The 72,089-nt window shown below is 38.8% G+C and overlaps 2 protein-coding genes across 2 annotated transcripts; one reads left to right on the top strand and one right to left on the bottom strand.

Moving 5' to 3' along the window:
• Window positions 1-1,815: 1,815 nt before the first annotated feature.
• cyp7a1 (cytochrome P450, family 7, subfamily A, polypeptide 1) lies at window positions 1,816-5,566 on the top strand. The gene is made up of 6 exons (XM_030774351.1): window positions 1,816-2,013; window positions 2,489-2,729; window positions 3,101-3,717; window positions 4,115-4,245; window positions 4,401-4,579; window positions 4,782-5,566. The coding sequence occupies exons 1-6, from the start codon at window positions 1,931-1,933 to the stop codon at window positions 5,079-5,081; spliced, it is 1,551 nt and encodes a 516-aa protein (XP_030630211.1). The 5' UTR covers window positions 1,816-1,930; the 3' UTR covers window positions 5,082-5,566.
• Window positions 5,567-12,498: 6,932 nt separating this feature from the next.
• tox (thymocyte selection-associated high mobility group box) lies at window positions 12,499-59,477 on the bottom strand. The gene is made up of 10 exons (XM_030775921.1): window positions 59,376-59,477; window positions 35,809-35,874; window positions 33,030-33,137; window positions 25,195-25,443; window positions 19,291-19,542; window positions 18,434-18,664; window positions 16,579-16,659; window positions 15,934-16,284; window positions 12,850-12,998; window positions 12,499-12,535 (listed from the first exon to the last, which is right to left on the bottom strand). Exons 1-10 carry the CDS (start codon window positions 59,475-59,477, stop codon window positions 12,499-12,501), a joined length of 1,626 nt encoding a protein of 541 aa, XP_030631781.1.
• Between the last annotated feature and the right edge of the window lie 12,612 nt (window positions 59,478-72,089).

The following is a 72,089-nucleotide window of genomic DNA, read 5'->3' on the forward strand; positions in this document are numbered from 1 at the left end:
AATAGACAACAACAACAACAAAAAACCCTTCAACCCTTCAACCCCCCCCCCGAAAGATATAATTTCTTTTACTGTCATATTGCAGGGTTGCTGTAATCTGAAGTTTGGTTGAAGTTTGGCTGACGTTTGGTTCTTTACAGAGAGGGTCTCAGAAAAGCTATGGAATGCTCTTCAACTAAAACATCTTGAACCTACACCCTACATCATGACAACAGACAAAAATGTTCATATACCGGAGCCTCAGTATGAAATGAGCTCAACAAGCAGATGATGTTGATAAACTGGCTTTGTAGTAAGTCTTCCTTCAGTTTGCATCACCTCAGAACATTTAATGAACAACACAAAAGCAGGAACAAAGATAGAAAAAGTACTGGTTTATTTCATTATACTTTTCATTCCAGTGATTTTTAAAAGAGTAAATGAACATAAATGTTCTGTTTTCAGTTCAAACAGCCTTTTTTTTCATGCAAATGCACTTTATGGTTATACATTGTACTTAATTACATAAATCTTGCTAGATTTGAGTTTCACATATCTGCAGTATCTGTATAAGAGACGTTCATTTAACAGTGTTTCAGAATTCACAGTTCAGGTCGTAGAATCTTTTCCAAACATGTACTTTTCTTTTGTTTGGACCATCATTCAATGGTTACAGGAATTCATCTCATGAGAAGCTCATTGTTTGAGAAACAATACATCAACCCACTGCAGCATAGCTACGATGATTCATGCACGATGCATCGGTGTTGCTTCATTCATCGTTTCCTTATAAAAAAAAGCTTCTTTCCAAAAGCATGACAATTACCAACCGATAGTAACCCCTTGTCCAAAAGTGACCCTTTTGCATGGGAGAGTCAGGGTTATTGGTGTGTAGGCTCACAGGATAGTCTTTGAATGGACAAGGTGCTCTACCAATTTGCCAAGTCTGGAAACAAAACAAGCATCCAACACAAACTAAACAGGCTCATTTTGAAAGAAGAGAGAAAAAAAATTAGCATTCAGGGTTTGTAGACTAATGGGCCTAGTCTTCAGTTCTCCCCAGGGAAGTTTAACTTGACTGGACAAAGCAAAGTGAAGAGAACAAAACATGGTCCTTACGTTATCGGTTACCTGTTTTGAACTTTCTGCAAATGGTAAAAGAAAGCAAATGTTTCAATATACTACCCATAATTAATATTTTCATTTCACAGAATTTGACATACGTACAAATACTAGTGGAAAAATGAAACAGTTTACATTTCAAATAGACTGATCAGAAACAGAGGTCTGATTAAAGATACAGTGGGAATACTTCATTTGAGTCCATGCAAATCATTTTGTACTTTTTAAATTTTGCAAGTTTTTGCCTGCTTCTTTTTTATTTATTTATTTTTTTTAGGGAAAAGCAAGCAGGCAAGAGGGAACAAAGTTCCACAAGTTAATTGCTTTCCTGAGGCAGAATATAACAAGGCTGCCAGGTGTCCCCTGTTCCTTTAATCCGTGTTTCCACATGCTGTGTGCATACCTACATATTCACCTTAGTCAAAAAATACCACAAATAAGAGACCTTGAAGTTGTTTCTCAACTCAGCAATACTATCAAAGTACAGTCTGCTAGTTCTCAGGTGGAGTTGGCCATGGACTCCGTTCAAGGCCAAATAAATGGACACACACACACACACACACACACACACACACAAAGGACTTCTGCACACTCTCAGTTCCTAGAGGCAATTGTCATTGGGCAAAGGGAGGGGTGGTGGGGGGTGTCATCGCTAAGTTTGTCAGTGTTTCTTGTTTTTTTTTTTTCTATTTTTTTTCTCTCTGTATAAAGACTGGTTGACGTCACAGGTCATGGTTTGTTATGCACTGTATAAAAGGAGTAGGAAGACTCAGCTTCCTAAGTGAGGACATTAGGAATACCAGCATCATCTGTAGCTCTGACTACAACCATGATCATCAGCATTGCACTCATTTGGGCTGTTGTAGTGGGGATCTGCTGTTGCCTGTGGCTAATTTTAGGGATCCGTAGAAGGTAAGTGCAGGGCTATGTTGTTCGGGTGCAATACAATTAATGCACTATCATTTCTATTCTATAGTAGTTTTGGTTTGTCATACTGTTGATCAGTGACTTAAATTGAATACTACCAGCGTGATTTAAAATGTCAGTTACTGATAAAAAGCTTGAATATGCCATCATCTGTTTTTTTTTATTTATCAGAAAAATAGTCTATGAGAGATGTTCAAAGAAAAAGGAAACTCAGGAGTAAAAGAAGGAGAAGAAAAAAAGAAGCATTCGATTTATCAATAGATTGTTAGCTTTTATATGCAAAGTAAAATGCAAAAAGTGCTTCAGGAGTTACCAAGGAGTGATCTCTTCTGTATAACGAATCAATAACATAATGAATGTCAGTTTGAACAAACTTGTTCTTAATCTCAGGCATCATTTTCAGCCACTTTTGCCAATTTAGAGAGTGATACCTAATTTTCTTGTGTTGTAAATATTTCAGACAGCCTGGAGAACCCCCTGTGGAGAATGGTTTGATCCCCTACCTTGGCTGTGCTCTTCAGTTTGGTGCCAACCCTCTGGAGTTTCTTCGCAGCAGACAGAAAAGATATGGTCACATCTTTACATGCAAGATTGCCGGCCAGTATGTTCATTTCCTCTGTGATCCATTCTCCTACCACTCCGTCATCCGACAAGGCAGGCACCTGGACTGGAAGAAATTCCACTTTTCAGCATCAGTCAAGGTAAAAAAGAATTTTATTTCCCCCTGTATCACTTTAGAGTAATTGGCCATGCTTTACAAAAGCAGCAGAGAACTTGAGCACTGCTGTATGCAGCCAACTAACTCTTACTTATCTTTCTTATTAAGTCAAAGTAAAACCTCAGGTGACATCATGAACAAAACATAATGGATTAAAACGAAATAACGTTCTTATCTTTCTTATTAAGTCCAAGTAAAACCTCAGGTCACATCACGAACAAAACATAATGGATTAAAACGAAATGGGAAAAATTAGGATTTGTGTATTCTTATATGCTTTTTTTTTAAACTTTGGAATGCTTTTCATTTTACTTGGTTTCTGGTGAATGAAAACTATTTGTGTTTGTTCTTTAGGCTTTTGGTCATGAGAGCATGGATCCCAGCCATGGTTACACCACAGAGAACCTGCACCAAACTTTCCTCAAGACCCTGCAAGGAGATGCACTCCCTGCACTCATTGAGACAATGATGGAGAACCTGCAGACTGTTATGCTGCGGTCCGACACCCTAAAGGTCAGCAGTACTGAATGGGAGGTAGATGGTCTCTTTGCATTCTGCTACAAAGTCATGTTTGAGTCTGGTTACCTCACACTCTTCGGCAAGGAGCTGGAAGACGGTCAAGGTGACGACAAGAGTCACGCTCGCCAGCAAGCTCAGAAGGCCCTGGTTCTCAACGCTCTCGAAAACTTCAAAGAGTTTGATAAGATTTTCCCTGCCCTGGTGGCTGGGCTGCCAATCCATGTCTTCAAGAGTGGCCACAGTGCACGGGAGAACCTGGCCAAGACCATGCTCCACGAGAACCTCAGCAAGCGCGCCAACATATCTGACCTCATATCCCTTCGCATGCTCCTAAATGACACACTGTCCTCCTTCAATGACCTGAGCAAGGCCAGGACTCACGTCGCTCTGCTGTGGGCATCGCAGGCCAACACTCTCCCTGCCACCTTCTGGACCCTCTTCTACATGATAAGGTATAGACCTAGCTACTCAATAAAGAATACCCAGCACAGTAGTTGACCTCAGGTGCTATCAGACACCTGCAGATAATGGCTGATAATTGCAGTGGGGAAGATAAGGGGTAGCTAATGTATGACCTAACTTGTAATTGCTGTCTGGGCAAAATAAATGCTGTATTTGACAGCAACAGGGGCCCTTATCTTTGATGGTTATAATTCTGATGTACATAGTATTCTGTGACATTCACTGATAGCCTGATTCACTGATAAAATTTCAAAATGAATAACCATGCTGGCCATTAGGCAATTGATAAATACCACATATTCCAAAATGGCTGTTTAAATGATGTTTGCAGAATGTTCTAAAATGAATGGTATTCCAAATATGTTTGTCAATATATTTTGTTTGCAGGAGTCCTGAAGCAATGAAAGCTGCAAGTGAGGAGGTGAGGAGAACATTCGAGAGTTCTGACCAGAAACCAGACCCCATGGATCCTCATCTTGTCCTAACTAGGGAACAACTGGACAACATGCCAGTACTAGGTAAGAGAAAAGCAACCAAAGAATATTGCATTGTGACTGTTAGCTTCCTCTGAACTGTAATTATGTCCATATGTGGAACTTCCTCCCAAATGAGGTCAAGACATGTATTACTGTAATGTAATATTCTAAATGTGCTATTTCCCTCTGCTCAACAGACAGTATCATTAAGGAAGCCATGCGGTTGTCCAGTGCATCTCTCAATGTGAGAGTGGCCAAAGAAGACTTTCTTCTACACCTAGACAACAAGGAGTCCTACAGAATTCGCAAGGATGATGTCATAGCCCTGTATCCTCAGATGCTTCACTTTGATCCAGAGATCTATGAGGACCCTCTGGTAAGTGACTGCTTTCTAATGTTATATTGCTTAACTCTGTAGTACTTATAAAACACAAGGACAAGCCAATGGCCTTCTAAGATTTACTGTGTTTCTTAATCAGCGTTCCAAATGAATTCTAAATAGGGTGAGACATTGAAATACAAACATATCTTATGTCAATCATGTCAGTGCTCTAAAATGGTTCTGCGTCTATTCACAGACCTACAAATATGACAGATACTTAGATGAGAATGGACAAGAGAAGACCAGCTTCTACAGAAATGGACGCAAGCTTCGCTATTACTACATGCCCTTTGGCTCTGGGGTAACCAAGTGTCCTGGGCGTTTCTTTGCTGTGCATGAGATCAAACAGTTTCTGTCTCTGGCACTCACCTACTTTGATCTGGAGCTCTTGGACCCTGAAGTTAAAGTCCCACCACTGGATCAGTCCCGTGCTGGTCTGGGAATCCTACAGCCCACATATGATGTTGATTTTAGATACAGACTCAAAGCTCAATAGGAGCTTAGCACTGACAATATTTATTTACCATGTTGTGACTTGTAAATAGTGTATATTTTTAGCTTGGAAGGAAAAAAAGTGTGCATAAACTAGAATGTGTTTCGATGTGATTTATTCTTCAAGCTGCTCACATGAAGTATCAGATTAGTTAGCACAATGCTTGTTGAAGTGCAAAGTCAAAGGAAACCCAATGACTTGCCATGTACCTTTATCAGTAATATTTACTGCTTATGAGTTGCTAGTTTCTTTAAATTTGTATGCATTGCAGTTGGAATGTTGAATAAGAGTAAATGATTTGTAAATTTTGAACTACTATCTCAGTATACAAACAGTGATGTTTGCGTTGCTACGGCAACAAAAGACAGGTTACATCATGTCAAAAATCACAAATGTGTCTCATACTGTGTTTAAAGGCTCTTTTTAGAGAGCAGGACACTCTCTATTCATGTAAGTTCATCACTGATCTGAATAAACTTATGAAGTTATTTTGATGTTTACTGATGTGATCAATGATGTAGTGTTGTTTTCTAAGATCTGATAAGTCCTTCATTTATTTCATGCACACACTGTTCTCACACAATAATAATCATCAGTGAGGGATTTTGGATGAGGAACTGCATTCTTGGTAGAGTTAAGAATCTTTTGGTTCAGATTGTGCTATTGTTGCTCTCTGATTTGAGCCATAACTTCTGAATACTGAAAAACAGCTCATAACATTTATTAACCATGATACTAAAAGGACTTACCTTTTATTCTTCAAATCATCCAATCATTTCTTATTTCTCTGTCACAGATTCTGTATAGAACTCAATTTGGTTTATTCAGAGTACAAACAAACTGTGTCAAGAACGTTATCTGTGAAGTGGGACTCCACCCTGAAACACATGGCTGACACATCGTAACCCCGTAGGGCTGACATCACAACAGCTGGCAGTAGGCTACAACGTGCAAGTGAATACTCGTGTGCTCTCCGCTGACTGACCTTTCCTCCATTATGCAACGAAACAGCCAACTTGGTTCACAAAGGAATATCTTCCTAAAGACAAGGAGCTTCTGAATGATCTTTGCTTGAGATAAGCATACGTTGGCACCTTCAAAGTGTACTCTAAGAGAAGTCATTCATAAATTGGTGTGACATCATCATAGAGTCCCTCGGACTTTACTCCTCAGGCTGACGCGTTCTCACATTTATTATTTTTGAAATCAGATGAGTATTAACAAGGTCTCCTCAAAAGTTTATTCCTTTATCCCTCATTTCTCTTTCTCCCTTCCTCTCTCTCTCTCTCTCTCTCTCTCTGTATATACACACGCACACACAGACATATATAGGCATATATGTAACCATATATATTAAAAAATATATAGCCCCATATAAGTCAACAGTATGGCGAACTTGACTACAATGACTTCAAAGGGCAACAGAACAGCTACAGTATCCTCATGAACTTAGGGGATCACTGAAGTTAGTTTAGTCTTTCTTTTAGTGTTGAACTCAGTGACTGAAAAGGGACGGGCAAACCACTGTTTGTCTGTGTAAATATTACTGTTGGATTGCCTGTTTGCTTGCAAGTCAGCTAATGCAGCCATATCTTTATGTTTGACTGGAACTTGTGATGGTCTGAACAGAAAGCACAGGTTATTAAAGTTCATAACCACTCTACACTTAAAAATCATACCTTGTCTCATTATTTACTGTTGGAACAACAACTGGAAAATCAGCTAAAACACATGCACATGAGAAACACTAAAATCACTACTACTGGCTTACATTTTAACATACTGTTGTACAATTAAAAAAATGCTTCCAGGAATCTAAGCCTAATGATCAATGATCATAACTCTTACATAATAACACTGTTCATTCAGGTTGTCCAGTAAAATTGAAAGTGGGAGTATGTAAAAAAATGATACACACTCTACTGAGTGCTCACTCCCCCGTGGCCCAAACATGCCTTATATAGTCCTCAACAATGTTTCAGATAGCCCAAAACTGAAACCTCACTTCTGTGAAAGTTTCAGAAAATTCTTGTCTCCTCCTACATAACACCAGTTGAAGAAACGTTCTAGAAACTTCTAGGAGAGTCTCAGCTTCAACAAACACTGACCCAAAAACAACTATAACTCTCACTTTGTCATGAAACATACAAGTAATAAAATAACTGACCAAGAAGAAATCAACATTGTATTGAAAAATAAGCAACATGAATTTGTGACAAATCTGTGACTAAACTTCTGTCTTTAAAGAAATCATCCCATTTCACTGTGACTTTAATATCTGTTGCTGACAAAAATCTGTCTGACATGGACTTTGAACCAAATTACTTACATGATGGATTTAATTGCTGAACAACAAACAGGGACATGAGGGTGGAGTTTATGATCTTCTAGCAGAAGGTTAAATTCAGATATGCCAATCAAGGACTTCTCTGATGACCTTGTAAACTAAATGTAGGGTAGGCTTACTTTTGCTTTCTCAAAACATAGCTATTCATTTGTGAGTACTCATCTAAGAATGAGAACACCTAGATTGTGTACTTACCACAATTCACTGTGACTCTATGGGCCGTTTTCAAGTAGTCATTAGATGTGGGTTGAGAGCGAAGGCTTTTCTTTAGCGTGTATGGACCATATATGAAGGACTCATGTATAAGAATCCAGGAGCAATTCGTGCAAATTAGGTTGAATGAAAATGTGTACTAAATAGGTTAGTGTCTAGTATGCACTAGATTAGTTCTTTAAACTACATGATATATTTATGATTTTTTATCATAATTGATGTTTTTATTATAGTTAATATTTTTCTATATTTTTATAGTGTACAAATCCTAGAAATAGCTGTTTCCCTTAATTATCTGTGTCTTCAAACTGTGCCAACACTGCAGACACAACTACAGATTATTATGAGAACACTAAAAGTTTGTGGAATTCATGCCATCTTCAAGATTTGCAGATCACTCATGTCTTGCAAACATCTTTCCAGAATATTGTTTCAAATCCGTTAGATTGTGAACACTTGTCTGGTAGTGCAAAGTTTAAACCTTCAGTTATGTACTTAGCAAGTTTTTAAGATGTGAGTAAGTTTTCAGTGGTGGTCTTCAGCCTGGGGTAAGTGTGCGTTATGTCTGCCATTGACTGCCTGGTAGCACTAAACTTCGTGAAAATTGTCAGGTGGGTATATTATAATAATGCAACTTCCCATTTGATCTATTTGAAAACATTGTATCCACCTTGAATTAGTGGAAAAGAAACAAAGTCCTTTCCCTTCCTTTTTTCAAAAGATGTGTATGTGGTTCGTTCTTTTCTATACACCGCCACGCTTCCAACGAACTGATACGACGTAAATCAAAAATGTTATTTAAGCATACAAAGGGAAAAATATACCCAGGTAAATATAACTCACAATGTTACGTTTCAATAAAAACTTGATAACTGATCATGTCAGGGTAGTGTTTACTATTTGGTCGCCTTCCCAAATGAAACCCCCTCTAACGGGCCACAAACATGTGATGCTTAATACTACATTCACCAACCCTTCTAACAGCTCACAAGCACGTCACGCTTAATACAACATTCACTGACCAATAGGCTCAATTCAATTCTTACCTTCACATGGGCAGATTGGCAAATGTTTAATCACAATGTATTTTTTTTTTACACTAGACAAACACTATACAGACACTAAACTTTAGCCTGAATAAAATGTGGTGAGTCGCTGTTGATGGTGAATCATAGCGGCGCTAAAACAAAGAGCCAACTGGTCTGGGCTGGTATCAAATGGGCCTTTCCCTAGAACGCTCAAGGACAGATTTAGAGCGGCTCTGTCATCCTATGTTTGATTGAACAAACAGTTTGATCAGATGGAAAACATTGCCCAGGGCTTGTCAATAGATATACTGGAGAGCCTCTCGTATAAGTTTTTGGTCCAAGTGTAAAACTGCCAGTAATATTTACTTACGTATGTTTTTCCTCATTGCATGCTAAAATAAGGTTTATAATGTATGTAATATCAACCGATTGAAAGTGTGGTTGTGCGTGTGTGTTTACAATGTGATTGGTTGCTGTTAAGACAGTGAAAACCTTAAGCTGTACTAATACCAATTCTTTCACAGATGCATTCTCGGTTGGCAATGATTTTCTGTAAACTAAATGTTCTCCTAGTAACCACCAGATGGCAGTATTTTGTCATTCTTGAAATTGCAAATGTGCACCGAGGTAAAGTGTGAGGTCCAGAGAACAGTTCTGCAGTGCAGTATGGAGATGACTGTAATTATCATCTGGATACAAGTCAAGATGCTTCTGGACCAAAAAAAAAAACCAAACAAACAAACAAAAAAAATAAAAACAAAACAACGACAACACCACCACCACCAACAACAACAAAACAAATAATTTATTATGAAGCCAAGTCAGAAATCTAAAAATCTTGCATTTCACAGAGCAACCATGTCTGTTACATGGACTCACATGCACACTCTTTGTGTTAATTTAAAACTGGGATTTTGCTGTGTAGGTGAGAACATATATATGCATACATACACAGTACTGAAATGGGAGATATGCAATATAAGAAGAATTGTACAGTAGATGGCTGCAAGTCTAATCTTAGTCTGTGTCCTTGACTTGACTTGGCCCTTGCCATGGTAGTGTATTGAAGTTTCTATAACTATGCTACTCCAGATGTTTGTCCCAAAACCCTTCAAGGCCGGATAAACTATTGGATATAGGTCAGATATTTTTGAAGGTCATAAGGAAGTTGTACAGTTTAGTGAGAACAATAAAACACTAATAACCCGACGAACAAACAAGGGAGGAGTCTGTTGTCTTACATGCTCTACATCAAACTAAATAAAAACCAAAACGAAGATAACAGATTTTGGTTTCATTTTGAATATAAGACAACCAAAAAGCTCCCGCAACATAGGTTTGACCTAATGACAAACAACTACTCAACCAGTCCCAATACTTAGATTATTCATATATGTGAGGGATGAGGGGAATTCAGTTAATTCTCATGTGGGTTCATTAAATCCAGAAAACCCATGAGAACTGAGAGTGACAAAGAGAAAAATGGTTAAGTGTTTGCATGGAGTTACATGACAGTCTGTAGGGAATCTGTACCCTTTTAATTATTCCTGTTATCGCGCGTTAGACGAAGGTGGCCAGACCTCTGCCACAGAAGTTGCGATTAAATTGCAGTGCTTTGTCACAGCGGCGCAAAAGTATTTCCATTACTCTGATTTGACTTGGAGGACGGTCTTGGTTATTTAGGTCAAGGGTTTAGCACATAGTGAGAAAACTACAGGAGCTATTGTTTTGTCATTCACCATTAGTCAGAACTAGCACAAATAGCCACTTAAATGCTAAGATCTTGAAACTGTTTCCCATTTTTTTGTTGTTGTAATGAAGGTAGTGAAGTATGAATGAGCTAGGATCTTACATAGTGATATGAGAGGGTCTATAGGGATTGCTCATTCCTCTATGTGAACATATCTCATTTTTTTTCACAAGTGAATTACATTAAAATACTGATGTCTTTGAGTCTGTTGTTGGTTACTAGTATGTTGTGTTAACATTAATCTAAGTTTTACGTCTACAGCTAGACAAATGCAGCACCCACTGAAAGGTATGACTACCAACTACAGAGAGTGTTAAAACAGCACAGGTATTTAATATAAACCACAGGAAACTCCACAGAACATATTTTTCACTCTGTCAAAACCTGGTGTTCTGTATCTGCTTGAAAAATAAAATCTCTTGTAACTACTAAAGGGGACTCTGTGACATGCTGTGTTCTCCTGAATAGTGTTAGCTAGTAATTATGAAACAAAACACACCGTGATTGATTACTGCACAAAAATGCAGGTTTGCCTTTATTCTCAAACACAATAAAAACTAAATAAGAATTATTCACATTGTTGCCTGGATCAATTCTGCCAAAACAAATGAACAGAAAAACATCCCTGGAACGCTAACATAATTACTTAAAAACACCTACAGTTATTTTTTTTTTTTTCATAAATAGGCGCAAACAAGTACCATAAAAAGATTTCATATAGACACAGTGTAGAGGAATAGTAAAAGATGAGCCATATGCCAGGGTTATACAGTAACTTTCCAATCTGCCACTGGTTCTAATTAACACCATATAAGCATTTGACAGTTTCATACACATAGTTTGGATGACATTTATCAATATGCCAGAAGTGTTACAAAAAGAAGTATTCTGTGTGGTACAAAATAAATGTTTTCTTTATTTCTTTCATGAACATGAAACATTTCATTTATGGGTCGATGACTTCAACCTGTCCTTTATTAAAATTGGGAGCTGAATACTTTTGAAGGTCCATTTTTCTTACTTTTTAATTAATTGGTAATTCCAATACCAAGAAAATACGAACATCTCTTGTTTCTATATCCCTTTTCAATTATTAAACCAACTGGTTTCTTCCAATCCAAAATCGCATTGTAGCTAGAAAAACTTTAATTCTTATACTCTAAGAGTAGTAATAACACAGATTCTATATACATCTTGAAATGAGGGCTAAATAAGCCACTACTTAGTTCATAGAGATTCTATGAACAGCCATTTTATAATTACAACAGAGCTCTGTTTCTAAGGCAGTTCACTAGCAAAGATCATCAGAGAGAGAAAGAGAGAGAGAGGGGGGGGGAGAGAGAGAGAGAGAGAGAAAGAAATTATACAAGAGATAAAGAGAGGATAAAGGGGGAGGGAGAGGGAACGAAAGGGAAACAAATAAAGGATTCATCATCCACAAGTTCTCTTATATGATTTTTTTTTCTTTTTTTTTTTGAGATTTCAGATTTTCTTTATACAAAAGGAACTGATGTTTTGGTTTTCATTTTGCCATCTGTCTTTGAGACCTAAAAATCTCCAATACAGAGCATTAAGTGCTTAGTAATGAATGGTTTGACACAACCCATCTGCATGGCAAATTTGATCTATGCATTTTTTTTTTTTAACAAATTCAGGAGCTATTGCTAGTGAATACTAATGTTTAGAATCCTGAATTTCACTGATCATCTAGCATGGTCTACGGGGATCACAGATTGCAGAGAGAGAGAGAGAGAGGAAGAGGTTGCATTAAAACTGATTTTATCATAAAAATTGACATTTTCATGCTTTTACATATTAAATCTTTTCTCTAAATCCCAAATGTCTGAATGCCAAAAGCTAAAGGAGATAAGGATTCAAAATATGCCATGTTAGGGTGCACTTTAAATGTGAGACAAGAAGAAACCTTCTCACACTTGTTTTTTTTTTTGTTGTTGTTGTTGTTTTTTAATTAAGGCCAGAATGTTGAGCCATTGGATGGACTGGGCTCTGAATTACTCTACAGAGTGGTGAAACTGCCTTGGTCCTGTGAACACAGATGAGTAGAGAGGCCAGAGATGTCAATCAGGTGAGGTACAGAGCTTTATCCCTCTGCAGACCGCTGAAATGAGAGAAAGAGGGAGAGAGAGAGAGAGAGAGAGAGAGAGAGAGATCAAAATGGCTGCTACAGCATTCATTCAAAGGAAATAATACATAACAGCTGTTTTACAGGAGGTCATGAAACTGTAGAATCAAGACATCTGGTTTTGATGCTGGTTCGTTTGTTACTTTGTCATTACTATCTTGCCGATACATCATTAACACCCTACTGGTAAACCACTGCATCTTGAATCAAAATGTTTGTGCCCTGAACATACAATAGCTTTTGTTTATTGCTGTTCTGTGATGTACTCCTCTTGTAACATAAGGATTTACCCATTGGTGCAGTAGTCAGGGGTCCAGTCTAGACCCTGGTTTGGCCCATTCCTACAGCCGGTGCGATAATCCATTGAAGGAGACAGTCCTGGTCCAGCAGAGGAAGTAACATTTATCATGCTCTGGAATTCTGTTTGCAGAGGGAATCCCTGTGAAAGAGATCAAACAGTCACTAGGTTTGTTTCATTAGAGTACAGAATTAGAGGATGGTACAAAAGAGCATGGCAACATGAATTTAAGAGGCACAGTTTCAATAGTTTGTTTTTATAAGCATTGCACTACCATACTTCTCTCTTTTTTTCCGAGGTATTCAACTAAATTAAACAATTAAACAGCTGCGTCTGTTGAATAAAGTACTATTTTTTATTTCATTGTTTCCCCTTTCAACAAAAGCAGGTTAGATTCTATCCAATAGATAGATAGATGGATAGATAGATAACAACTGCCTGACCCTCTGTAACATCTCACACGTATTTTGGTGGACAATATAACCGGCTTCAAACAAGGATTAATGAGAAAGAGCATTCGCAGATAGAGGGAATGAAGAGGAGTAAAGCAAGGTAGAAAAATAAACCAAGTAGATATTTTAATTTGAAGACTTTTTTTTTTCTCTGTTCTTAGCTTCAGAAAGACTGCATGTGAAAGGGAAGTTAATCTCAGTGGTACACAAGAGAATCTGCCTGAAAGAGCAAGACAGCAGGTGGCTGCGTTTTTTTTTTTCCCCCTCCAGAGATTCTACCTATTCATGAATTGTTCCTCGAATTCTTCTCCTTCATTCGATCACAAAGGCTCCATCTGCCCCTTTGTATCCCCCACCCCCACCCCATCCCCCCCCCCCTTCTCCTGCTTCAGCACAGCTAAAAAAGTTGAACCACAGTGTTTTGTTTGCTCTCCACAAATATGCAAAAATGAGTGAGGATTATTACTCCCCTTTGGATTTAAAAAACTCCCCATAAAAGACGGATCTGTGGAACGGGCTTAAGAACTCCCCAAATGGAAGAGGAGAAAAGCCAAGTTTAAGTATTCTTACTCTCCTCCAAGACTGACATAGACGTACAAGGAGCCCTGTGGTAATCTAAAATTGAACTTCAGACAAATTCATTTTATAATCAGCATGGAAATTAGACACTTTTTTTTCTTACTTCTCCCCTTATAAAGATGATCATCCATGGCAACAGTTAATTTGCCTGCTGAGGGATGATAAAATGAAGCACATGAAATTCAATCAAGTAGTTGCTCTTTTAAATACAACGTTTCCCAGAATTCCCAGTGGGCACAGGAAGAGAAACTTACAACAAAGGACCTTTCATATTCAAATAAGGATGGTTAACTTTTTTTTTTTTTTCCATAGCAACTGTTTCTGTTGGAAATATGTGTTTCACTGCTTATGATTAATGGAATCAATACATTTCAGCAACATTCCAAACAGATCAAAGAATGATGCTGACAAACACAGTATCACGCAAACATAGACAATAATCGCTGTTCTACTCATATCTCTATGCACTTCCATTCTTTAATGGACTGTAGTATGCTCAAAGATGCTACCAGTAGATTAGCTTGTCTCCTGTTCCAATGACTACCTGATACGACTCCCTTCAAGAAGCTAATTCCTGTAAACAGCCAATCAATGTGACAGCCCACCCACCCCCCACCCCCCACACAGACTTCACTCCCTCCATCAAAGCTGATCTGCTGAATTGCTAATGCTTCGTCGCAAAGGACCTCCTTAACAGAAAATTCTGTTTCCTAAAAACTGTATTTGAGTCCCATGTCAATACACGACGACAAGTTACATCACAAGTCTGGGTTATGACAGCATGAGATGAATCAAAATAAACACTAATGATGAATTTCTCTGGGTCAGCTTAAGTGTTTTCTGTGAGTAAGGCTTCAAATGACTCCTTCACTCCTCCGCTCTGAGGTTTTTAATAAGACTAGAGCATGTTTAATAGGGACTGGTGTTAGTTCTGAGGCTGTGTGCTCTCTGTGTTGAAGTAAGTGGCCGTTTAGACTTTATGAATTAAAACAGACTCAAATCCTCTCCTTTCAGACAGACATAAAGGGAAGCGTCAATACAACCCAATGAGTTTGATGTCAAAGGGGGTCATTTACTCTTTAATTAGATTTTTTTTTCTCTCTCTCTCTCTCTTTTCTTTTCTTTTCTTTTCTTTCTTTTTTTTTTTTTTTTTTTTTTTGGGGGGGTGAGCGAGCATGCGTAAACGTTTGCATCCCGGTTGCCGTATCTACCACTAAAAAGAGGCCTGTGGTCGTAACGGAGAAAAAAAAAAAAAGCCTTCTCCATCTATACACTTTAGCTCAGAACTAATTTCATTTCCTTCCCCAGTCTGAAAAACCGTTTTCATCAGATAGCTCTGGCTTTTTGTCTTCCAGCCTGATGTATTCATCAATCTCAATGTGGGGTTTTTTTTTTTTTTTTTGTGTGCAACCTTAAATCACATCCAAATCCTAATGCATCTGTTTATTACAGGGAGAAAATTGAAAATCTGTCTGTGTGATATGCTGAGACTCTTCTTCTTTTTTTTTTTTTTTTTGCGGCACAGACATAAAACAAGCTGGCAGATATTAATGGCTTCTCTCTTGACCTCATTCGCCAGTGTGAGAGATAGGATGAGGAGGCCGGAAATGATGAAAAATGAAATGGGGAGGGGGGGGGGGTGCTGCATAAACACTGCTTTCCACATTCACATATTCACACATACATGTAGTCTTCGCATATTACATATCCTCAACATGCTTTATCTAGAGACAAGGTAAGTGTGTGTGTGTGTGTGTGTGTGCGTGTGTGCGCGCGCTGGGTGTGAGATATCTCATGGTCACTCAATAAATTATTCTGCCTTTGTGTATGAGCTTTAATCTGTTCTCTTTAAAAGTCAAAACAAGGATGAAAAACTCATGAGAAAAGAAAGCATTATATACAGTAGTGTACAAAAAAAATGGTTAAACCACATCAAACTGAGGCTAACTGGAAACGTGTTAACATGTGTTTTTGTGTTTTCTCTGTGCGGCTCCATGCAAATGTGTATGTGCCCATTTGTGTGTATGTGTGCATATGTCACCAACCTGTGCCATAGATGGAGAATGCAGGGGCAGCGGGTGGTTGCTAAGTGGCTGTTGTTGCTGCTGGTGCAGGCTGAGGTGCTGATGGAGGGGGGGGCTGATCTGCAGGGGAGGGGGCGAAGCTGCCGCCATGCTGCCCATGCCCGGCATAGGGGCACTGGGCCTGGACCCAACCCCTCTGGATAAAGCTGGCTGCATGTGAGGCAGGTGGGGGCTCAGCCCTGGCTGCTGGTGGTATGGAGGTCCCATATAGAGGCCTGGGTGGGACTGGCCTGCCCCAGGGAACACAGGGGGCTTCGGTCCCAGCATCTGAGAAGCCTGGGACACTTTCACATCCCCTGGGTCATTATAATTCTGAAACAGGACAATGCAAAACGAGAAAAAGAAGAGAAATGCAGTCACACTTCATCTGTTTCATAGCAGCGAAATCACTTTTCTGTGTGTGTGTGTGTATGTGTGTGTGTGTGTGTGTGAGTGTGTGTGTGTTGCATTATGTATATAATAAATGTATATATATATTTATGTACATATATGTATATATATGGTAATTGGTAGCATACTTCAAAAACAACCTACAGTTTAAAGTTATGGAGTTGTCAGTGTAAATGCTGTACCAAGCATCAGTGTTATTTGAGAACAAGGCGTTACCTGAGAGACCAGGCTTGCTCTGTAAGCAGCCAGCTGTTTGAGGTACTCCTTTTTAGCAGTCTCTGTTTTCTTCTTGTACACCTGCAACAAGCAATAAAACAAAACTCAAACATACACAGACAGACAGAAAAAAAAAACCCTCCCATGTTCCCACACACAATTTTTCTTGGAAACCTATCTAATGACAATCCATTTATAAGCCCTAATGTGTGACCGTTGTTAGAGCACTGAAATGGTGCTTAAGTGCAAGCCACTTAGACCATTACTTGTTTCTCAGCCTTTTAGGTTTTGGCTGCGTTTCCCCGTTTTGTTCAGGCATATGTGTAATTATTTGCCCATCAATATATCCATGCTCTTATTGGCTCTACCAATAGACCCTTATTGAATGGAAAAAAAAAAGAAAAAAAGAAAAGAAAGTTGAGTGAAACATGATGTTCTTTCATCAGGCAAACATCCTCTTCTAAAATGAGTACTTTTGAGTGTCTCTCTCCACTCCCCCAGCTGAGTGATTTACAAAGAAAATAAAATGACAGGACTTCAATAAGTATAAAACAAAATTAAAAGAGGGTTAGTTTGGCTTTTTTTCATGGCTCTGTGTCTACTGTGTTTTGTCTCTGGTGAAAAGAGAGAGCCTCATCATTTTTCACTGCAGCGCTACAGAATCTAAAGATTCTGGAAATAATGGTGACATTTTTTTTTCCAATACATTATTAGAAAACATTTGATGTTTAAGCTTGTCATTTTCCTAATAATTCCTTGAATTTGAAATTTATGCATGGCGTCTGGTCAGCAACATTTCAAAATGCTAATATTTAACACTATTTTTTTTCATCATCAAAGGCATAACAACAAATCATAAAATCAGCAACATAATCATAACATAAATGGGATATCGGATCAACTGGAGCACAGCACGCATTCTGTTTCTGTATAGCTACTTTTTGAATGCTAGTTATACGTACAACTAGGCATTACACTGCCTGTGTCTTGAAAATCCTCCTTATTCACAAAAAAGAATCACACTGTGGATGGGAGCTAATTTAACTTGGTCCCATTTCCCAGGGTAATCCATGACCCTAATCAATATTTCTGAAAGGAGATGCATACTGCTAAACACCACTGACAGTCAGTAAAGACTTTCTACACTGCCACTTGTCAATTGGGCTTTTAATACTAAGTTTGCTTGGCACAGGGAGAACAGTTCTTAAGGGAGCTGTGGATTCAGTTTGACTTGGTGGCAATGCCATCGACAGTGAAGAGACAAACTGTGAAAATAACCTGCAATATGCAAAGGAGGAATCTTCATAATGTGGCAACTGTCAGTGAATCACTATTATAACGTGCATACATCACAAACCGCACTGATCGAAAGTACAGTTTCAACTGTTGACTGCACATCATCGATACAATGGTGAGACGAGCTTTTGCAAAATTCACACCTTTGAGAGCACAGATTTCCCCTTGGCTTAAAGTAGTGCACATTTAAAGCACAAAAATCAAACAGCCAATAGAATAGCTTCCCTCATCTAATCTCTCCATAACAACCAAACACCTAAAAGTGTGCGCTAGGCAATGCTAACGGAAAGACTCGCCCAAAGGTGTTTTCACAACCACCACCCTCAACGCCTGACACATCAAAAACCCAGACTGACAAAATTATGCATTGCAAACATAATGTCTACCAACATATGGAAATACTCATGATGGACAAAATCCCTGTGAGACGTGTTATGCGTAGTTTTTTTAAGTACTTCCACGAGGATTCAATGACAGTGCTAAATGATTAGATTAGATGAGAGGGTGACAAATGAGGTGCATGTAAATGTGTATGAGGACCATGTTCCAGAAGGATTACCTGCTTTTGCTCCTCTCCCAGTCCGTCCCACATGGAGGCCACAATCTTAGACACCTCACCAAAAGTGGCATTGGGATTCTGGCCCTTGATAGCTGCTTGGGTGTCTCTGAAGAACAAAGCGTAGGCCGAGACAGGTTTTTGTGGTTCGTTGGGGTCTTTCTTTTTCTTCTTCTTGGGGGTTTTGGGCTTCTTGGCCATATCTGTGGCAGCTCTTTTTTCAGCTCCGTTCATCTACAGAAAAGATTTCTCATTTTAGTTTATGCTAATAATGAAATCTCAGCCATTACCATAAACAAATCATATATGCTTCTTTTGTATTACATTTGTTCTGTCCAAAGCTATTCTTAACGTTTATTGACCAGCGCAAATGTAAATACATAACTAATTACACTATTCATAATGGCAAGATAGCTGAGACTGTTTATAGCCTCAGACATTTTAATGATCATCCATGTGTCTCTGTTTAGTGAGGACTATTTCACCGCTGAGCTGAATCACTCCTGTATGACATCACAAAACCAAAACTCAGAGAAGTCTTTTCTAGAGTGTATTGACACAATCTGACTTTTCAGGAGAATATGAATCGCCACATGGATTTAATCATATTTGGAATATGAAAGCCTTTGTTTTAAGGAAATGGTTAAGTTAAATGTAATACCTCAAATGTCAAAAATGATTCATTCCTTTTAATGTATTAAATCTCTCCATTGTGTGAGAAGGAGAGTTCCTGTATGTTTGCGTGTGTGTGCTTTTGTATGCGTGCGTGCGCGCGTGTGTGCGTGCGTGTGTGTGTGTGTATTTGGTGGAGGAAACATAGAAAAAGCCGTATGACATCATTCAATAACGTTTCCGTTCACCTTCAGAGCGTCATCATTCTCGTCCTCGTGAACAGAACTGGATGGAGAAGGGGTGGCAGACTTGCTCTCTGGTGGTGATGGGGACCCATGAGTCCCATTGTTCCCATTCAGCCCGAGCTGAGTGTTGAGCTGTGACTGGTTGATGGTAGTAAGCTGGTTTTGAGGAACCATGCCTGACTGGACCCTTGCTCTCACTGTGTCCACTTGGGGATGGCCAACATACCGTGAATCAGAGTTTACCATTTGCTGCATCTGTGAGACACAAATTAGGTTGTTGTTTTTTTTTTAACTGACCCATACGTGTTCGACCAACAAACACCCTAGCTAATTTACATATTCATGTTAGGCTAATGTTTAGAGTGTTTGATCATGCAGAATAGGTGGGGAGTACTGCAAAAAACAAAACAAAACAAAATGATCTTTAAGTCCTTTCAGTTCTGCATCTGGATCTATATTAAATTTTGTTGTACAGCTGTGCCATCTAGAGCATCTTAACCACATACTAACGCTCTGCTACACAATTGCTAATGCACATTTTGTCCGAAATTAATGCTTTAACTTACAATAAATACACCAGTGCTAGAGATATGGAATAGAGGACAGGCCCTTAAACACAGTGTAGCTCAGGAATAAATCACTTCCGACAGGACAAGGAACCCCCTGCCTGCACACTGTCACCTGATACTGCTTGGGACAACAGGTGACCTGAAATGTACCTCACGCCCACCATTGTGTTGAGCACAATACCCCCGACAGGTGGAGCTTTAGAGGAAAAGCTTCATCTGACTATCTGAAGGCTACCTTTTTGTGAGGGTTTGTGAGGGCAGATGACCCAAACTAATCCCCCCTCCACCCTCACCACACACACACACACACACACACACACACACACACACATACATTAAAGGTCCAGAGAACACAAAAGTAACTGATGAACCACTTTTACATGGTATGCTAAATTGATTACGATATTTGGTGACATAAAAATTTGAAAATACAAGCACTAAAAAATTCAGAAGTTCTACAAATAGGTCCGAAAATGTCTTTCGTGCGATAAAGAAGGTTTGGGTGGATTCCACTGTTTCTATAGTGCGAAAATACTAAATGTCAAGATTCGGGTTTGTCAGATGTATCTCAACCTTCCAATATGTCCCTGATACCTCTCTACGTATGTGTGTAAAGCCCCTATAAGACTTGAGATGCACTTTGCGGTGTATGTGACATTGAGTAAGACGAACCGCAGGGTAATGTGAGTAACGTGAAAGACCGATGAAGGAGCAGCACGACAGGAAAAAAGTATATTCCTTCGGTAAAAGCGGTTAACTGACACAACTTCTCCTGACATCAGCAAAAATGTCACAAATATTTCTCACAGAAATGAAGACAGGCAATTTTACGGTGGAGAGAAAATAATTGACCACTTTTTGGTGAGATTTTACTCAGTGTTCACTCTCAGTCTCATTTGACTGAGAAACTTTCATTTCTTAGGAAATTCATGACCATGTAAGCCGTACATCTTCTGGAGACTACAGAGTGAACTCGTCTAGGTTTTAAAATATTCTCTGTCCCACTCGATTTCTCATGAAACATTTGTGTCGCCTTTGTGGGGACTTTTCTCCAGAGCTCGACAGACAATGCCCACCTTGTATCATGAACAGACAGATAATGTGGTCAGTGTTGAGTAAAAAAACCTCAGCAGCTTTAAAACCACGCATGCTGATAAAGGTCATCTCTCTATTTCCTCACAAAATGAAACTGTGAGGCAGGACCTGTTCTTTCACAGGAACTTAAGAGCACAGATGGAGAGAGGGTGAGAGAGAAAGAGTGAGAGAGAAAGAGAGAGAGAGAAAGAGAAGGAGAGTAAGAGAGAAAGAGAGAGAGAATGAGAGAGAGAGAGAGAGAGAGAGAGGGAGAGAGAGAGAGAAGGGGGAAATAAAACAGAATATCATCACTTCTAATCAAGTAGTCAGGTTTTACCAGTAAGTCAAAGCCCACTCATGAGACTTAAATCGGATAAAAAAAAAAAGAGAAGGAAACAAACGAAAGCTATTGGTGGATGGCTAACATGAAACAACTGTAAAATATTGAATTCTGTTTGTCAGTGTTGAGCCCTGATGGTATTTATCATCTTTGCTCACCATTAATCTCCACTGCAGGGAGGACAAAGGCACGGCAGAAATGAATGGAGGTCACATGAGGAGGTCACAGACAAAAGCCCTAAAGGTTGCCTGTTCTGCACTTTTTAAGTTTTAAATAACAAATGCCTGGCTCGGCTTTTCTCTCTCTTCGGGTTTAGCGACCCGTGCCAGAGGGGAGGTCATACTCATTTGATATCAATTTACCTTAAATTATGGTGCCAATTGTAATCACACTTACAGTATGAGCCTATTTGCATCTTTTATCTCCCTCTGTGTGTGTGTGTGTGTGTGTGTGCGTGTGTGTGTGTGTGTGTGTGTGTGTGTGTGTGTGTGTGTGTGTGCATGCATGTGACATAGATGTATGAAAGAGCAGAAAATGCAGAACTTTTCGACAAACTCCAATGACATTTTAAAAGGAGAAAAATAATGTCGACTTTACACAAGCTGTCACTTCAGGGGCACTGTACTGTCCTTCTGTTTCCATTAGAAAGGTATAAATAGCTTAAGTGCTGGACTAGATCAGAGCCATTTGTTTGCTCTCCATGATAAAACTAAAGAACAGTGATAAGGACTTCTCTCAAGCAGAGTAATAAGGCTGTATTTCACATCCTTTCTATGTAGCATATATAAACTACAAATAAAGGGACTCACCATGTTTACAGTCTTAAATAACTTTATGTTTTCTTTTGAATACACATTTTGGTCATTAAAATGTGATAAACTCACATGTAAATGGCACTTAGATGCCATTTCAATGGCAATTAAAAGCTTGTGTTATCTTGACTTAACTTGGTAGCACGTTGTACGGATGTCTCGATAAGGGTAAATGTTGACTTGCCTTCTATATTGAATAAAAGGCAGAAAGTAAAACGAAAATAAACATACTCATGGCTTATTTCACCATCTGTCATTCATATACGTCTAGGCTTTGTCATAATTTACTGACTTTTAAAAATTAATTGTACAACCGAATGAAATTAGTTTTATTTCTGGGTTTCCACTGCGGGTATAAAAATGGTTTATGTGCCTAGCATTTCTGTTACTGGCCATTTTGTGGTTGTATATACATTCATGCAAGCTTGGCTTCCACCCCTCAGGCACATCACATTACGTTACTGTGTTATATTGAGCTTTCTTTTTTATTTCTGTGATCGCAAATGTGTCAGTTGGTAAAACATAGGAGAGTGCTGCGGTTTACGTTTGAAAGTTTACAATGAAGAGAGATTTATGTCCATTACGGTGAGTGTGTGAGTGTGTGTGTGTGTGTGTGTGTGTGCATGTGTGTTATTTAGGCCACTGATGGATGAGGGTTTAGTGGCTTTTGAGCTGATGACCGACAAGCTCTCTCCTCTCTACTGTGTCTGCTCTCTCCCACACTGTCACTTCTATTTAGTTTTATACATGTTACACACATCAACTTGTGCTTATTTAAAGAGGCACATGGGTTTCTGGGAAGCCCACTGAACTGAGGGTTTTCCAATAAATGCAGTACAATTTATTGGAACCACTGGCTTTGCTCACAGCAAAATTCAATGATAAGATCACTCTCTTCATTTTAAGCTATCAAGTTATGTGTTTAAAGCATGAGAGATTATGTGCTATTCCAGAGCTCCATTCCATATCCCTTCTCTATCTGAAGATACATTTACATATCCTATTACACATTTTTCAATTTTTCAACCACAGTAACAGAAAGAAGCTTGGTCTTCTGAGAATTTCTTTTTTTTTTTTTTTTTCCTTTTCCATCTAATTCTTCTTTAAGTGAAGCACATTTAACTCAACTATCTCTGCTGGCAAAACAATACAAGGCCCTGGACCTATAAAAACGAATGCAAAATGTAGGAGACACATAAATGCACTCTCTGTTCCAGCAGAAAAAGCAGCTCCAACAGGCTAATACCGGGAGAAAATTAATTCCATCAGCCAGCTCTTTTATTCTCTACTGCAGCTACAAGCTCTCTGTCCCGTTGCCTGGCAACCATAATTCATAGCCGTTCTAAATGGATGTTCTCCAAGCACTGAGAACATTAAGGTGAAAAGAACAAATGCCTTTGTGAATCTTGAAAATCTTTCAGTGGGCATGTCATTCTATGTCTTTTCTTCTAAGATCTACTAATGTATTTTATTTAAAAAAAAAAAAAAAAAAAAAAAAAAAGGTACAAACAATTCTGAGATAAAATGTAATGCGTAAGCATTTACTAAAGTTACTAAAAAGAAAAAAAAAAAAAAAAAAGAACAACAAAATCATCTTAAGAGGACTGCATCTTACAAATCTGGTAATTTGTGGGAAGAGTAATTTATCCATCATTGATTTTCGATAAAAGGGTGATGTCCTGATATAAAACTCCGTGTATGTAGAACCATACAATTATGTGGATGGAAATTTTGCTAAATTAACACACAATATGCATTGTTCCTCTGTGGTATTTTCACATCATCAAAGTCCCTGAATAACACCCAATATTTTGGGTTGCCCCTGAAGATAGAAGGTGTGTGGAAAACAATAGCTTAGAGAGAGACAGGGATGAGCGGTTTCACTCTGACTCATTAGTGAGATAGTGACAGAGCTCACACTGATAACTTTAACCACAGTTAGTCACTGCACACTTCTGTTCCAGCTATGTGTCACTTTGCAATGATGAGGTTTCTTCAAGTAAACCAAAATCCAAGGTGTTCGTTTCATTTCTTTGTAAATCGCTGTGCTTCAAGAACATTTGGAAATATCACAATTGTGTTTTGTTTTTGTTTTTTTGCATGTGTGTGTGTGTGTGTGTGTGTTTTTGGTGGCATAATCTGCAGTTGTATCACTGTAAGAAACTTTGCAATAAAGAGATACTCAGAGGAAAAATGTAACCATCACTAAATTATCAAGTGAATGGTAATGAATTCAGTTCACTTGTTTTTTTTATCACTCAAAGCACATTTTGGGCATATTTTATATCTTATGCAGAATAAGATACATAAAATCCTCCCAAACACTTCTGATGTACTGTTTGGATTGACTCTCACACTTTTTCTGTAACATCTAATATTTGAACAAAGGTCAAGAACCTAACCATAACACAATAGCAGTTTGAGTCATTTCTTTCTATGTTCAGTTGGTTTCAGTAAGTAATTACAACCGCCATGCACGTCGACAGCACACTTATCTATGGATCACGTTTGTCTGTATATGATATGCTGAACACAGAGGTGAACAAACCAACAGTGGGTGAGATATGTCTGTCAGACGCCATGCTCTAAATCCACAGAAAGCTTGGAATGCAACCGGCCACAGGGCTAGAGCAGTGCATTAGCACTGTGACTCAATACCCTATTACATTTAATTAACTTAATCCAGTGGGGACTTTGGCATTGTTTCAGTATGTGTTAAATCACATTACATTTCATTTGCTGGGTGCTATCTCAATCATTTTATATAGCACTCAAAGCCCATATAATCTCTGCTGAAATATTTTATTTGCGTCAGTAAACGTCATTGTTTAGGCTGCAGAAAAGCTTATGTGTATCATCAAATTGTATTATTTTTGCACATAAAATAGGTGTATTTCAATGGAGATACATATACATTCTGTAACATTTATACAGAGTACATCGTGCACAGTGCACAGTGCACGGCACAATGGACTAGTGGACTTTGTTGAAAAAGGTAAAGAAAGCAACCTAAGCTAAACATATGTTATGTGTTTTCAAGGAACATGTAAATGGATTTGACTTGTTTGTCTTGGTCTCCTGTGACAAGAGAAGCAAAAGACACCATACTCACCACTGACAGGGAGTTGGTGAGCAGCCCACCATCTTGATTGATCATGTTTGGGACAGAGATCCCGGGCAGATCCATGCTCTGCAGGTGGAAGGGGTGCAGTCCATTCTGAGAGACGGGTGGGCACAGGGGATGGTACGCTCCAGATTCAGACTCAGGCAGGTGGGCCAGCATGTGTTCGGGAAGGGTCGGGGGTGTGATAGGGGGTATGTTGAAGTCTTCATCTCCCAGACTGGGCACTGGGTAAGACTGCTGCATTTGGAGAAAAACAAAACACAAATACATCAGAATCACGTCGGTGCAGAGAAGATCAATCAAATGCGCCCGGTGAGGTTTAAAAACCTCCTCTTAAAGGAGGTTTTTAAATTCTCAAAATCTTAAAATCCATATTTATGTATATAATAACCAAGTAAATGCATAGACAGTTTTGTTAGAGTTTTTCTTCCTGTGTTTCTTAGAAGACTGGAGAAGTACAGCGTACTATTAGAGTGTTCGATATTGCCTAAGCGTACTGGATAAATATGAAGCGGTTTAGTTACTGCGTGAACGGACACGGTAGATATTGAAAACACCAGAAGGAAACGAGAAGGACCAAATGATAACACTTATACAAAATACTGAAGTTTATTTGATCGTTCCCCCATCAGTTCAAATCTGACATCGTCACGGTCACATGTAATGGCTGCCCCCGATAAAGGTTTGTTGTATCTGATTGCAGCTCGAAAATGCAAACATACGTCGCTAAAAGGACTGCCTGAAAACAAAGAAAAATGTAAATGTGTTCGGTGTATTACTGAATTATGTTACCCTACAGAATTTTCTGCAAAGACTTAAAAATAAAAGCGAAAACTAATTCAAATATGTGAAAAATTTCAAACTCTCAAAGGGGGTTAAATGAGTTTGAAACATGAACAATTTCAACTACATACAACTGTTGTTCAATAAACTTACACAACTGCTCATGAAATGTAGCTCGAAAGCATTTCTAACTGAACTTCCATTCACAATGTGAATAACTCATTGTTCCTGTGGCAGAAACACATGGTAAATTTTAAAAGTACACTGCCATTATTCTCTCTTATTATTTAAATCTCTGAGGCAGAAAAATCATATGCAAAAGTTCAATCATTCTCATTAAACTGTGACAAAAGAGCCCCTTTATTGGGCAGAGCAGTGCGTTTTGCTTGGCTGTTAAACTTGCCTTGGCTGTGAATTTTGTCTCTTTCAAAACATGCTCTCCTCTGTTCACAGGCTTTTTTGGCCCTTGTCAGTTTTGAGAGTGATGAAAAAGATGTAAAACAGATAAGGAGATGAAAGGCAGTGCAAATGTAAGCAAATTCATGAATTATTCTGTAAACAGTCCCTCTGAGTAAAATACTGCAGAGAGAAAAATATACACTTATCAGCAAGTAAGAGAAGAAGATCCAGTCTGCATGCTGATGTACAGAGGACATTATCGCAACCAAAGGAAAATATGGAACATGTATAGCATTTTTTTTTTTCCTCGCACTGCTACCAACTAATACCCAACATCAAACTTTTCCTTTTTTACTGTAACCAACTTAGCTATTAATCTGAGGTAAATTCAGTAACCTTACAAAAAATAAAAAAAAATAAAAAGAGAGAGAGAAGAAAGAAGAAAAACTAAGTAAAAGGAAACATAACTACAGATATTCTGTAGTGATACTTGAACTCCTGATGATTCAAAAGAACTCTCCCTCTCTCTCTCTCTCTCTCTAAGCTTCAAAGGAGCAGAGAGGTTTCTGTGCTTTATCCTGCTTTATTATCACTAATATATAGCCTTTATTTGAAGCAAACTAAATGAACCTGTCAGACAGCCAACTACAGGCAATTAGGTATGAAATTGGTTCCAAATCCAAACTCGAACTAAAATAACGCTCCAACTGTTACTTTTAAGGATTGCAATAATCGGTTTAATGAGCTTCCTACTTGTTTGACTGAAAGCACATGTAACATGCTCATTTGCATTCTTGATTGTGTTTAGCCTCACAGATGTCTGCATTTGTTTGGGGGAAATATGTTGGCATAATTCATACAGTAAGGTCCTTAGAGAAAGAATTTTCCTGCCAAATTAAAAAAAAAAAAAAAGATATATGGCTATTTCCAGTGTGTTACATTGATACCATTCTGTAGTTTTGACTCCTGCGTTTAATTTTATTGTCCTCAAAACAAAATAACTGGTTCCAGGTAAGTATTTGAAGTATATACAAAATAAAATAAGGCTTAATTACTATTTTCAATGTAGTGGGAAAATCTGTTATCTCTTTTGAAGAAGACCAAATTCTCCTCTAACTGAGCCAAGGGAAAGCAAATTGAGGAAACAGCAAATTACCAGCAGTGTAGAGACACTTTTTAAAAAAACTACTTCTGTCTTTAGATCTCTCCTTTGCTTGGGTTTTTCCTTTAGATCTACTGGACACTACACATGAAATTAAAAGTGAAATATACTGGAAATTTACTCTCATACACATGAGCAAAACAGCAAAAACAGCGAAACTGTGGGCTACACAACAAAAAAATAATGAGTGAGGGTGGGTAAGGATATATAACTATCAAAACAATCCCATAACCTACCTCAAATACCTTTAACGTCCTTAGTAATTCACCTAAATCAGTTAAATTTAAGGTATCGACAAACCACTTCCTCTTCTCTTTCGTTTCAGTTTATGCTTTCTTTTGTTGGTTTGGTTTGGTTTGGTTTGTTTTTGCTTGGTTTTATTTGTTTTTCTTTGGTTTGTTTTGTTTTGCTTTGGTTCCGTTCGTTTTTTTTTTTTATAAAGTCTGGTCAGTTATACCAGATTTTCAGGTCTGAGATAACCAGGACATAATGTACAATGTCTAACCTCAGGATCCTCTATTAGACAAAGATAGACATTGACAAATAAATTACGCAAGCTTTAAACAATGTGATGGTACACAAATTACTTCCTCAGTCATGAACACTGCTGCTGTAACGAGGTTGTGGCAACAGTAAAAAATAATGACACCAATAAAAAGCATTAGGCTTTCCAGCACAGCAGGAGAACCTGTAGTAGCATTTCAAAAATTCTGCCATTTCTTGATTTTGTAACTGCAACCACAAGAATCTGAATCTCATTCCCTAAGTGTTAAATAACCACTTTTCAGAAAAATTCAACGGCTAATGTAGATTCGGGGCCCATTTGACCCGCTCCGTGCTCAGAGAAGTTATGAGATTATTGTCCATGGTCGGTTTAAAAGTGGTCGGATGATGCAGAAAACCGAAATGACTGGTTACCTTTCGTTTTACCAGAATTCTGAGATGACACATTTTCCAAATTATGCTATTTTTATGACTTGCTTCGCCGTTTCCAAAGAAACAGAGAAATGCTAAAACACTGAGGCCCACATTGTGCTACATTTCGGTCATTTCTCATATGACATCATTCAGGCCGGACAACAAATCTCAAAGGAGATGATTGCCTGTCAGATAGCACAAGGGTAATGGGACTACAGCGAGATGAATGGCAAATGAGTGAGAGGACGGTTTAAATCTACTGTCAATTACCCATGATGGCCTCAGAATCATCCATACCTCACTGCAGTCCATCTTCACTGTGGAAGACATGAGAGAAACTGATCTGGGAAATTTTTTTTTTTTTACCGTACACTGTGAAAGACAGAAATGGAGAAACTTGAAACCGTTGCACGATCCTCACGGAGCTATGTAATCGTATGAGCAAAGAAATAAATTTAATCTCATCACAAATAATTTTGGAGAAATGCATCTGTCAGTAAGAAATAGCCGACAGCATAATTACAGTATCTTCCCAACAAACAAAAACCTCACGGAGTTGCTCAGTACATCAGCCTAAATTTTTATTGTCACTGTTTATTTTCACTTTTAAAACACCAAAGCAAAGGAAGAGAAAAAAAAAAAGATAACCAGTAGTCAGCGTGACTGAAACAAAAGATGCATTTAGTACGATTCACAGATGCATACTGACCTACATTACAGCATAGCTTCTCTACCTGTTAGTTATGTTTTACATAACTCTAATTCTGTGAACTGTCAAAGGCAGCGATGTGAGATGTGAAACAAAACTCAAAATGTGGTGCAGAGCAATAGCTGCTTTTGCTACTTTTGTCAGATAAAGCTGAAAAAAAAAAAAGGGTCCGTGGAGAATCAAGCAGAGAGAGCTTTATTTTACTCCTCTGTCACTGTTGTACTGACATTAACTAATACTGATGCTGGAGATATTTCATACCGCAATATACCATCAGATATGTCCTGCATGCCACATTGCTCAATCCCCTCTTTTTTTTTACTTCCAAATTTCAACATAGAGCATTTTTAGTATTATATAAAAAAAAAAAGAAAAAAAGAATAAAATATCACCAACGCAACTTGACAGGTGCAGAGGTTGGGGTCGCATCTAGATGAAACGACCTCTAATTGTGGCTGCCGTTAGTGTGCAAATTATAGCACGTTTGACTGGTCTACTTAAATTCTCGCTCTCTGATTGGCTGTAGATCACTTCCCAAATCTCTCCAGGTGGCACGAGGACCATAATGACATGCTGCCTTACCCTAACACAAATTACATCTCAAAAGCAAAGCACAGAGGGAAATGTAAACAAAGGTAACCTGCCCTCCCCCTCCAAAATGAGAGAACCTTTTTTTAATGCAATTTTGAATAATGAAGATGTTAGACTAAATGCTACAGTAGTTAAACTTAATAACATGGCCTGTAGTTTTTTTTTTTTTTTCCTTAGATAGCTTTTTATTTCCCATCCAGTCTGGCCTTGCGAGAAAGGCAACGAGAGCAATTGAGCCTGTAATGAATACCTCTGGGACCATAGACCAGACCATCATCTGAATGTTACATTCTTTGGTCAGGCCCCTGGACTACTTTGGATCTGCTAGGCTGCCGATTACTGCTGAGAGCTTCTTGATAAATGGGAGCAGGACTGTCTGTCTTGTGTTATGAGTTGTTACCATCAAGGTCAAGCATTTTGAGACTAGCTGTTCCCTGACAACATGCAGGTGAAGCAAGGTCTGAGTATTGTTCTGCACCGTACTCTGACCAAAGTCACTGCATTACAGAGATTAGACTTTCGTTCACTCCTTAAAAAACAAAACAAAACAAAAAAAAGATTTAGATTAAATATTGGCTTAACACCTGCACCTCAAAGAGTATACTGTCTTGCAAACCCCAGAAATGAAAGCCACTTCCTGTTAAATGTCATTGTTTCAGTACGACAGTGGGGCTTTAAATGACTGAGGACATACACTTCACTAATTTAAACATTTGTGTTCGCGAACGAAAGCACAGAAAATACATCACGTATGGATGTGGTGTAGCCTATATAATTTTTTCTTTAAATTCTAAAATCAAGCCACGGGTCTATAGTGTGTATGAACACACTCTTTTAAGCTCAGCGCAGTGTTAGCTTATGCATGTTTAAAATGCAGAGCATTCACCAGGTCCCTAAAGAGTGCTGCAACATCTGGGAGAGAGAGGATGGGGGATGGGGAGGCCACACAAGCACCTCTATATAAACCCCACAATGCAATCTGGTAACTCTCCCTCAAGGTACACAATACATAGGTCAAAACACCAAACAACGCAAACCATATCATGGATTATTCATAGAGAATCAACCTACGGAAAAATCCCAGGCATGAACAATGCAACGAACCCACACCCACACACACACACACACACACACACACTCATATACACACTTAGAAACAGCAGTAACTGTGTTTCATACAGCAAGTTTCAGTTGCTGAGATATTACTTCAAGCTAACGTACAGATAAAATAACAATGATATCAAATTGAAACAAAAGCGTCAGTTGTGCGATGACTGTACTGAATTTTGTATGGTGAGTAAAAGCGAGCAGTTTTCCTGGAGCACTTGTGTTGAGCACTTTTTCTGAACACGTGCCAGAAACCTGAGAGAGGTGTATATTTTTAGAGTTGACCATTTTTCTGAGAGTGTGTGCTTTAGTCCGCTTTATCTGGCATCACAGGCACACAGCACTTCATCTTGCTGTGGTGTTAAAACAAATAAACCGGTGATACAGTTACGCGCAGAGAGCTAGCTGGTCAACCTCTGCTCAGCGCTCTGCTATTTTCTGTTAATAAATGTGGCTTTTATTTAATGGCCAAGAGACACATGGTTTGAGTTGGATGGAAAAGCAAGATGAGTGAGATAGGAAAAGACCAGAGTGCAGACAGACACTATGCTTGTTCTGTCCAGCGGTTGGGCTAAAATCTGCTATGAATGATCCATGTATCTCCAAATTTCCACGTCAAGGCCACTTTCCGGTATTATTATTATGTCTCGTCCTGAGGAACAGATGGCTTTATCCAAAGATGCTCTGATGGACAACAGTTTCACAGTTTCCTTTTTGCAGCTGCACTCAAGCCATGCAAGTAGACCGAGAAAAAAAAAAAAAAAACATTAAGTGGCAAAGAGACTGGGCGTTTTCCACCTGAAACTGGAACCAGCGCTTCAGAGCCGTTCAATTCTCAACAGGTTCTCCCAACAAAAAGCCAACCCTGAAAGCTAAAGATTCTCTTCGAGCTGATATTCTGCTGAGATTATGCTTCAAAAGATAACAAAATCGCTTCTTAAGGGTTTAATAAACCTTTGACTGAGACTGTTAACTGTTCACTTTCGACTTTCTCATGTCATTACTGTACATGCTAACGTTTCCACCTCTCTCCAGTGTTGACTGCAGGACTGACTTTTTGACACTGTGCCATTTGAGTCATCAAACATCTACCTGCTAATCTCTCTCTGGCATTGCACTATCTTACTGACAACATCTCATATCTCATATCATTTCCTACACACCACAATGACAAACATTCTCTCTCTCTCTCTCTCTCTCTCTCTCTCTCGTGCTCGTTCTACCTTTCTTTCTCACTCACTGCTCTAAATTAGTCAAACCGAATATGCTCACTTGGCACATGCACCAAAACCAGCAAGAGTACTTATCATGCTGTTCATCACAAAACACTGGGTAGCACGTGAGGTTTCTACCTTTATTTCAGTAAACAATACATTAGTACAGAATACAAATTCAAAAACAGAATCCAATATCAAGCCATTCTAACAGTATTAGCCTCTCACTAAAACAACAATGATTCCATCTTCATTCCCTGGTCCATTTCACCTCTGTCCTCAGTTTGTATTACACTGTAGATTGAGTGAAAGTTTTTTCAATGTGAATGAACGAAAGCGATTTTCCAGCTAGCATGAGGATGGTTGTTTCAATGAAGCAGCAGACTGCACGTTCTCAAGTTCTTCACACAACGAGTCCATAACGGACAACAAAGGCAATGTGCTAACTGAGAATGAGGTCTAAAAAATGGCTCGGGGAACGCTTTCCCGGTCTAATTCAGTTAATGCACGTTTAAAAGCAGAGGCGAGCTTTGAGGCTGCTCACGACACACTGCTGCATGACGAGGTCAAGGTGAACTCAACTGTTGCTGCCAGTAAAACTAATTACCTCCTCCCAACAGAAATGTAGAAAGTATATGTGTGTGCGTTTGTGTGTTTTTGTTTGTGTGGTGGAGGAGACAGAGAAAGGAATAAGTTATGTAGCCAAAGAGGGATGAAGTAAATTCAACCAAAGAAAACGGTGCAAACATAAAACTACTCTCTGTGACAATTCCATTCATGCCTGTAGTACAGACATAGACTAAAAAAAAATAAATAAACCTGTAAAATTTGAAAGGGTTTTTCAAGGGCCTTGATACAGCACACAACAGTTAAAGATGCAAACGAATAATAGACTTTTTAATAGACTTTTGACTAGTCTGTTAGTAGAAGGGTTATTTACCCAGGGCAAACGAGGGCCGTCGGCGTGCGGGGGGGTGTCTCTTTTCCAGGGGGGTCCTGCGTGCTTGGTGCTTTGCTGCGTCTGGCTGGGACTGGCAGGCACACGAAACTACAGTAGGATGCAAGGTCAAGGGGTCAGCTAACACAGCAAGAGGAACAAGAAACAACTCAAACACATACACACCCTTACATGACACATCACATGGTTTTTTTCCGCACACTCTTTCAGTCTCAATGCATGTCATCTCTTCCAGTCCACAAAGTGATGGTACAGATACCCATACGTTGTGGCTGAGGGAAAAAAAATTAAAGATGTCAAAATGCGAATGAAAGCACAGCTTTGGTTATTTCATAGCCAGCTAAATGCTTTTCTATTTAAAGCGACAGAAACTATGTGAGACAACACAAGTGACCCATAAAGTAATGTACTTTTCCTTTACGTACATGAGTGCTCTTTCTACATTAAAATAAATAATTCAAGATAGAAATATAATTTATTTACTTTTCTTCCTCGTATGAAGAGAGTCAAGCTCTAAACTCAATGCTCAATGTCAGTGCACAAGTTAATCTGAGATATTCTTTAGTGCTTAATACAGCAGATAACTCTGGACAGATTTCTACGGGCCATTACTTATAGGCAATTGGTATGAAGCTGACTAAGACAAAAACAACAAAAATTCATACACTTGATGAAATACTCTGAACTGTGTTTAAAAACAGTCGAATGATGACTGCATTTGAAAATATCCTTATGCGTAACAATATTACATGATTTCGTCCCATTTTAATTTGAATCACTCTAATAGAAATAAAACTAAATTTCTCTGCTTGGGAGAAAGGGTAAAATATGAAGTACAGAATCGTAATTCAACAATCAGTACATATTGTTAGAAGTTTCATCTAAAATACATGGTTATAGGACAAAACTATTCTCTCACAACTTCTCTACCGCTGCATTCTGACAAAGCCTACTGAATGTGTTCCTGATTAGGTCTCAAACTGCTGCTCTCACGGCGCATGTTGAAGGTGTGAATTGCACCTTCACGCTTTTCTGGAGAATACAGACCCATTAAATGGTACTTGTGTCAAATAGATTGAAAAGCAACATCTCAAGCAAGCTGCCAAACATATGGATGGAATCTTTAACGTGTTTCATTATTAAAACAATTCCTACAACAGAAAAAAATGTATTCGCAACACTTTTCGTTCAATCTTTGGATGAGAAAACCAGAGGTGAAAAGGAGACAGGCAGAATAAGAAACCTACAGAGAGGGCTATAATTCTATATTCACCGCACAGCACCGGCCAAATACTTTGATCTACTACATAAACCAAATAAAGGGTTTCCCCCTGCTTAGGTTGGCTCCAAGCAGCCTGTCTTGGTACTTTTTCATAAGAAACATAAAACATCACTACAAAACATGTGCCCGTTTACACTCAGTTATAAATATAATTTAAAAAAAAAAACTCATTAAAATGACTTTAGTGAGGGCCAGCATTAGCTCACTAGACTGGGCAGCATTTCTAGTGTTTCTGATAACGTTCTGATAACATTTGACAAGTTATCAGAACATTATTTGAACAGTGGTAGGGTAAATAAGTGAATACGAAGAGACAGCAGGACTCCTCAGCTGGAGAGCGTGTTTTGAAAACTATGTTACTTGTGTAAAATGCAGATATAATTAGCCTGAGTGATACTTCACTTGGTCCAGAGCATCACCCAACATGAGCAAGATGTCGATAAGAAAAACAATTAAACGTATCAAGTTACTGTCTACAGAGTAATCTCCACAAATTACTCTCTACAGCACCATGTGAATGCTGCATGCAAGGACATACTGATACTCACACACACACACAGACACACACACACATATGCATATACACACACATACACACATACACACATGCATACACACACACAAATGCATGCATGCACATACACACACACACATACACATGCACATAAACACACAGACGCTCCACAGTGTCGTCCATTCATTAGTGCACACTTTCATGACAAGTACAGAAACCTTTCTGTTAAGTCAGTCTAATTTTCATATGGCAACATATGTCTGTTATATGGTATGTCTCTTAGAGGAGCCTCATTAACCTGCAGCTTTAATTTATTAAATAAACCTGTTAAATATCCCTGTGGATGATGTATAACTTTCACACACGCACAGACAAAAAAAATCCTTATTTAAATATTTAGGCCATTGGCCTTGTTTTTTGCTTTTCTTTGGTCGTAGCGTGTGTATGACACAGTCATGACTTTCTAGTATAAGTCGTGTTGTGAAGACTGAAAAGACTGTAACCGTTGCTGAGTGAAGTTCTGTTTTATCAGTCCATCAGTGCTTTGAACATTGTGCATAGAACAGAACTTAATCTTCAGGTCAACTGAACATACCACAGTCACCACAAGTATCCTGAAATAAATTCAGTTGATGAGAAACCTCACCCAGGAGCACACATAACTGCGCTGCATGCACAAATTCAACTGTTTGTCTGTATATGTACGGAAATCCTGTGGCCTTTCATGTGGCCCTTCTCTGCCTGTAGTTTTTAATGAAAGTGTAAATAGAGGAAATTAAAGCTTTTGACAATATGCATTAAAGCCTCATTTCATTAAGCTGAAACAAAGCTTAAATGCTTTGTTTACGTGTAATAATAGCCCCTGATTATGGAAGCAACTGATAGCGGTGCTAATTTGTGATGCACTGGCTTATATTCGTTTAATTACGACTTGAAGGAAAAGAAGTGAGCAGTAATTAACCCACCTGGTTTCCTGGCACAAAGTCCTGGCTTGGTTCTGCCATACCCATGAACATGTTTTCACTGTCGTACTGCAAACAGAGAGAAAGACAGAGAAAACAAACAGTGACAAGGTGTTCCATTTTACATCTAGGAAAATGAGCGAGTGCGAGAGAAGAAGAAAGAGGATAAGAGAGTAATATTGATGAAAAAAAAAACACATTTTCTTCAAACGACTTCCTAAAAAAAAATCTAATCTAATTTTGTTCCGCTTTTAGACAATTCGTCTTTTAAAGTCCAGTGTTACTTTGCTCTAAATGACAGATGTAATTAGCAACTTGATAATTACAGTGAAGTGCCGAGAAAGCTGAATGATTTTCTTTCTATCATTCACCTATGTTTAAACAGAAAAAGACTCACATTGAGATATGTCCATACACAAGACTGTTGCACGGGCGAAACAGAGCGTCTGATTTGTGGATGCCGGAAATGTTGAGGTGACGCAGTCAGAAATGAAATGATTTCGTTTGAGTCCAACATAACAACAGGCATGAAGTCTCTTACATAACCCTCTCAGATCTCAGGAAGTTAAGGGCTGTATCAACCTGAAAGTTGTGAGCACAGCTCATCCTCTTTTCAAACGCTGGGGACTGATTTATAAACCAACAAAAGAGAAGCACAACACACAAAGCTCATCGCTAAAACTGATCAACCCTCTGTACGTCTAACTGTACCAAGGTGCAGACGTCTCCACGTCAGAACGTATGTTTAAGCCTATTATAGCTGAGCCAGGTTCCAGCACAGGCAAGCTAAACACAGCTAAACTTTAAACGAGGCATAGGCTCAACTGTGCTGCATACCTAGGACATGAGAACAGGCTTGCCATGGCACAGTCCCTAAGAACAGTACCAACATCAGTAGCACAAGCAAAGTCTGATGTTAGGGGTCCACCCAAAGCCAAGCAGATGTCCAATCATGACTGCCTTTTTTTCTCTATGCTCCCCAACAGGCTTAGCATTTTCGACAGCAATGAAAGAAGCCTGATTAATATCAAATGCTGAAATCAGGCCTGTTTTCAGCACAGTGAGGGGGAGGTCCTATCCTACCGAGACTCCATTACAGGGTCTGCAACAGAACAAGAGACTGGGTCCTACTTAAAGTCAAGAACAGATCGTGTATGAAAGCTCTGTGTGTGTGTGTGTGTGTGTGTGTGTGTGTGTGAGAGAGAGAGAGAGAGAGAGAGAGAGAGAGCACGAGAGAGAGAGAGCACGAGAGAGAGAGACAGAGACCGAGACAGAGACAGAGTGGAGAATCGTTGACACACGGCTGACGCCTGTCATCTCCTAAATATTTGTCTCTGTGGCTAGCAGAGCATCATATCTCTACTCATTATGCTGTGCTCTAGATAATACTATGGAAATGAAATAGTCACAATCCTAATGAAAGCCCGTCACATTGTGACCTTTTAAGTGTGCTTTTTGATGGGCTGCATGATTAGGTTTCTTTGTGCTGAGATGACAGTTAATTTCATGCTAGCTTATTGATTGTGATTAATGTGATCAGGTTGAACTAAGGGCAGATTTCAAATGCCAATAGATTACACGTCAACCAATTTCGATGTTCAACTATTCCTGAAATAGGACATTTTTATTTATTTATTTATTTTAATTTTATCATCTTTTTTTCTTTATTTAGCTTAACTAGGTAGACTAACAGACAAATAGATAGCTTTCTAGTCCAGTCTGTCCCCCTTGTTCCTTTTACATATTTTTTCTCATTTTATAGTCTCAGTCATTTATACAACATTTTCCATAATGGACTCCTTGCTCTGCATTGAAAATGTATCGTTGGCCATTTGCATATGAATATGCCAATGGAAAATGTGAGGCAGCCAGTGTTGCAAAAGTGAAACCACAAAGTACAGGCTTAAGCCCTTTCAACTGACACCACACGCACACAGAGAGCTACAGTTGGTCATCATCATCATCACCTACGTATTTACGGGGTTACAAAAGTCAATCTTTGCATGCACAGTGTACACCAAGCAAGCTGTTGGAGCATTCATGACTGGGATTCCTTGATTTGTGTGGACAAGAAGCTAGCCTTTATCTGTTTGTATGTTTATCAGTGTTCTTTTTAGATATGTGTGGACAACACATGGTCAACCGCAGCATAACTGAAGTTATTGACTAATAATAACCACAGATTGAAGAGCTAATCTGTAAGCACCAAATCTGTGGGAAACTCAAGACCAAAACAGTTTTGCTTGTGCTGATGTTGACAACGACAAGTGACAATAGCACGATAATCTTGAGAATTCGCAAGATCTTCTCATCCTACAGGAAACCCACAGTACGAATAGATAAAAGATATGCTACATAATAAACAACATGTTTATTCAAAAATAAGACAAGAAAGAAAAAACAAATGAAAAAACGCAAGGCAACAATGTGAACAAGTTGACGAATGTGTCCAATGTGCATTCAACAGCTGCCACGGTCACGCAAATGAGCTATCACGTAACAAAAACAACAAAAACAAAACAGGGCTTAATGTCTGCTGGACTGTAAATTGATCCCCACATCCCATCCCACCCTAACAAACATGCACAGACACACACACACACACACACACACACACACACACAAATGCAGAAAACATAAACATATGTCTGGAAGTTCCAGCCAGGTGAAAAAACAGGTAAAAGTGGCATGACAACACGGTAATATATTTCTGGCTGTAATTAATAGAAAGCCTTCTGCAGTCTGAGAACAGTAAAAACACACCAGCCTTCTTCCTGAAAACATCAGCAGTCCATGGTTAACACTTATTAGAGATATAATTAAGCATAACATCCCTTAGCTGAGAGTAAAGAGGCCTGGAGGCAATGTGATGCTAGATGATTCTTAAACCCAAATGACTAATACCACGCACATGACTGAAGGAATATGTTCTTTTAAAGAGGGCTTTCATTAGCATTACCTAAGGGTCTGCTTGTTGCAGTTAAGTGCAAAAGCTGGTAGACCTTCTCCTGCTATTTAGGCTACTGTCAGCGTACCCCTTTCAGAACTGTGTAGAGGTCAGTCAGACTATAGTATACAGTGAAACCACCCCCTCCCCCTCCACGGCCCCAGTGCTCATTTGTGTACACAGATAAATTGGAAACATTCAGAACAGACTTAGGTGGAGCGATAAAACCCAGCTATGACTGATGTCCCATCCCCCCTCTCTCTGGTATACACAATTATATAAGAGTATGAGCTATTGAGGAGAGATGGAGGAGCCAGGGCACACTGCCAAGGCTGTTCACCGGTAGCCACTCTGAGGTTCTGCATTAGGGACTGTTTGTGGAACTGCTGTCAGTGTCTCTACGAATCAGCAGCAACTTGCTTGCTAGAAACTAGGTTCTATTGTTTATTCAGTAAAATTTCTCAAATATTTTAAGGATACAATCAAATACAGTACTTGAATGCTCCAAACAGTACATGGGAGCTAAACGCATATATTTTGTGAAATAGCCAGTGTGGTTTCCTAAGTGACGCAGCAGTTTTATAATTTTTTTTTTTTAAACGCTATCTCATTGAAGTGCCAGAACAGAAACTCTTCCGGACAGATAGCGGGGATTTCTGACTTTCTGTCTTGTTCACATTTCCACCAAAATGACATGTTGTCTCTATTAACAGGATATGCTTTTCAATTACATAAAGCACCTACATTTCTGAGCAACTAACACAACAAAGTCAGCAAACAAGCCATGGAGGAAAAATACCATTTCAAACTTAACGTCAAAGCCTTTCATAGGGTGCTTATTACTGTTCACCGTTTGAACTTTTATCACACTATATTGTGTTGGATTGGGTTGGTTTTTCAGACATTCGTGGATGGAACCTTCTCACTCTAGTCTAAACAGTACACTCTACACAAAGAACATTTTTTGAAAAACTGCATATTTGAAAAACTGCAATGGTAACTGAATAAACTGACCAGGTAATACCGCGTCTATGGTAACAGTTGTACATCTAGTGAGGTAAGTCTTTATCAAATGTGCATATCTAGATATGTTTGTTCTGTATAGTATGTAAAGTCTATCACCAGAGAACTGGTGGATTTTACAATGCATCTAAGCCCAGCTGAAAGGAACTTGTAAAGCCAACATTTCACCTCTATTCATATTTAGCCATATGCCTTTCATGTGTTCTTTTTGTTTGCTGAAAACATTTACTCACATTGTTTGCTAACAACACTATAAACACATCAGGGAAACTACAAAATCCCGAGATAGTGCCTATGACAACGTGGAAAAATTGTTGTCACAGTAATGATAGTAAACTCACATGAATGGAAGAAAAATAGTACAAGATGGATTCATCACCAGTGTAAGATGGAACAAATTATCCTACAAAAAAAACAAAACAAAAAAAACCACTAATCGCAACAAAGGTCAGTCAGGGACTGTTATATTTTCCAACTACCTTGATAATCTACGCTATCTCGTTGTCTACTGTCAATAAAGGCAGCAAAGACCATTTTCAGGTGTCCTATTTAGGCATGCGTATAATACATTAAAATCTGCAAGATCTCTTTTTATGAAACAGAAACCTAATCTTTCTCATCATAAATGAGCCTAATAAATCAACTGCTGAGAGCAATCGTTCCTTGTCTAAATGAGAGTATCGTAATTTTATGCAAATGTTATACAATAATCTGCATTCTATATCTGAGTGTAGCAATAAGATCAGATGTGCTACATTACTCATACTGAGCAGGTTCCAATCTAAACGAATAACATACAGAAAGGGAGTGGGGGGTGGGGGTTGGGGGTGGGCAGGCAGGGTGGATCTGAGTGAGATATATGATACTCAAAACATGTTGGTGATTGGGTGGATTTTTACTGCAGTGAGACACAAGAAGTTCTCAAGAAGATCTTCTCCACAATCATTTTCTCACTCATTTCTCATTCTCATATACAGCTTTGCATGGTGCTGTTCTCACACCTTATTGCCAGTGTTCAGGATGCTATAAAGGTTATTGTACACTTTCTTGCTAAACTCCAAGGGGATGGGGGTGGGGGGGGGTGGCTCATGATGATTTTCTGTCAATGGTTGATTTTTCTCTTTCTCTCTCTGTGTTTTAACATATCCTGCTCCAAACGGCTGACACTGGAAGGGAAAAAAAAGAGAGGTAATGGGATATGGCTGCCATAGAAGGTTTTGTCCTAAACATAATCATGCAGCTTGTATGCAATCAATGTGACCAGAATCATCTCTTGTGATTGCTTTTCATCAGGAAACGTCTAACGTTTCGCCGTTGCTGCAATGCACCCCCCTCTCCTTCCCTCTGCCCCCCCCCCCCAAAATGCATCATCTTTGACTTCAATGACTTTGTAAATGGCAAAAAATATAAAATGATCCAAGAAGCAAATAAGAAAAGAGGAGCCAATTGAATATATTTGTTGAACAGTCAGGCCATAATTTTGATGTTTATGGCTCCTGACAGATCTTGTGGATTCCTTTTTTATTGGATGCTGTATATTGACCCCTTTGTCAAATTGGCTTTATGCATTTGCTTCCCTGGTACAGGGTGATATGTCTAGAAGTGACATATCTGCTGCTCAGTGATACATACTGTAATCGAATAGAACGAATCCTATTTCTGGCTATGCACCTGGGCTCTTCTCTTATTGCCATGTTGTACTCATCATTTTCTATGACGCGCATGAGGACAGCATTATTCTTTTTTTTTTTTTTTTTTTTTTTTTACATTTTTTTATTTGTCTTCGTTTTTTCAATGTAGAGAAGCATTTTGCCATAAAACGCAGTAATGATGCTTCGATGAAATGGGCTGTGAGAATTAGTGGGAACAGTTCTTATCATATGAGGAATACACACTTCTTGGTTGGAATGTGATTTTTCCCCAAACCAAACTGTGGATTGTGTGCGTGCGTGTGTATGTGTGCAGGCAGACATGCATGAAAGTGTGTGTGCATGTGTGTGTGTACGTGTGTGTGTGTGTGTGTGTGTGTGTGTGTGTGTGTTTCTGTGTGCGATTTTCTTCTCTCAGATGTCCAGATGTGAATTAGAGGATTTTTTTTTTTTTTCGGGACACTGGAACCAATTTCATTCCTCATCAGTTTCTTATGGATGGTCAGTATATGGGAGAATCAAACAGAGAATGTGTATTCTCTCCACATCCTGTGGTTTAAATGCACTCACTACTCAGCACCATGCTCATTTTCTCTCCCTTTTATGTTTGACTCAGAGCTGCTGGAATGTATGTGCCCCTTAAAATATCTCTTATAAAAATGGATAAAAGGCATTTTCAAAATATGCTTCCTAAGCGGAAAACACACCATGGCTGTGTTTTTAAATTTCCTCTTTAAAATAAAAGTGCTTGTCTACGCACAGGAAATGACAAAACACAAATATAAAGTTACTTTTGATAAATTGCAATAAGAACAAGTATCATTTTGTACATATGCCCACAGGGATTGATGTTTGCTATGAATAAAACTGTCCAGTAGACAAGAACATAAAGATGCACTAGATATTATCTTTGGATCTTGCAGCTCATTCGTTTCATTATCTCAGCTAGCAGAAATACTCCTCTTGTTTATTCCAAAAACACATGCTTACAAAAAAAGCGCCAACAACTAGTACAGCTAAGCTAGTAAAATATGAATGGTTAAGGGTGTGGTAAGCTAAGCTAGTAAAATATGAATGGTTAAGATTGTGGTAGAAAAAAGCTACATATACAGTGGGTTTGGCTATCTTCTGCTCTACAGTAACAGCCACACTATATGTTGTCTTCCTATATTGCTGTCTGACTTTAAAAACACTTCTAACACTAATTTTAAAACAATAATGTCACTAAAACCAAGAACAGGTGCTTCCCAATATAATATTCATATTTACTATTAGCAAAGCACACAAAATATTCTATTTCCCTATACAGAACTTTGAGGCTTCCACCATTTCTATTGTTTGAACATGTAAGGAACATGAGAAATGATAAAAATAGATGCTCTCCACACATCGTAGACTAAATGATTTGTCAGTGACCTCAGGGATACAGAGCCAGTCCTCTGGTGTCTTGTCATTGTCACCACATCCATGGGTTTTGACTGTACATCCATGTGACGAGTCAGACAGAAGTGGCCATGTGGCCTGTTTCGCCCTCATTCTGAACTCTGTGTGTCAACGTGGATACACCCTCAAACACATCAATATTTTATTATACAAACGGGGTATGTTGCATGATGTTATGAACCGAATACTTCCATGGAGACTTGCCAAATTAAATATTCTCAGTTTCATTTTGATGCAGTGAACGACACCAAAATTACATTCAACCTCTATATTCATGTTGTCCTGTGTAATTCAGCACTGTAGGGATGAAACTCTTTCCCTGAGACCGAGTTACTTTTTACAACCTGATGACAGAAAAAGAAACATTCTGAAATCCATTCTGAGACAATGTCAATACATTAACATAAAGCTGCACTTGAGCAACCTACAAAGGTGTTTTTTCTCTTTCTCTCTTTCTCTCTCTCTCTCATGGTTTCATTTCAAGTGAAATCTAAAGGTCAGACTCGGTTACTAAAAGCAATAGTCCCTTAACTGAGTAGACATTCATGATGCTCCCATGTAGAAAATTATAGCTTCCTGCCCAGATATGTGAGTACATTACGATTTTCTTTCTTTCTTTCTTCCTTTTTTAAGAAATCAAATATGACTCAAAGGGAACCACTGTCGATAGCAACCACTTCTCTGAGAGGAACATGCAGGGGTTTGTTGTCAAACCAAATTACACACATTCTTTCCATGGATAAACCCTAGCCTGAATAATAAGCAGCCACAAAAGTGGGTCAGGGTCGCCATGGAGAGAGAGAGAGAGAGAGAGAGAGCAAGAGAGAGAGAGAGAGAGAGAGAGAGTTTTTCTCTCTCTTTTTGTTCCCTAGCATTCAATATCAAGAGTGGCAGTCATCTTTGACTTCAAATCATTCCTCTGATGAATAACCTTTGTCTGTACCGCATTACAGCACAAAGTGATTTCTTTTTTTTTTCTGTCTCTCCTCAAAATGGCAATTTTCTGAGAGCCTGGAGCTGAACTGAAAAGCGTCTTCATCCGTGTTCCACCACTGTAATTTATTACTGTGAGCCTGTGTGACTTTCATGACTACCTATAGAGGCATGCGGATATTAGGTCTCTAGATAGGGATGAGGTATAAATCACAGGTTGGCTCTTATTGAATTGGTGCGATTTCACTTTGCGATGCGTGCTATGTATGGATAGCTCCTTACATGCATTGTGTTGAGGTTTGTGCTTGGAAAAAAGATGCAGTGTTTTTATTTCATTGTAAAAGTATTCATTTATATCCAGTTGATTGCTATATATATATAAAAAACCTAAAGTACTGAGCACTATGATTGAAATGTGGCTTCAAGTGATCATTTTCCTATGTAAACCATATCCTTACAACAATCTGCGGCCATGTTTTGAAGATTTTTGAAGAGGGCCAGTTCATATTTGAATCCCTAGTATCAATTTCTGATGTGAGACAGGAATATCATCTACTAGAATTACAGTAAGGCATCTGGGAAACATTTAGCTTGATTGGTCTAATGACTCATGAATGATGACATATCACTCTTACTCTCTCTGTGGATTAAATAGCCTGCATACTGCTAGCTGAGCACTCTTATCATTGGGATGAGGACCCTGTGAAGCTAAACCATTTTATCTGGTCATACAGCATGCCGGAAAATGACGGTGTACTACAACATTGGCTATAAATCAGCTTTTACACCATTAGATAACTTAAATGTCTTTTTATCTAACTAGGACCTCAGTTACGCCTCAACACAGATCCCCATCTTAAACTGATTTGACTTTGGAAAGAGAGAGACAGAGAGAGAGAGAGAGAGAGAGAGTAAAAAAAAACACACAAGGAATAAAAATGATTAAGTTACAGAATGAGCAGCCACTGGCTTGTTAAATATACTCTCAGAGTGAAGCAGAATTACAGTGTATCATAATTTGCTGCTTCAGGAATCCCAATGGAGGTAAATGAAGGCATATTTCACAAGAGACCAATAGATGGTGACATGACCACTTAATTGCTGTATTTCACAACTGGCTGAGAGGAACATTCGCTTTGATAAGGGAGTATGAACAAGTGTTTTTCAGCACTGCGCCAAAACGGCAACATTTGTTTGTCTTGTTTGTCTTTTCTGTTACATATTTTGTTTATTAATCTGTAATGGGATGCAGCTATTTGTTGTTTAAAAATGGAGATGTTGAAAGTAATGTAAAAAGGTTACCTGTGCGAATAACTTATTATGTTTTAAAGTTCTAGCATCTAGTGGATGTTTACAGAGGAAAGATAGGTCAGGGTATTTTTATCTCAACAAGTGTGGTTTTTTTTTGTGTTAGCGTCTGAGAGTGTGTGTGTGTGTGTGTGTGTGCCACTTTTAAGTGCCAGTGGTGTCTGGGATATTGCACATCTACAGCAACGTTACACAACCCACATAAACTATTAACAGGACATAATTTGTGGGCCTCCACTTACACAAACTAGAACAAAAAAACATAAATTCCCACGACTTCACAACAGCACATATCCGACCACATACAAATGAACCACTTAACTACTATTAAACCACCTGTATTGAACCATTATACTTACCTAGTGACCCACATCTACTACACACAGTACTGGCCCATCTTATGATAAGCTTTACACTGAGAAACAGGGCTGAGTTAGGAGAACTTTGACATGGTGCAGAGTCCCGTCCTGTCCCCCCACCCCCTCCAACCCCCACCACCTCACACACACACAAACACACACACACACACACACACACTCAGTCTTATCACTTCACAGAATTTCTAGAGATGAAAATATCATGCTTATGACTCATAGAGTACCACCAGAAGCCTGTTCATTTAAAATGTTAAAATATAAAGCAATGCTGAAGGGAAAATCATTAAAAAAAAAAAATCCCATAAAAAAACCCCAAATACTTTACATTGTCATACAGATCTGGAAAGGTGTCTTAGAGGGCTGTCTTCAAATGCCCAAGGAAGCAGCATGTAGCCAAGACAATGTGTTCCACAGCAGGGCTCCTGTTTGTGAGGAATAGGACACCTCAAATCCACATATCCTACTTCATTAATGACTGTGTACGTCTACCCCCCCCAAAAAAAACGCCTGCCCGCTTACTGTGACACATATTTCACCATAGCAACTTCTGAACACTTCGCACTGGCACATGGCTGGTATGGTTCCACCCTGGCATTCAGCCCCTCAGCCCCTGTGTGGAGTGCATGAGTAATTTATGTAGGGTAGCATTTCTAAGACAAGGACCCTTGAGAAATCTAATCACTCTCGACAGACTCTTAGTATGTGTCCCTGGGCATGAAGGGAGGGAGACAAAAAAAAAAAAAGACTTTTGGATTACTCTCCATTCCTGTTTCAGGGTCATAAACTATACCAATGAACGGGCATCGCAACATAGATAGGACTCAAACACTGTCAGCAGGTGCAATGTTACATTATTATTTTTTTTTTCTCTGTCCGTATCTTTGTATGCGATGAAAAAAAAAAAAAAAGAGAGAGAGAGACAACACAAAGACGGGAGCCGGGACGACCTGAATGGATCCCAGCCAAAGGCGAGCTGAAAGGCCTGTGATTTTACCTATTGTGCTCTCTTGTTTAAAAAAAAAAAAAACTGTGCCAACTCCCATTACATGAAATTAAACTTAACCTCCAGTGCAATTAATTCAGAGGTTAGGTTTATTTTTTTTTCTTTTTCTCTCTCTTTTTTATGTTTCATGGCAGAATGCCACGCACAATAGCTTATTAAAATATGAATCTGCTTCTCTTTCAATTAAGATTTGCCCTCGTCACACCTGATTGACATGGAAAAGGTAACTTAGCACATTTTGGATGTAATTAATGAGCTATTTTTACATTTTCCGGATCTTTCCAACAAAATCTTAAACTCCACCGCTTGCGTTTATTTGAGTCTTACTTGCAGTTCTAATCAATAGCATAGATTGGGCCATCTGGTGAAAACATGAGGACCAACAAAGAAAATCATGTTCAGTCATTTTGCCGCTAATTTGAAAAACACAGGGGAAAATTAAGTAGCATATCCAAGAAAATCAAAGCACTAATATATCATTACACCTGACACGATATTTACAAAGAAACGTCCCAATCCTGTCTGGAGAAATATGGCAAATGAAGGGAGACTGTTCATTACTCAGGGCCTCCAATGCAAGTTGAAAAAAAGCAAAATAAGTAGTTGGAAGAACGACACCCTGGAGCGTACTGCTTCATACGACAAAGGCTCTCAGTAGGAGTCTACTGGATTCACACGTTGGGTTCTTTATCAGCATACAGCACAATGAGCAACACTGTTCTCATCTTCACTCCGCCCTACACTGGCACTGAGGACTGGTCCGCCTGCCTTACAGTGAGTTTTCTGCTTCTGTTTCGCTTACAGTTTGAGGTTTTTTTGTTTGTTTGTTTGTTTGGTTGGTTGTTTTTTTCAGTAGACAACATTAGCACTGAGCTGGTTGTCACAGGAGCCACAAGAAAAATTGTGTGAGAACTTATCTAAACTTATCATGTTTCAAAAAGATATATTCCCAAACATCTTGCCCAGATTTGATAGAACCAACTTTATCCATTGCAGTGGCTTTGACTTGTCTTTACAGAGCACTTTTTTTAAAAAATGTATTAATAGATCGGTATGTGTAAGTGTTAAAGGTGGCACACTATGATATGAGGAAGCTGCAGATGTTTTGGGGGGAAGGGAGGGAGGGGGGGGGGGGGGTCCTCCTGCACTTTGATCTAATGCAAAGCACACAGTTTAGAACTTGCAACCTTTATACATGTCTGGAACACGGTCATGAAATTGAGTCTCTTCCCTGTTGCCATGGTGCTGGCAAGGTGGGTGATAAGCATCAGAGATGCTGAGACACAAGCTCTGCTTTCTGAAAGCATGACCACAATCACTTCCTGTTCATTACCTCTCCCACTGGGAAAGCACATACACATTAATGTCTCTTGACCAATGAGCCACTGCTAAACACACAGCAGTGTGAAATAAGCCTATGGCTAGCTGCTCCTAATGCACAAACATCACAGCACTGGGTCATTCTCATTTTTTTTCTCTCTCTTTTACACATTAAGAGAGAGACATATAGGTTCAACATGCTGAGTTTAGCCGTTCAGTGTTTTTACTAAATAGGCTTGAAACAGTTACACCATAGAGTGTTCCTCTATTAGAATGTGGCTCCAGTTGACTAAAGGGAGGGGGGGAAAAAAACGAGTTTTATTGATACATGCTGTTGCCATGACAGGCTTTTTAGCTTCCTCATTTTGTGTGAGATCTAAGCGTCCTGAGCAAACACACAAATCTGGCCTAGCTAATGAGACTCAAATGAGACTTTAGCAATCTGCCCTTCAAACTAGTTTCTATGGGATCCTCCCACCTGCTGCAGTGCTTTTCTATCACTGTTCTATCTACACGGAATGAAGTTCATCAATATTCTATTTTTTACATAAAACTATTGATCACAAATAACCTGGGGCTGTTAGATTAATGCGGTAGTGAACTTGTTTGTTCAACGCAGCTTATGTTGTGCTAATCGTTTTGGACGGCAGAAAAACAACATGAACATAATGAAGCTCAGTGAATAGAGGTGAAACAATGTGGCAGCTATCTGTTTGCTAAAGATATCCATTTTTATCTATGGATTCAGTTTTTGCCTTTGTTGTTGTCTGTACCCGAATGAGTGAGATTAAGGTGTCTCATCTTTTAATATGTACCTCAGAATAAACGTTTCAGCTAGGTTTTAATAACTTATAACAGATTATACTCAGTAATGTAAAGCATATGTCAGAAAAAAAAAATAAAGATTTAAAAATTAAGTCCCTGAAGCCATGTAATAAAACATTACATTCAGTAGGAGCTGACCATTTTTACAGGGAGAGTGTGAGCTACTAAGCCACATTACTTGACATTTGCTCTTCACAAAGAAATTTAGGAAAGTAATGTAGGTATTGGAAAGACCTTTTTTAGTGGTATGACTTTTTTTAATAGTGGATTTTATCTGTCCTTCAGTAGTGTGCCTTCTTTTTTGGTAGTGAATATTATCTTTCTTTAGGCAATGTGACTTATCTTTTTATATTTTCAACACATTACAAATAACATCACTATACATGAATGCATCTTATAATACAACAAGTCCGTGTTTGATGTTTTTCTAAAAAAAGAAAAAAAAAAACCTCTTTGTATCTTAGACAGACATTGCTCTCCTGCATTGATTAAAGAATGTTTTTCAAAAAACAGTGACAACTGAACATTCATCCTTCAAAATGTTCAATCTGTCCTCTAGGTTCTTCTGCTTCCTCCGTCTTATGTTACCATCTTTGAATAAAATACAGAAGGAAACTCTTCCTTCCAAAGTGTCTGTCTCTTTCAACTGTGTTTTCAGTCTTAATGTTATGAAAACACATTACCAGAGCAAAAAAAAATACTTTAATGTTCTTAATATAGCCAAACACTTTCAATTTCTTTGTAGTGACAATACTTGTGTCAAAACATGACTGCCACTGTTTGATGCCAACTAGTCACACTAATGGTATTACCATTATACCTGACACAGTTTCTGGGAGCTTCATTTATCCACGACAAAGCAATTTCATGTTTCAACCACCTGTAAGCGGGCTTTTTTCAACGCAGCTCCTTGGCAAGCGTGAGAGAGCTCTCTTAATGTGCCCCAGGACCCATGGCTGCCAGGCTCATTTGTTTGTGCAGTTTTCTTTGCCCATGTTTAATTACAAGGGTGCAGCTGTTCCTCATTTACACTGGGGTCATATATTTGAGATGTCTCTCCCCTCCTCTGTGCCTTGTTTGCAGAGGGTAGAGTACTCCACCACCAAATCCACTGTTATCAAACCAGAGGGTTGAGTACTCCACCACCAAATCCACTGTTATCAAACCAGAGAGGAAAGTGTGGTGCTCATTGACAATTATTCTCTGACAAAGATGAACAATCTTTAGTGGAAGTTGGTCTGCATTGCAAAAAACCCCCCCAAAAAACAACAGAAAAAAATAACCTAACAAAAAAAACAACCAAACTATGCAATATCCTCTTACCCTACTGGGCTGATCAAAGGAACTATTCAAAGAGTGAACATAAAACATATCTCACCTGGACGGCCCTTATTTGCATTTACATGAGCAGAGTAACTGTTGACAAAATGCCCCCAGGCTTATCAGATTCATGAATTGTCTACAGGCTAGATCTCATGAAATGTTTGTGATGACAGACTCATTTACGCCATATCAGTAAAAACTCACATTTAGATTGTCACTGTTACCTGTTCCATTGTGTATAGTGAAAACTGTCTCTTAGAAAATGATTAAGTTTGTATGATAAACATACAGATTCTTAAAAAAAAATTTTTTTTCCCTGAAATCCTGGTTAAGATGTCACAAAAACCTTAACCTTTCAAAAATCAAAAGTACTCGAAATAACAAATGCTCAAAGGTTCATACGTATGAAAGTCTGAAATCACGAAGATAACCTATTGTTAGTTTAGACCGCCTATAAAAACTGTCTGGTCTACTTATAAAACAAACTGGTTTGGTAGCGTTTTTTGGGGGCATATTCTTTCTTCTTCAACGGAAAACCACAGAGAAGGCATGACTAATGCCAAACAAAATGGAGTATAAGTTTTTGCTGGTTTCCTGTTGAACTGTGCTCCTTGTTCTCTTCGTCTGCTGCCTTTCATTACTCGCACTCACAGCTTTCCTCATCACATTGAAAAAAAAAAAAAGAAAAAATCAGCCTCTCCTTCAGTGGCACAATCCACACACTTGCCATGTTGTGTTTAATTGCTCAGTTATGCACTCTACTCTGATTAAGATATATCTGCACTTTTTAAACATCTATGTAAAATACATCTGAAAACATCAATGAACTCATCATTGGAATGAATTTATTTTATCAAAATTCATCACTTTTAAATCTTAATGGCTCAATATATGTGTTGAATCGCATTACAGGACACAAGGCCTTACAAGAGGTAAACAACCGAAAATATGGAACATCGATCAACCTCAGATCTTCAAATAATAAGCTGAGCAAATGACTTGCTTCAAAGCACTTCACCAGACCATGAACAAGGACTCAGAGTAGTTTCTCTGAAAGCCAAGCATGCAATTACTCTTTAAAAGTCTGCTATTTTGGGTCGATTTTTAAGCTCAAACGCAGCTGTTCAAAGACCACAGCAAAGACATAACACACACACACACACACATATATAAACTCACACAAATAAGGAGTGAAGTTTTAAGCTTAGAACTTGGAACTGTATTCCAGCTACCATTACACGAAGAGGAAACTTCCAAAACAAATTTCACCCGCACTGTCAAAAATGCACCAAGATAAGTGCAGTAGATGCAATTGTGTATACACCACTGTCAAGGTTAATCAGTATATCCAACATTTACAGGAACACAAGAGCAGGATGCAGTTAAAGGTTTTGATTACAGCTAATGATAAGCATTGGGAAGGGCGAACCCATTTTATGATTCTGTTCTCCACAGGAGAAAGGTGTGGGCCCCACCTGCTAGATGTTCCTGAAATGTGATCTCTCACTTGTCACAAGACAGTGGTCACAGGTTCTTACAATACCTCCTCACTGATCACAGGAAAACTGTGCAAGCATCAAAAGCCATGACAGGTGCCACTTAAACACCAAAGAGGTCTTTGAATGAGAGGACATGGATCAGACCATTAGTTCACATACAGATGGGCCCACAAAGGCAAGGGTGTGTGCTCTTTCACAAAGCCACTGTGTGTGTGTGTGCGTGTGTGTGTGTGTGTGTGTGTGTGTGTGTGTGTGTGTGTGTGTGTGTGGTGAGTTTGACGTGTGTTTGGGAGTCACTGGAGTGAGGTCTTTCCACGCAACTAGTGCGTACAGCGTGAAACAATGAAGAGACACACAGACCATTGTCAGCAACCCAAATCACATAGAAAAAGCAAAAAAAAAAAAACATGTCTGCCTGTCTGTCTGTACACACAAATGCAAAAACAGTGCAAACACACATAATACAAATTCTAGAATAATGGCAATTCGCTATTCTGAAGGACAGAAGCAAATAAATAAACATGTCAAGACAAAAAAAAAACAACACTGGATGTGTGAAAGGCATGCTGTAGAGCACACACACACACACACACAAACACACTAAAATAACACAGGAAAATAAATTATGATGCAAAAATGTGCTTTGAAGATAGAAGCAATTAGGTTGATGGCAGGAAGAATGGTCGGGTGTTTTCGCATGGATCCAAAAAAGCTGGATCTGCACCACAACTTTCATTATATGGCTTCTCAGAAAAACTCCTTTATGTGAAAATGATTGCAATATGTTTCATACCGAGATTAAACCAAACAATTAAGCTATTCTGGATTGGTTTTCCTGGAGCCATCTGTTTGGATGTTTCCTCAAACTGAGAGCCTAATCAGCCATTCATATGTGGACTGTCATTGGGCAAAGCACACCAAAAAAAAAAAAAAAAAAAAAATGAGATGCCTCCATTGAATCGCAATCGCAGATTTGTGCCAGAGTTTCTTGACGTGCATCACGGGGCAGACAAAAAAACTCGCTCCACGAGCCAAAATGGAAGGAACACATGTCCAGATTTTATGATCATTATGTTCAGCTACTTAATGAGTTGATCTTTTGGCGTTTTTTTTTTTTTTTTTTTTCCCCCAACACACTATATTTGCTGATAGGGAGACAGAGATGGAAAGCTAATTATATTGAGGGAATAATCTTATTCTGTAACAAACATGACTGCAACGCTATGTCAGATTCGTTTAAATCTTCATCAAAGGCAGAGGCATAGAGGAGCGGGAGGAGAAAACTCCAAAAACAACACTGTAAATTCAGCCACTGTAAACATGTCACTAAAATTCCATCCCGTGAAAAAAAAAAACAAACTAATTTGAACGATATCTTGCCACAAAATGTTTTTGTTTTGTTTGTCTTGCTAATGATAACCTATTTATCCACATGAGAAAAAGCTTCAGAAAGCCTTCATATTCTCAATGACCCAGACTCTTTCTCTCTCTCTCTCTCTCTCTCTCTCCCTCTCTCTCTCCCTCTCTCTCTCTCTCTCCTGCTCCTCTGTCTAATGATCATATTTGATTCTGCTTTGTGTCTGTGCACTCCACCACTGGCCTCTTCTGATTAAATGAAATTGCCTCTTTTCTCTTTTTAACCACATGCTCCTCTTTGCCTTCTCCTTCCCATTTAGATGTCTTTTACCAGACGTCTACAGAATTCAGCTCAACCAAAAACACAGCATCTGATAGCTCTTTACTAACTAGTAGGTTTATTCATGTGTAAAGACAATCAAAGATCCTCAAATTTAGCCAATTTATTCATAGATTTGCAATAGCTGTTCAGCATTATATTCATTCTAACATTACCCTTATGAGTGTCTCTTTGTAAATCTGACAATACAAATGTTTTGTGTTTGTGCTTCAGTCATGTCATGCAAAAAAAAAAAAAATGTTTTGATCACCAATACATGCAGGACTAATTTGTTTACACAATTTCTAATCATGTATGCCAGCATAATATAAATCAGATCTCAATGAAGAATCAGTCTTAAAAGGTTATAATATAATCTTAAGAGAGAGGGGAGAAAAAAGATTCAGAGAAAAAGAATAGACTCCATAGCAGACATAGCATAATGAACAACATGACAAGAATTGACATGAAAAGGTCTCGCATGTAATGACCTTATATAATGACTGTGTGTGTATGTGTGTGTCTGTGTGTGTGTTTTTGTATATGGTTGTGTGTGTGCGGCTTTGTTGCAATGACCTCATATAATGGCTGTGTGTGTGTATGTATGTTTGTGTGCGACTGTGTGTGCTTCTTGAATGTGGATGTGTGTGGCTTTGTTGCTGTATGGTGACCTGTGCAGTAGTAATGAACTGCACAGAGGACCATAGAGCCTGTCTCTTTCGATATGCACACATGATACGCAATTAAAAACTCCATTCACATTCCAGTGAGGCTGTCAATCAGAAGCAAATCCTTTTTGACAGTAGCCAGTGAACCGTGCCTGCTAGCTGCCGAACAGGAGCTCCGACAGTAATGGCTTTTGTTACCAGCAAGACAAAATTCAGCAGCAATTAGGTTAGGGTTATATTAAAATATAAGGTTCCACTTTTTTTTTGTTGGAGTAATGTATCTTACATTTTTATTTTCTTCTCCTAATGAACTTAACTTGAGTTGAAATTCTTAACGTTCCTTTAATAACAGATGATAGAGGGAAACTACGGTGCATGACTCCAGCTATTTTACACTTGTGTTGTAAAAAAGAAAAAGAAAAATGCAAATGAATTTAGTTTGTTGTTGAAGCTTGTAAACACTTCCGAACCAAGTCAGCGGCAACGTGTGCCCAAGGCAGATTTGGTTCAGGGACACAATGAAAACGACTGGAAAGTAAACATGAGGTCCAACACCCACAGTGTCAAAAAAAAAAAGAAATCGACTGTTTTCTGAACTTCTTTACTTCTAACTTTCTTCACTTTACTCTTTCACAGTAAGTACATGATGTTTCCCTCACTGAATGCACTACTCACCCATTTATCCACAGTTTCAAATAAACTGCATCCACAAGGTTTTATGTCTTATCGTGAAATGAGAGCTTATCCAGAGGAGTGACATGGCCATGTCATCGTTTGCCCATGCTCTTTTAACGTGTCATAAATGCAAAGGTCATATCAATTACAGACAACCATTGGCTGTGTTTCCTGATGCACTTTTTTGCTTGACCTGAACCCAACGCTGCCAAAGATCACAGCTAGAGCAAACATCTCACATTTATGACAATCCACCCATGTGGGAACTGCAAGTGTAATGTTGACCTAAGTTATTGACACAGGGAAAACTCCCAGATATCTTTCGGCAAAGAGTCATGCAAAACCAAGCTTATAAAGGTGTGCGCTTGCTGCGAGAGTTTTGGTTGCAGGTGACCACTTTCACAGGACAAACCATAGTACACATGGAGGGGTTTATCAGAGCAGTTAGTACCCCCCCCCCTCCGTTCTCATAGTTGATCATTCCACATAGCTCTTGCTTTATCCTCATTTAATTCCATGGAGTACAGGCACTTAATGAGGAATAGCCAATCGTTTAAGACCTCTCAGCACGTAACTAGCATCTTTTTATCTCAGTATGAGGTCTGTTTACTTCATCAGCATAAACTGTCCATGTTGTTAACTATGTTGCTTTAAGCCTGCTTGGTTCATCTTACTTCTACGCTGCCTCTGATCAACTGTACACTTCAAAAGATATATTTCTCTTTCCCAACAACCGTTTGAAATGCTATGGCTGGCCTGCAGAACGTGCCAATATAAAACAGAACCTGATTGATGAATTCATCGATCATTTCTCACATTTAAGAGCGGTTTGATAGAACTTCTCATTCGATCAATGCACTAAAAGCAAGAGCAGAAGAATGAGGAGGCAAATGAAACGGCTGGTTTGGCCCTTCAGTCCACTGCCTGTCATCACATCACTTTTTCTGAGGAGCAGTGACCTGATAAACTGGGAGTATCAGAGCGCAGCTCCTCTCTCTCTCTCTCTCTCTCTCTCTCTCTCTCTCTCTCTCGATCTTTCTCACTCTCTCTCTCTCTGTGTTCTCATTGTCTTAATATTTAAGTGTTATGGTAGAGTCATTAAAACAATATTCTGATATTTACTTGAACTTCATATGTTCACCCTTCACTCTTTTACTTTAGTGTAGGTCCCAACTCATTGTTTACGTAGCACATAAAGTTTCAGTGAAAAAGCCACTCCTGCCTGTGTCCTCTCACACTAACCAGCTGAACCCCTATCTCAAGCACACACGTATACTATAGTTGCAGACCAAGGCTGCATGGCTGGGGGGGGGGGGGGGGGGGGTCTGGTGGTGAGCTCTGAAGCTCTGATGCCTGCTCTTGACTAACAAACACAAAGGACAGCATATAATGTCGGGCTTGACATCCCGAGACCTTGAAACATCCAGGACCACCAAAGACCTCAGTCATTTCCACTTAATTGAAAATGCCTGAGGCTAAGACACACACACACTGCAGACTTTATATTACAGGGCACGGTCCATGACAAGAATACATAACTGAGCTATCTGATTTCTCATCCCTTTTTAATGTAATCTACTTAGGACTAAAAATCGCATTTGGAATGTACTGAATGAGCATAAATGCTGTTTCTTCCAAGAGGACTGAGAGACATATGTCTGCAAAGCAAAGCAATCATACCAAGGATTTTTGATGTGTGATAAAGGCAAAGTGTATCTAAAAAAATACCAAAAATTCAAGAAAAATATACTGTTTATCAATGCAAATGAAGTTGTAGTAAACATAACGTCCCACAAAACTGGTCTTCTTCTGGTTCTCATCATCACTCAATAGTTATGATGATGTTTTGAAAATGTTACATGAAGTTACATTGTGCAAAACACTCAAAGTCAAACATATTGCCCTGAACTTCACACAAATATTTACAAACATACTTTAGGATATACAAATAGAATCACGGAAAATACTCAGATATGCTAATGAAAGCAGAAACCCAAACAGACGCAAGAGAAAGGTTTGTAGGTCCCTCAGCATATCATATACTTTGGTATTATACTGCAGTTACTTCAGAGCAATGTAAATGACTACTAAAATTAATACTCCTACACTTACTATGATGTTTGACAGCTAGATGGCCATTCCTCCCCTTACACTGGCATTAATCATTAATCAGCAAATATATATGCATGATGAACCCAGTGTGAACACATACAACCTCTGAATAAAGGTGGCATTAGCTTTATTAACACTGAGCATCAGATAAATGTAAATATTATGGCACCTATCACCTAACTCATGTAAATATTGCCATTAATATTTGAATATATGGTATTATTTGAATAGAGCACTATGTGCACACATGAAAGAGTTGCTAATGAAAGATATGGAACTCTCACACTCTCACAGATCCTTAAAAAAAAAAGAAAAGAAAAAAAAGAGACATATATGAACGACAGGCTTACAACACAATGAGTCATTGCTGGTGTTAACAGCTTGCCTGCATTATCTCATGAGCTATAATAACTTCAAGCCTACAAACTCCATTAAGTCAGGGGCTGAAAAACCAGCTGAAAGTCATTAAGCATGAAATAAATCATTGGCTTTGATATGGGCCGGCTTTGGCGGAGTAGTTTTGTTGGCCATTAATGGTCAGGGCTGCATCTATGCATGTTGTGTGTTTCATAATACAGAACAGACTGTAACCCAATCCTACCCACCATCTCTCACTCACATCTCTTGCTCTAGATCATTCCGTGTGTTAACAATAGCAGGACCTTGCGAGCACATCATCGCAGAATCACCAAGACGTGTGTCTCATAGCCCGACACTACCACAGCACTGTGGGTTCAAATTAAAAACACAGAAAACACAAACACGGTCATGGGTCAGGAAACAGAGGCCTCTGGGATGCCTTTAAGAGGGAAACTGCAGCCACAACACGAGAGCAAATCTCTATATATGAGACAGAAAAGCAGGAACAGTTTTTAGGTTTACAGATACAGTAAAAAAAAAAACTGTTGGATTTTTATCACTTGCAGTGTGTCCAAACGCGCGTGTCTCTGTGAAAAATATCAGTACCCGCAGTTTTTTGTCACAAAAAGAAAAGACAAACTTTATCTGACAACCCTAGGTTGGTTAATCCGTGTCAGCCCTTTCCAAATACACAAAGGTGAATCTGAAAGGGTTTCATCCAGTAAGCTGAAAAGAGTATAAACCAATGCTGTATAAATAGAGCAGCAGCTGTGTGCTTTTATTTATGAATCATATCCAAATAAATTGAACTGCTGAGGCCTTTGGAGGTTTCAGTTTGGAGAGAGACAGGTAGGTAGAAAAGTAATCAGATAGAGCTTGAGCAGTTATATGCTTACACTGAATCATCCATACTGGCAGCCTGACCCTTGTTTAACCACATACCATCAATTTCTGTCTATTTGTCCTGGAGATACCACACACCACTGTCACAATCACACTTGTTTGCTCTGCTATGTTTCTCCCTCTCTTTCTCTCACTCTCCACCTCTCCCTCTCACCCACTCCCACTGCCCCCCCCCCCCCACCCACCCCACTCCCACCTCCCCCCACCTCCCCCCAGCACTGAATTGCTAAGAAGATGAAAAATCTAGAGTGGAGTTGATATAGTCTGACTTGCCACTGCAGTAAAATTACACTATATAGATTATATCTGAAGGACCTCCCTCTCCTTCCCCCTCTCACCCTACCCCCAACATCTCTCTCTCTCTCTCTCTCTCTCTCTCCCGCTCTCTCTTTCTTCTTCCTCTCATTCTCTTCATTTTCTGCACTGAAATGATTTGTAAACTGAGAAAAGATTAACATGACTGTTTTGCTCCTGGCACATTGTTAATTTCTGACATATTCAATAGAATTAAATGTAGTTACAATAAACTATGTTTTATTCAATAAAATATAATATAATAACCCTAAAACACGCCGTGTGCCAAATTCAAGGGAGAAACTTAACCCAACATATGTGCTTTTCTCTTAGTTAAGGATGTCAAAACTATGGCAGTGAATCAAGAGGCATTGAAAGGAATAATACAACCCCCAACCCCCACTCCATCACCCCATAGTAACCCTACCCCCTCCTCATTTACACACACACACACACACACACACACAGAGAGAGAGAGAGAGAGAGAGAGAGAGAGAGAGAGAGAGAGAGTAACGTATCATTATAAGGAGTAGACAATCCAACATAGCTCCGTTGTTCCTCAAGAGAATAACTGAATCCAACATAATTTAAAATGCTACAAACTGACGGATAAAAATGAAAAGTGAAACATGAAATACAGCACCCTGATTAATTATAGTTAATAGTTGTACTATACACTCCAAACGCAGATGTTCAAACGCTGTACAGTACGCTACTCATTACACATTTGTGTTCACATAAAAAACAATACTACAAAAGGAGTTGCTACAGTTTAAAAGAACAGGTGCTTAATTTGAGAACAAGCTCGCGCAGCATGCCCAGACTTAACTGGGCTGAGCTATTTCCTCATTAATGGTTTATAAACAAAGTAGTCTACTACACGTACTTATAAAGATGTGGTACAGTGTAAGATTGCACTACTCTGCCGCCAATAGAAATCAGCTTTGTTAATTCTGAACTGGCTTGGAGTCTACTTCACATCCGTACACTCAGTGAGGACCGTTTTAGTCTCGTTAACACACAGGCTACTTAATCGAAATACTTTCTCCGGTCTCTCAAGCAAACTGGTTGTCAGTAAACTTAAAACTAGAGCGCTTAAAATCCCTTTCATAGCGAATAAGTATGCCATGCACTTTGTGTCACTCATGTACCTTAGAACAATGCGTACATCGACTAAAATGAGAACTGAAACTCTACGAAGTACGAATCTAGAACGAATAATTCACTGTTTACCTTATTGCAATACGGAGAGTCCGAATAGTGCGAGGGTCCCAGTCGGGAGGGATCTGTTGCTGATGGTGGCTGAGGTGGAGGTGGATAAAATCTCACGTCCATTTCAGTAAAAACATCAATCAACTCCTGCTTCTTCACTCGGAATTGTGTTTAAGTCTGAGCTGAAGATGTAAGAAAAATGAGAGAAACTAAAAACTGAAGAATACGTGCTGTAAAAGCCAGACTTTAGTGCCTCACATCCGTTCTTGGTTTTGAGAAAAACTTTTAAATGAACCACTATCGCAAGCCGTGACACAATAGATACGACAAACAGTTTGCGTAGGTTGTGCAGAAAACGCGCGTTTGATGATCACGCTAATGTTATTCTATGTCTTGACAGTGCAGAGTAAATGTAGATCTTCTCACTATAGCTCTGGTGTTGCTATTGAACGCACTGCGAGAGAGAGAGAAAAGCGGGGTTTGCCAGTTCGCCAGTATTCGCACAGTTCACACAAAAGACTCGCAAGATACACGAGCTGAAGCGACTGTACCTTTGACTTACATGTGGGGGGCGCTGCTATGAGCGCACGAACTTCATTAACTTGTGGTTGCATCAGTCAACGTATGGTGCTCATTATGAGATGTAGTGACCACTTAATTTAATCAGCCAACGTGTATACATTTAATTCCGCAAATATTGAGAATGTGAACAATAGTTCAAATTAGAGAGTAGCAGTGTGTTGCTCAAATTACGCTTGTGACTACTTTGGTGAAGAATTCAAGATCCAATAGCAAACTCTTGTGAAAAACAAATGACGATTAGCTTTAACTGGAAGATGAAAATCAACTAAATTCGGAATAAATGGCTTCATTGAGAGAACCTGATTAATGCATTCATGTATACATAAACTACTCTATGGATTGAGACAATAACAACAGACTTACGTTTCTGTTCTTGCCTTTCTTTTTGACTTTTTCTTGATTCATAAACTGTCTATAAGATACAAATCTCACAATTATTTAATCAACAAGTAACTTTTTAATTCTCTGACACAATTTTTTACTTACCAATTTAAAGTGAGATCTGGTAAACGTAAGTCTACATCAGTATTGAGCTTACATTAGTATTGAGCGTACAGTTTTGTGCTAAGCATCCATGGACTCCCCTGGGCAAAGCGCCTGTAACAACCATTCTTTAATCGAAGAGACATCGAGCCAACATTTACATGTTATTTTCTGTAAATTATGATGCATTAATGTCTGTTTGCATTTCTTTTTGGACAAATTTCAAAATATCAACGAAAAACTGGACGTGGTGTGTGCATTTGGCACTCTGTGAGAAGATTCTTCATTGGTTTTCAAAAGATGGGCCTAGAATAGCTTGCTAGAGCAAAGTGCTTTGAAATAAGATGTAACTCTCCAGCCACAGAGAATCCATTTGGAGAAAGAAAAAAAGGGAAGTCTTCGAAGAAAAGAGAACATTGCCACGTATTACTAGTTGGGGTTGTTCTTTAATGATTTGCGGATATTTGCTGAGCATGTGAACAGGAAACATTGTGCAATTAGAGGGAAGAATGCATTCAACTAGATATCAGCAAATCCTAGAAGTTAACATCCATTAGTTGATGAAAAAAGTTGTGTTGAAATGCTATTGGATACATCAGCATGACAATAGCACTGATGCTACAGATTGAGCAAGCTATCATGTGCAAAATGAGATCAAAAATGGGGTTTATAGTCAAGGACACTGGCACTGGGTATGATGCTGAAAAGAACCTCATGATTACCATGAAATGGAGGTAGATCTTTGTTACTAAAATGTAGTTCTGCATCTACTGCTCTCAGGGATTTAGCTGAGAACTTAAGTACATTTGAAAGCGTTTTGGCCAAAAGACTTGTCTTCATTGACCAGAAGGCAATAACTTAGCCTCAAATGGATCTTTCAGAAAGATGGTGAGTACACCTGAAAAAAAGAGATAAAAAAAAGTTAGTGTTTGGGAAAATCCAACTTCATTATTAAATCTATATAAATTAAACAGCGTTGTTTTCATAACAGAGGGATTCACGAAGTACTCAAAACAGGCATCTAAATATTTGTCATAGGCGTACTTTCTGAAAGGAAAAAAAACCTGAACAATTTAGAATGAAAAATATTTGCCACATTTCTGGGGTCAAAATTGTTCAGTACTATCTCTTTATAAGTGTCCTTTTCCTCTACTTTTATCACATGTGCAAGTAGCTATGAAGAACTGCATATAATTTGATGAAACATCTATGAATAGTTTTTATGAAATCTTTTCATTTCCCTTAGTAACTTTCATAGATTTCTTTTTAAGAGATGGACAAGGGCCCTCTTAACTGATGATTTAAGTTCTCAATGTGAATAGTGACTCCAGGTGTCTCTGTATACACTATTCATAACTCCCAGAAGCTATATTAAAGTTATGTTACAATATTTATGTCTATCATTATTTCCAATTAATAACAGCAAGCTGTCACTTTAATTCAATGTTCTTGTACTATTTAAAATAGAGACAGAACACTGACAAAAACCCCTATATTAAATTGCTTAAAATTCAGGCCCATGTAAGCTTAGCTTAATTTGTCCAATACTTTGTCACAGGTGTATTGACAAAGGAATACAACGGTTTTGTAAACCTGCAGTTTTCCCACACTTTCACAGCGTGGCCCATATCTCATGAAATTAAATGCCGGTTTCAACAAATATGCCCCACCAGTGAGAATGAACTCAGACTCTGCATAACAGTAACAGCTGCAACCAAAGCTGTTTTAAAAAATTAAATTCGAGTGTTGTCAGGCCTCACTAGCTGCTCTGAGACACAGCCTATCAAGGAGCACAGCAAATTCATCTGTGTTGATTAACTCTGAAGGGTGTTCATTTAACTCTGAGGGGTGTTTATAAGGCTCCACACTGATCAAGTATGGAACCACATAGACACCCTCAGAGTTAAATTAACATTGGTGAATTTGCCGTGAGCAGTGTGTTATAGCCTTGGATTGGACTTGCATTGTTTTAAGTTTGTGTTTTCTGCAAGAAAAGTCCAAATAAGCTATTAATTTCTTTTAGGATATGCACAGGGCGATGTTATCTTTCACGATGGTTGAGATTACAGTGCATACTTTAAGAAGCATTGAGTTCACTAATATTGTTCACTAATATTATGATACTATTTGCTTCTACCCATATCTGTACTGGCCAATCAGCATAATTAGAGTGGAGAAATGAGAGTGATTCAAAGCAACTTAAATGAAAAATAAAGCATTGTTTGTTGTATGATATTTATTGTTATTGTTTATTGTTATTTCTAAATCCAGAGGAGAATTCATATACCCATTTCAGTTGGTATAAACTTGAATTAAAAAGACTTACAGGCTCTTACAGTAAAACACGGTCCAAACACCTTTAATATGATAAACAGATCATTTGATTTTCATAATATATTCATGAAGATTATCCACCAATGAACATGGTCCATTTTCTATGTTAACTTATCACATTAAAGATGTTTGGAACATATTTGGGTGTGACAGCCTCTATCCTTTCCACCCTTATTTTATTTCAGGCCAAAAGTCTTATGCTTTTATTTAGTTATCTAGTAAATGAACACATTCAGAGCTGTATGTAAGGTCTCAAATTTTCTCATCAGCTAGGGTTAGTTAAGAGTTTGCCAAGTGAAATCCTTCTGAAAAGCAAAACATCCCCATTTCCACATTTCCACTTCAGCAGAGTGATTTTCCATTTAGATACAGTGAGACCTCCTTTTCTTTTCATTTTGTGGGTTGGAAGGTTTGTGTTTCTAAAAGGATGAAAACTCCTGGGTAAGGTTGATGCGGCCTGACAAGCTTTTGCCTTACAATTATATAGATTATATCTTTAAAAAACACACTCACTCTCTCTCTCTCTCTCTCTCTCTCTCATTCTCCTTCTCTCTCTCCTTCTCTCTCCCTCTCCCTCTCTCTTTCACTCTGTCTCTCTCTCTCTCCTACTCTCTCTCTCTCTTTCATTTGATGGGGGAAAGTAGGTTATCCAGGGTCTAAAGAAACACAGGATGATCACTATGGCAATGTCTAAGAATGCTTGGGAAGAAATGAATGTTCTTCTCTGAGACAAATTGAAATGAGGGGAGAAGGAAGTGGTGGCATGGTGGGGAAATGGGGGCCGGATGGTCTCATTTTCTGATCAATGTGATTCATCATTTTTCAAGATAGAGATGATATCGACGCAACAGAAATGGTCTTTTTTTCTATTAATCAAGTGTCTTTGGCAATGTAGAGAGCAGCTGAGAATGTATAGATACAAGGGCCTCTCTGCGTCAAAGCAAGCAGTTGCATAGCGAGTGCTGTGGTTCTGTTAGGATATGGACCCTCTGAAGCTAACACCGCTAATGCACAGAACAGCCAGCTTTTATGAAGTCAAAGTCACGTCAGCACTTTTTTCAAAGGCTGCTAATCTCCACACAATGACTGGCAGTCCAAAAAAAAAGAAAAAGAAAAAACCTAGCCCTGCTTCATGACATTCGTGAGCCGTATAATTTGACTTTATTGTTTTATTACTGCATATTTAAGACCCAGCATCTGCCTCATCCAGACAAGGTTAGCGTTACAAACAAGTTGTTATACTTTAAATCAATACCATTTTCACTTGGCTTGGTTTGGGTATAGTTGAGCAATTCGGATACAATGAGTTTTGGAACTATTTGAATTTTAAACACACACACACACACACACACACACACACACACGCAAACACAACACACACATGTGCAAATATTGAGATCACATGACTGTTCATCATATGAACGAATGGCTTGCCAATTGCGACAAACCAGATCTGAGTTGAAGAAATTCTTGAAATCATTAACATTTTGAGCCATGCTGACATTTCGTTAAAGAACAATATGTTGCCCACATTGGGTGAACCATTGCACAAAGAGGTTTCTATTCCATTAACCTTTGAATATCAACTGGCATTTGAGCCATTGTACCACAGACTAACAGTACTTGATTTCACATCAAGAGAGAGCTAATAAAGAGTACTATTTTGTTTGCTTGACACAGAGTTAATTAATCATATGTATGACAAGAAGTGAACGATACAGCAGGGAAAAATTATGTTAGATCAAAAATTTGTAATATTCTATGACATCCAAAAACACAAAGATTATTTTGGGAAGAAAAAAAGAGGAAGCTCTTGGACAGGAGGGATCTCTTTGTGATCCAGACGGAAGTTTAGGTTCAGTCAATATGTTATTAAAGCCCTAGATCAATCCACATCAATGAAATCAAGCTATCAGTGAATTCCTCACACATTTATAGGGTGTTAGTATTACATTCTCTTAAGACTCTGATACATTGACAGTATGTGAATACTGCATCTAATTAAAAGCTAAACAAGTTTTGCATAAAGATGTTTATGTAAAAGGTACACTCTGGTTTTCAAAGAAGCCTGACCCATTGGTCAGATCTTAGAGGCACTCAACTAAGCTAATAAATAATTTTGTTAGACTTACACAGCCATGGTTGGTTGGTTCATAGACAGTATGTATGTGTGTAGAACTAGAGTATCATAGACATTAAATCAAATATTCATCCAAAAACAATATTGCAGCATGTGTGTCTGTGCTTGCCTGCACACGTGCCTACTTTTCTTCACTCTTTTAACAGTGTAGCTACAGTTACTTTACCATAGAAACAGCTTCCTCTCGAATGTCAAATCCCCATCCCCCACTGAAACATCCATTATACACATTCAAACATCTCCTTCACAGCAGTGTGTGTGCACACTCACACTCACACACACACTCACACACACACATTCACACACACACTCACACACACACACACACGCACTCACATTCATATTCACATTCACACACACGCGTATACACACACATGCACACACGTATACACACACATGCACACACCCTTCCCCCATAAACCCATAAACCCTCCCCCACATGCTTACTTACACATACTTGAAATTATATGCACCCACAAACCCACATATACTATCGCACACATGGGCCGTCCTCTGTGTCCCCTACCTGCAAATCTGATATACAGACATGTATAAAAACAAACACGAATCACCCAGCCTCAGTCATACACATATACACAGAAACGCTTGCTAGCACCCCTACACTCACACCTAGTCATCCTGTGTAAAAGTACATTTGATTTTCAGCAAATTTACTTAATGCAATTCCAATCTGTTTTTGAATTATCTGTGACAATGCTGTGGCAGCATATTAAAAATTCATTGCTTCCTGAAGAGAAAAATTCCTTGAAAACTGATGTACCCACAGAAACATGACTGTAATGAAATATGATACTTTTCAATGCCACAATGAAGTCACATGTCTCTCTAACGGGAGCTTGGGCTCATTGAAAAATGAAAAATTTGCTCTAAATCATATGCCATGTATAGAATATACAGAATTTCTATGGGTCATGCTCTGTGAGTGTGCAGTGGTATATACTTTTTTGAATCACATGGGAATTTTTAAAAAAATTTTATTTCTAATTTTGTACCATCTTCAGTGGTGTAGGAACTATTATGAGACTGAAGATTAAAGATTTTTACTTTGCTCAAAACCCACTTGTATAATGATTTAGATCTTTCCATGGATCCTTATGCTGTTACGGTTTTTCAGTTGGAATATTCGCAGACGTTCTCCGCAAAGGTATAATCTTTACAATCAGTCCTGCAATGCATTGTAAATACTTATTAAAATGCATCATGTTTTTGGGCTATGATCTTCCTCATACTAGAGTTTGCTCAGTTTACCCTGAAAAAAACAACAACAACAACGCCTCTTATGAAAAACAGCAGGTGACTCTGACTGCTTTATACCCCTCAAACTTATTTGTATAATAGCTAATATAGCTCTCCCAAAGGGAATCTACCAGACTAACTTTTTCCATGATCTGTGTCCAAACCAGAAAAGGTTCCACATCTCATGAAACGGAAGCCAAGTATTGACATTTAGACAAATGTCAATATCTGACATATTTTGTGGGAAAACGTCAATATTGGACATGATAGCAATTCCATACACTGCCCATTGGAGGCTGCTATTTCTTCTTTCACAATTCTCATTTGCATTTCAACACAATCTCAGGGATGCCTTTTTATTCAAAAATGGTATAATCCTGGTCATAAGAAAACAGACATATATTAAGCTGTTGGTCTGAGTTTACATATATGCTATGAAATGTATGTGTTACACATTTCATATAAGCTGGATTACATGTCAAAAACTACCATGAATGTCTCCAAGCTATTAGAGTTGGAACCATTTCACATGTTAATATGTGTACAAATCATATTACTAGCCCCTATGCAAATGAATACACTAATCTATGTAGCATAATGTGCCTGTTTTTAGCATGAGACACTGACACAGGTCAGAGAAAACAAATTAAATGACACTAATTTAAAAAATGAATAAACTAATTAATTAGTCAATAAACCTAACTGAAAAACTAATTTATGTATACACACACACGCACACACACACATGCAAACACACATATATATGAAAAGTATGAACAGTCAGATATGAAACCACCTAGACTGAGATTGTAGCTCTGCGATATGATACATACAATCTATGATCAATTTCATTGTATAAAATTCAAAACGTCACCAACGTGTTTTTCTTTTTACGTCTTAGTTTGAGGAATCGTCCTCGCAAAATGTTTCACTCTATCATGTCAATCTCTAATATTGCAAGTGCTTGTATCCATTACTCCGGATATGAGAGGCCTTACACTTGTGCAGTCTTATCTCACAGTTTATCAAACAAACAAACGGATGGTGCGGTCATGATGAAATTCAGTGCTTTGGCTTTTTCAGGAGAGATAGGGAGGGGCGATGTCTCAGTGATGAGCCCTAGATTCCACTCAGGGACATTAAAAAAAGCACCCTGCTGTAAGATTATGACAAAGCGCCTAGACGTCAGCTGGAATACAGTGTCAGCGGACAGAGAAGTGAGAGTACATCTGTATGGTGTAGGTCTAGAGAGAGAAACAAGGCCTACGCCAGGATGCAGTTCATAGTCGCAACAGCAACGTTAAACATCAGTTAAACAATCAAAAATGAAAACTAGTAAATGGTTATAGAGCGTCTGGGAGAAGAGAAATATAAGACAGAGAAAAATGTTGAGATGGGGGATGTTTTGACAAAACAGGGTGGTGAAAAAGACCATTGGGTGAGAGGTTCTGAGATTAGTAAGGGAGTAATGTTGGTCATAGCGTGTTTGCTCTGTCCATGAGATGCTGGGTGTGGTGATCCAGACAGCTAAGAATACCTGAGGAGAGAAACACTGAACTGACATATGTGCTCAGATCCAGGCTGAAGACCTCATCAAAGAGGGCCAGTAGTTCCATGTGACAACACACAAGAACACTGGGGGATAAAGGTCAGTTTAACACATGAACTCATGAAAAAACTAGACATGCTTTCATACTACAGTTTCTCTCACCGATAGATCCATAAAACAGCGTACTACCTTGTGACTGGAAAAGACCAGGAAGTGATTCCAGTCACAGTTATTACTTGTATTAGCAGCAGGAGATAAGGAGGTCCATGATCCTTCTAATGCTGGAGTAGTTCTGGTGAATACCAAGACGTGCAGTCTGTATGTTTTCTTAACTGCGGAACACTAACATGTGGGACTGTAATGATAGTGTATGGGGATCCTGATAAAGACCAGAATATTCTCTTCACTCTCGAGGCTCAGGGGACACAAAACCCACACTTCTGTGTAACTTACAGGGGATTTCATGTAGACCTTGAAATTACCTATGTGTCAACACATAGCTGCATTTACAGCAACTACAGACAGTAAAAAAAGCTCAAATTTTACTATGCAAAATGTGACGTTTGCATAGTGTATTGCGCGTATACATCAGCACATTGTAATTTGCATGGCATGCTGCATGGCAGTGTTTAAACACTAACACACTGTGGTGTGTAGTGTGTAATACAGTGTGTTAACATGTAATTGTGATATGTGATTTGTAGTAAAGTGTGATACTGAGTAACTATAGTGTGTGGAGCATTGTGTTACCGTGTATCTGGTCTGTAGTGCATACTGCAGTGTGCTAGTGCATAACTGTGGAGTGTAGGCACAGAGTGTCAGTGTGTAACTGTGGGGTATAGCGTGTAGTACCATGTCTTTTCATCTAATGGACGAGAATGTTCCGTCAGAGAGTATTGCCACCGTAAATTGTGGAGATTTTCTTTTCCTGCTTAAAACAAATGACAGTGGGATTTGATTGCTACAGATTATTATAGATTTGAGTTGGTGACATGTTTGTCTTTCAGTGTTAGTAAACCAGTGAACACAGAGAAAGAGAGAGTGCATAAATAAGACAGCAAGTGACAACTGTCCAGTATGAATGAACATCATTAGCCAAACTCAAAAAGAAATATACTTTAATCAGTTAAGCCAAATGCAGACTAATACTTAATGAATGCTTCTGCACACAGTCCCATTGCACTGAGGAGGGACATGAGAGCTCTACTAATTCACGAAAATGTACATAACGTTTTTTCAGCCTAGTCTGACTTCAAATACCTAAAGCATGGTACCACTGAGGCTCCAGGGAACCTTGTAAAAACAAAATGCACCAAGCAGGATGACCTCATCACATTACAGGAGTAGTTCTGGAGTGAACGATAAACAACAGAGAGTTCACATTAAACCTCACATTAAGTCATCAAAATGAAGATGTATATTGAATACAGCTTTAAAACCCCTTTATGAGAGTCTCCAAGAAACAATCAGCCTTAATCTCATCTTAGTCATGAACACACCATCTCTTTAATTCACACAGCCATGTGGAATAAAACGGAGGACCTTCCCCTAACGATATGACGGTGCACTGCAGTTAGTGCAGTAAACATGAAAGGCAGCTGTCTGCTTAGTACATTCAGCTCCCCCTGCAAAAACAGGGAGGTTTCATTTTAGTCCAAGAGATAGAAAAAAAAACACCTATATAATATTTTTCTCTTACCAAGCCATTTGGATTGTGTGGTGTTTTCATTTTTAAATTGGTGAAGAAACCAACACAAACAAAACAGTAGAAATTGCAAATGATGCTGGTGTGGTGTTGATGCTGTTATCCTTTGGACTTGTGTGCTCCAAAACTGACTCCACAATCGGAATTTACTGACATCGGCTTGAACTTCAGTGTGTATATTCAGGCTCTTAGTAACAGTTGTCATAACAAATGAAACCGATATTAAATGAAGAAGAGCGTAATGGCCCTCAATTGTGATGCTAGTTTGCAGGTAAGTGTTACAAAGATCTGATACAGTGCAACTGTAGTCACTGAAGAAAACAGCCTTATTATCCAGATTTAGTCATTTATAACACTTAACAACATGTATTAACTAGTCCACATGGTATATTCTGTATGAGGGATATGTCATATGATGGACAAAAGTCAATATGTCTCATGGTTCATGCGATATGGATAATTCCCCAATCAAAGAGACAAGTCTGGTCTTATATAAACAGATAGGGGTCTGATCTTGTTTGTGGCTAAACAGTGGCCTAAGGGCATTACCAGTACAGAGTCAGGAGTGGGAGGACTTCTACATGTAGACTTTGCTATGGCTACATCTTTAATCTCCACTAATCACACTCATTCCAACATTACAAAACATAATGAAAATAACGAGGAGTGCTAAAATTAAGCATTTATGCCCAGATAACTGGTTTGCAATAGTCAATATAATCTAACTAGCTTCACCTCCAATACACAGTCTCTCTTTCTCACTCTCTCTCAGTCTCTCTCGTTCTCTCTCTCTCTCTCCCCCAGAATAGTGTATTGCTTGTATCACTGAAAATGTATTCACTACCAAATAAAACATGCCCCCCCCCCCCCCCCCCCCCACCCCACCCTACCCTCTGCTGCTGCCCACACAAATACACAAACACGCGCGCACACACGCGCGCACACACACACACACACACACACATATACATACAGGGAGACAGAGGAAGACAGAGAATCTGTTTTTCATAGAACGTCAAGTACTACACAGAGAATGCATTTGCACTCTTTTTTTTTTTCAGCTGAGGCCCATGCATCATTCAGAAGGGTTGTTCTTGGTTTTTTATCACAGATCCCATTATTATTTAATGCGGAACAATTTATTTTAGCACTGTGTGTATATCATCTCAAGGATCAGGGATAAAGTTTCACCTGATTGATCAGGCCTTGAATAGGTGTTGTGACCAACCAATCAGGACACATAGCTGGATGTCCACTCACTGCTGACGTTTTGCTACTTCTGTGTGCATACTCTCTGAGTTACGTGCGGTCTGCCAAATGCACAGAACTGTTTATGATTTTATAATGTTCTATTTATGCCTTTACACAAATATTATATAAAAACACAGCATATGCTGGTGTGCATACAATGATCCCAGAGCTTTAAAAAATGATGCCCCCCTCAGTTCACCAGTGTATTTAACAATTATCATTGCAAATTACTTTAATTTTACTGTTTCTTTATTGTTTGTTAATGATGTTGCCATCCTCATTGTTGGTGTTCACATTTGTCATGTAGCACCATCTTAAGGTTTTCTTTCTTTCTTCTTCCTCTTCTTCTCTCTCTCTCTCTCTCTCTCTCTCTCTCTCTCTCTCTCTCTCTGTCTGTGTGTGTGCGTGCGTGTGTGTGTGTGTGTGTGTGTGTGTGTGTGTGTCTGTGTCTGTGTAGTGTGTCAGATAAAAAAAATGACTGTGCCAGAAATGACAGGCTGTCTAGTTCCCTGTTGATATCAACCCTTTCTGACTCCACTGTGTCTGATTCTCACATCCGTCACCAAGACAACCAGATTATTTTGAATCTATCAGATCAAATTCAATTTTGTTTTTGATTTTCGATTGGCTGAACTCCAGCCTGTCACATGGCATAGACTGGAGGCACAGCCTGGAGACTAAAGAACCTGACAAGATGACTATTTTACACTTGAGAGGGAAGTTCACCTCTTGGGTCCCCTTATCCTCTTTAGCATGAGGCAAAGCTGTGGAATCATCCTTGTTCCACTGATAGTTCTCTAAAATTCTTCGTGATTAGCCCTGTTTTCATGGGGAGCAGAACATTTTGTTGTCGCTCTGTGCTGAGCTAGGTTCTGAAGCCTCGCTCCATACTGTATTAATAGATGCTCCTCAGATGCCACTTAAAAGCATACAAGTCTTATTTTGAACCATGACATGATGTCACTGAAATATTTTAGTGGCTGACTCATGTATGCACAGCTGCCTGGGTTAATAACTAAACCATTGTTTGAGTGTGTGTGTGTGTGTGTGTGTGTGTGTGTGTGTGTGTGTGTGTGTGGGTGGGTGTGTGTAGGTGTGTGTGTGTGTGTGTGTGTAGATGTGTGTGTATATATGTCTGTATGTGTGTGATACTGTGCACTCCTCTTTTCCATGCTTGTGTTACATTGTTATTCCTCAGACTGAACAAGCTTTAATCAACTTTACTGTATTTATTTTAGATGTTTAGTTTTCTGTTTGTTGGAGTTGATTTTGGAAGTGCTCAATGTCACATTCTCAAACCTCTAAAAGTGAGCATAGGCGAGCCAGGCGTGAGTGTCTGAAAGAAGGCTTGTCAAATTTGAGAGTTGGGCGGTTTCGTGTAGACATAAACCATAACACTTCCACTCTTACTTCAAAAACACTCCCACTGTGGCA

The sequence above is a fragment of the Chanos chanos genome, chromosome 5, assembly GCF_902362185.1.
Source record: "Chanos chanos chromosome 5, fChaCha1.1, whole genome shotgun sequence".
Classification (NCBI taxonomy): domain Eukaryota; kingdom Metazoa; phylum Chordata; class Actinopteri; order Gonorynchiformes; family Chanidae; genus Chanos; species Chanos chanos.

Coding starts and splice junctions, on each gene's coding strand:
- cyp7a1 (XM_030774351.1), top strand. CDS start 1,931: ATGATCATCAGCATTGCACTCATTTGGGCTGTTGTAGTGGGGATCTGC. Junction 2,730..3,100: donor ACTTTTCAGCATCAGTCAAG/GTAAAAAAGAAT, acceptor TTTGTTCTTTAG/GCTTTTGGTCATGAGAGCAT. Junction 3,718..4,114: donor ACCCTCTTCTACATGATAAG/GTATAGACCTAG, acceptor TTTTGTTTGCAG/GAGTCCTGAAGCAATGAAAG.
- tox (XM_030775921.1), bottom strand. CDS start 59,477: ATGGACGTGAGATTTTATCCACCTCCACCTCAGCCACCATCAGCAACA. Junction 25,444..33,029: donor ACGGCCCTCGTTTGCCCTGG/GTAAATAACCCT, acceptor CTCCAAATGCAG/CAGTCTTACCCAGTGCCCAG. Junction 12,999..15,933: donor ATTCTCCATCTATGGCACAG/GTTGGTGACATA, acceptor TCTCTTTCACAG/GGATTCCCTCTGCAAACAGA.